Source organism: Cinclus cinclus, chromosome 10, assembly GCF_963662255.1.
Source record: "Cinclus cinclus chromosome 10, bCinCin1.1, whole genome shotgun sequence".
NCBI lineage: Eukaryota > Metazoa > Chordata > Aves > Passeriformes > Cinclidae > Cinclus > Cinclus cinclus.
The window spans coordinates 19,246,717-19,304,264 of record NC_085055.1 but is presented as its reverse complement, the minus strand read 5'-3'; the positions used below and the strand labels follow the sequence as shown (position 1 = coordinate 19,304,264).

General features: G+C 47.0%; 6 protein-coding genes and 7 non-coding genes across 13 annotated transcripts; 7 read left to right on the top strand and 6 right to left on the bottom strand.

Annotated features, from left to right (window-relative positions):
- Nucleotides 1–1,382: 1,382 nt before the first annotated feature.
- On the bottom strand, nt 1,383–31,823 carry LIMS2 (LIM zinc finger domain containing 2). The gene is made up of 10 exons (XM_062499485.1): nt 31,806–31,823; nt 19,965–20,124; nt 19,000–19,066; nt 18,571–18,691; nt 9,411–9,560; nt 8,418–8,568; nt 7,295–7,387; nt 6,368–6,416; nt 6,106–6,181; nt 1,383–5,256 (listed from the first exon to the last, which is right to left on the bottom strand). Exons 1-10 carry the CDS (start codon nt 31,814–31,816, stop codon nt 5,109–5,111), a joined length of 1,026 nt encoding a protein of 341 aa, XP_062355469.1. The 5' UTR covers nt 31,817–31,823; the 3' UTR covers nt 1,383–5,108.
- Nucleotides 15,544–18,120, top strand: GPR17 (G protein-coupled receptor 17). Its single transcript, XM_062499068.1, has one exon. The coding sequence runs from the start codon at nt 15,678–15,680 to the stop codon at nt 16,707–16,709; it is 1,032 nt and encodes a 343-aa protein (XP_062355052.1). The 5' UTR covers nt 15,544–15,677; the 3' UTR covers nt 16,710–18,120.
- A 4,651-nt stretch (nt 31,824–36,474) lies between the features above and the next one.
- TRNAQ-CUG (transfer RNA glutamine (anticodon CUG)) lies at nt 36,475–36,546 on the top strand. The gene has a single exon. It is a non-coding gene; the product is annotated as a tRNA-Gln (tRNA).
- Nucleotides 36,547–40,470: 3,924 nt separating this feature from the next.
- Nucleotides 40,471–42,885, top strand: LOC134047541 (feather keratin Cos1-1/Cos1-3/Cos2-1-like). The gene is made up of 3 exons (XM_062498787.1): nt 40,471–40,479; nt 41,319–41,375; nt 42,547–42,885. Exons 1-3 carry the CDS (start codon nt 40,471–40,473, stop codon nt 42,883–42,885), a joined length of 405 nt encoding a protein of 134 aa, XP_062354771.1.
- Nucleotides 42,886–44,487: 1,602 nt separating this feature from the next.
- TRNAS-AGA (transfer RNA serine (anticodon AGA)) lies at nt 44,488–44,569 on the top strand. The gene has a single exon. It is a non-coding gene; the product is annotated as a tRNA-Ser (tRNA).
- Nucleotides 44,570–45,509: 940 nt separating this feature from the next.
- TRNAM-CAU (transfer RNA methionine (anticodon CAU)) lies at nt 45,510–45,581 on the top strand. Its single transcript has one exon. It is a non-coding gene; the product is annotated as a tRNA-Met (tRNA).
- Nucleotides 45,582–46,222: 641 nt separating this feature from the next.
- On the top strand, nt 46,223–46,294 carry TRNAQ-CUG (transfer RNA glutamine (anticodon CUG)). Its single transcript has one exon. It is a non-coding gene; the product is annotated as a tRNA-Gln (tRNA).
- Nucleotides 46,295–46,936: 642 nt separating this feature from the next.
- LOC134047540 (feather keratin Cos1-1/Cos1-3/Cos2-1-like) lies at nt 46,937–48,988 on the bottom strand. The gene is made up of 2 exons (XM_062498786.1): nt 48,905–48,988; nt 46,937–47,275 (listed from the first exon to the last, which is right to left on the bottom strand). The coding sequence occupies exons 1-2, from the start codon at nt 48,986–48,988 to the stop codon at nt 46,937–46,939; spliced, it is 423 nt and encodes a 140-aa protein (XP_062354770.1).
- Nucleotides 48,989–51,963: 2,975 nt separating this feature from the next.
- LOC134047539 (feather keratin Cos1-1/Cos1-3/Cos2-1-like) lies at nt 51,964–52,281 on the top strand. Its single transcript, XM_062498785.1, has one exon. It carries the CDS (start codon nt 51,964–51,966, stop codon nt 52,279–52,281), a length of 318 nt encoding a protein of 105 aa, XP_062354769.1.
- Nucleotides 52,282–52,923: 642 nt separating this feature from the next.
- Nucleotides 52,924–52,995, bottom strand: TRNAQ-CUG (transfer RNA glutamine (anticodon CUG)). The gene has a single exon. It is a non-coding gene; the product is annotated as a tRNA-Gln (tRNA).
- Nucleotides 52,996–53,642: 647 nt separating this feature from the next.
- TRNAM-CAU (transfer RNA methionine (anticodon CAU)) lies at nt 53,643–53,714 on the bottom strand. Its single transcript has one exon. It is a non-coding gene; the product is annotated as a tRNA-Met (tRNA).
- A 940-nt stretch (nt 53,715–54,654) lies between these two features.
- Nucleotides 54,655–54,736, bottom strand: TRNAS-AGA (transfer RNA serine (anticodon AGA)). Its single transcript has one exon. It is a non-coding gene; the product is annotated as a tRNA-Ser (tRNA).
- Nucleotides 54,737–56,338: 1,602 nt separating this feature from the next.
- On the bottom strand, nt 56,339–56,656 carry LOC134047538 (feather keratin Cos1-1/Cos1-3/Cos2-1-like). Its single transcript, XM_062498784.1, has one exon. The coding sequence runs from the start codon at nt 56,654–56,656 to the stop codon at nt 56,339–56,341; it is 318 nt and encodes a 105-aa protein (XP_062354768.1).
- Between the last annotated feature and the right edge of the window lie 892 nt (nt 56,657–57,548).

Sequence of the window (57,548 nt, the reverse complement as noted above, 5' to 3'; positions counted from 1 at the left end):
AACTTGTGGGCTGTTCCCTGACTTACCACAGCCCTGCCTAAATTAAATAGTTCTTTAAATATTTAAATAACTATTTAAATAGTTAAATAATTATTTCTTCCACATGTTATAATGCTCTTGGAAACTAACAACCCTTTCTTATTGTGCACTTTCTAGTAAGCTCTGAAATGAGTCTGGGATTTGGGTCCAGAACTTTTAGTTGCTCCTATTTCAAGATATAGATGAGCTACTCAGTGCAAACCAGAATTAAAGAACTCAGTCTAACTAAGGTCTGTTGAAAAGAGACTTTTCTGCTTTACAAAAATGTTCTGTTTGGAGTTATGCAGACATTCCTTCATGAGACAAGCATAATAGTTTTAATTTGTCCTGATCTTTTCTGCTTCCTGTTTAGCAGACATTTTGAGTGGTAAAATTTGATTTAGCGCTTGTTCATCTCCAAGAGCTTTGTAGAAACACAGCTTTAGTGCCATGGGAACCAGAGTGTACTCTGAGTGTGTAAAGCAGGTATAGACTGTGGTGGGAGTAAGCTTAGCTGCTTCCCCCTCAGAACAAACACTCCTCCCTCGCTCCCAGTGAAACATGAACATGTCTTAAAGCATTTACACCAAGTTCCTTGAGACACAATCTGGCAGTTCTGGAAAAGTAGCTCTGCCTGATCTCTCAACTTTGCCAATGGATGCACAGTGGTTCTTTTCCTCCCTCTGACATGTGTGTGTAAAATTCAAATGCTGGTGAGAGTTTTGTATATGGGTGGCAGGGAAGAGCCCCACTCTCTTTGTGCATCTAAATGAGTGCCACACCTATCAGAATAGTTGATCTTTTTGCAGTTAGATGCTCCTGCTGTAATGTCCATTGCTGGCAATGGAAATACTGGAGTCCAATTACCCAGAGTGGTTTTGTCACCCATGTCTGATCTAACTAACTAGCTGTAAGTGAGAAATGCTCAACATTTCATCTGTACAAAAAGAAATTTTGCAGCCAAACTGCATTGTTTCTGGTTTTTAAATAAATACTGCTGAAAATTAACCACAATGTCTTTTTTAACCAAGAAAAGTGAATGTTTGCTCCAGATCCATGTAACCTAAATCTACCAAATACCCACCATATCCTGTAAATGATCATAGCATCCCATCTGCTCATTACACACACAACACAATTTGTACAACACAGCCACTAAAAGGATGATACCCCTTTCTGCACATCCTCATCAACCAGCGCATCACCACAAAAGCAGCACAGGTACAAAATGTGAATTCACAACAGTGCCTCAGGTTTCAGCAATCCCAGAGTTCCTCAGAGTGGGTATAGCCTCTGGGTAAACACTGAAAATATGGTATTAACTGTACACTATACAATTTTTTTTCATTTTTTTAGTGTAAATATTTAAAATGTATTACAGTTAACTTTAATACAAGAACATACAAAGGCACAGTATTACAACATTTCAATCTACAATCATATGTTTTGGTTAAACAGCTCAGTGTGTGACAAAGTGACAGCTCTACATGGTACAGAACCCATCAAGGCCTGAACCAATGCAGGGAGCTGCTAATTCCTTTTTCAGTCTAATATCCTCAGCACTTAAAAGTGCCTTACAGGCTAGTATAACCATGTTTATTGCATGCTTGCCTGCAATCTATTCCTTCCCCATCCAATCACTTCTCAAAGAGTGTCAGTGATATCATCTAATGCTAACCATGCCACATCAGGAATTCTCTATAGAAAGGCTGACCAGTGTTTGTCAGCATTGCACAGACTGCTGTAAAAACACCAGGATGCAAATCCTAGAGAGCAGATTAGTGCCATAAAAAAGACTGCAAGTGATTAGCATATTCTTTGAATAAAAACAAGCTTCACATACCATGCTTTCTAAAAGCAAAACCACTTTCAAGTGTACTGAGTTAGTGTTAGTAATTTTAATTAGGTATAAACATGAATGTAAACTATAAATGTAGAGTATGAGACAACATCTTTTAGTAGATTTCTGAGCCAAGTTCAACCTTCATATAAATCTCTACTCTCCAGTGGTGTGATGCTTAGGAAGAATTCAGCCAGCAGTTCTATTTACAGCAATGGATAAAAGCATGCAGCTTATTTCTTACTGACACCTTGACTATATTTATTAAAAAGAAAACAAAACCCAACTTGTCAGCCTACCAAGGCACTAAGGAGAACTTGTAAATTTGCACTGTATTCTGCTTGGTTGTTAAAAAGTAGACTGACAGAAGTAGAAGAAGATGCATTTTTTAAAGCCACTTATAGTGATTTCTCCTACTCCTTCAATTCCACTCTCACACAAAAGGTATATTGGTAATATAAACTACTGTAACTTGGCACATTGCAGGCTATGGGCTGCAGAAGTACAAGAAAAATGATTGTGAAAAATTAATAATTTAAGAGATCATCCCCCTTCATTAGTATAGAGATCAGGGATTAAAATTATTTTTTTCACCAATTAATTTTGTGAAATGTCCTGAAGATAAGAACATATTCCAAATCCTAGAGAACTGAACATCTTATCAAAGAGAATGGTATCAACTCTCCTTTGAACTATGAAGCTTTCTAGGTTTGCCAAATTTCTAACATGAGACAAGGTGAAAGCACACACTAAATCTTTACTGGCAGCACAGAAGTAATTGCCATTCACCTTCACACACATGCACCTTCCATTGCTGAATGTGCGAGTAGCTGCTGAAAGAATATTACCTATTGGCTGCTAGTTACTTAGTCCTTCCATATTTACCAGGAATGTGTGGCTGTGTGTTCCTCCACCACTTCCCAGGAGGCTGGGGATACACAGCTGCTCAGATTCAGCATTAGATATTGCCTGTGACTGAGATTACAGGAATAGACTGGCATATTTTATGCTGAGAAGAATCTACATAGCATACTGAGCTCACATAGGTCAGAACCTCAAGTGTTTTATGCTGTGACAAAATGCCAAACAACAGGTTTGACTGTAAATAGGGGTCTATGTAAGGCCGTGCTACTGCACCAAAAGACATGCTGTTCTTTGTGCCCTTAACTAAAAGACCATTTTAAGGCTGGTGAGAAAGCAGTGAATAGCCACATGTTCTCCTAAAGCACTGACACAAGCAGCTACTATTACTGGAATCTACAGGGCAAATTGGTCAAGAGAAGATGAAAGAGTTTACTGCTAAAATTAGGCCTATCCCCTCATCATTGTTAGAGTGTAACTGTAACTGTAACCCAGTTAAAAGATTATGGTAACCAACAGCAACAAAAAGCAAAGCAGCTTAGGGAACATGAGTTAGCAAAGGCAGTGAAGATCTAAGAAATGGTCTTACATGTGGGATTCTGATCAGTTTTCTAGGATCTCCCACCATTGCTTTGGTATCACTAGTGCAGTTCCATGGGTATTGATCCAGCAAGCATGGTAACACAATTCTAAGGCAGACTATTGCCCCAGTCCAACTGCTGCTCACACATACAAGAAGTGGGGAAGCTTTCACTTCTTGCTACCTAATTCACCTGTGGCTGCAGGGTGCTGTCTAGGCCCAACTGCTGTGTTCATCTGACTGACTACAGCAGCCACTTTTTGTAAGATTTAAATTATACAAAGGACAGTAGTCCTCCAGTGCTTGTTAGCCTTGCAAAGGGCCAGGCACAGTCTCACAACTGTTCATGGAAAGGGATTTTTTCAGGTTGCTCAGCTTAGTTCAGCACAAGGAAGTATGGGAGTCAACTCTGGGGGACTCAGAAGCTCACTGGGATCATACATCATGTGGGTGGGCTCAGGAACAGCACAGCTGATGGCTCACCTCTGAAGAAGTATTGAGAATTTGCAAAACCAGTAAATTTCTCAGCACCTCAGGTTGTGGTAGCGGAGACAGTAGGACCAGTGAAAACTCACTGGTGACAGGCAAAATTACAGAGGACTATATGCTTGAGATGTTAGCATCATGTCTGAGATCCTCTCCTTAAGTACATTCAGGTCTCAAAAAGAGAAAGATGAATGGGACTCTTATTTGGGTAAAAATTTTAAGAAGAATGGGATTTTTTCTGCATAACACCACATCTGCTACAAACTGTAAACATTAGAAACCCCTTCATGTAATTGGGCCTTCTGGACCGTGACCAACAAGCATATACTTGGCTGGCAAATAAAGTGAGAGTGGGAAAACTGAAGTGCTTAAATTGGTACCATATTATTTATTCAATTTCCTCATGCAGAAGAGTAACCAAAGCTCCAGTCACACTGCCTCAATAAGTATCAGCTATGCCAATGGACAGGACTTGCTTTGTGTTGACCAGCAGAAGCTCTACCAACCATAATAGTAGAGAACAGAGAAAATTAGTGTCAGTTCTAATGAAATGTTTAGTTTCCCATAGTCACCTTCTCCTTAAAGAGAGCCCAGCTATTCTGACGAGGCTTATGTGGCCTTGACAGCTGAAATCTCATTAGCACTTAGCACAGGAGCAGCAAAGGAAACTTCTTAGCTGCCTTAACACTGGGCCTAAATGGGCAGTGCAGATGCCATAGCTATAGGTTCCTGGGCTTGTCCAGTAAACCTACAAACCAGAAGGACTATGATATGGGACAGGGCACCCAAATATTCTCTGTAGGAATCTGGAGAAATACGGGAACTTTTTGCGTGTAGTAATGAATGACAACTTTCAGACTATTTGCCTATATATTAAAAAAACTAAAAAGTGCTTCACCCAAAGTAGGAAGAAAAATTCTGATACTCTGATTGAATAAGAGCAAATCTGACATTTCTTCCAGCCCTACATGTAACCACTTTTTCCAAATTCCTTAGACTAGAAGAGTGGAAAGAGTAGTACAGTTCAACTGACGAAGGAAAGACTGTGTATAACTCCACAAAGGCAAAATGCAATGTTAGTAGCAAATTAATAATCAGCCTGCGTGCTGCTCAAGCAGAACTCATACTCCTCTTCCTGCCAGTGTTAATAAACAATTGCTTAAGAAAAGGGACAGTCTAGATGCAAGAGACATCACCAGAAGCAGGGGAAGGCACTACTAATCTTTGGTTCCACTTCCTAGTAATTGCTTCTGTAATCAAAAGCTGCAGTGAGCAGCAGCTTGTGTTAAGAGTGCAGTCAGGAGACTGACAGACCTGTTTGCTTTAAGCAGAGTTTAAATCTAAAGCTTTGGGATGGATCTTCTTGGATGCCAGCTCTGACAACTTCTTCAGACGTTTCTTCAGCTCCAGAGGGAATTTCTCATAGCACTTCTTGCACACAGGCTTCATGTCAAACTCCACAAATTTATTCCTTTAACACAAAGAACAGTTATTTAAATGGTATTTGCAAACCACATGCTTCACTAATTAAAATCTTTATGCATCTACATCAGTGCTGTTGCAAGTGTTCTATTCCATTTATAAAGTAACTGATTTCCTCATCTGGTGATGCAAGTACAGAGATTGGGTTATCAGTGAACTGAGGTCTTTAGTATCACTAGGAAAATAAGGAGCAAGATTTTCCTATATGTATGCATGTGCAAGTCTAGAATAATAATTTTGTTACTGTAGATTGCAAGTGTCACTTCAGAGGTCCCCTCTGGGATGAATTATAGCTCCTTCATATAGCCAGTGGAGCCAACCCAGCAGAGGACGAGGGTTTAAACCTGAGAAAGGAGAAATGTACGACTGGGTTTTTTTTCTGTCCCTCTTCTACATGTTTGAGGCAAATAGCATAGTATTTTATTTCAAAATCTATGCAATAGCAAATATTGTCATTGAGGGGAGCAGCTACAGTTAAGAAGACATGGAGGCTGCACATTGTTCAGGACAGGCAATTCCTCAAAGTTTAGACCCTTCCTTCTGTACTGCTGAAGGAATCCCCCTTTTACCCAAACTCCTTACAGAATAGATGATATTAGATTAATAAAGGAAAATAAAGATTAATAAAGGAAAATATATCAAAGAGGATGCTGAAAGTCAACTCCCTTTCAGTGCTGAAATCAGTGGAATTATAAGCACCTGCACCCACAGAGAAAAGGTATTCAGAAAAAAGGCATTTACTGTCTTCAGAGAGGCAGTGGCTCAAGGCTCCTCCAGGCTGATACCCTGCCTTAGGGGCAAATCTCTCACATGGTCCAAAATATAAACACTGACTTACTTCAGTGTGAGCCTGATGTTGCAGGTGGAGCAGGAGAAACAATTCACACACCAGGCCTTGTTAAGAGCTGATACCACTGCAAAAGTAAAAACACCAAGTAAGAGGAAACTGATGGATTATTTGAATTCAGATTTATAACCAAATTCAAATGAGGCCAGATGTGAAAACAAACACTGTGGTCTTGCAACTGTGGGACTGCAACAGCTGCACTAACAAATGAAAGGAGGAGAGCGACCCAAAACAAGGAGAGAACAAATCTTACCATCTCCCTCTATCACGTGGCTGCAGTTGTAGCAGACATCTCCAAAGAGCTGCACAGAAAAAGAAATAAGAATAGGAATTCATGTTGCTGACTAGTAACAGTCCCCAAATTACACAGCTGGTATGAATATTAAATACTAATAACCAAAGAACTCCCAGATACAGCAGTGGCCCCCAAATATACCAATTTAAATCTTCTGAATAACTTCTCATACACTTGCCAAATAGTCTACGTTCCTTTGGATCTCATACCAGTAAATACTACAAAACCTTTTTTGTTGATGCCTCACACTCTAGTACTGTTATGGGATCTTAAGGTCCTGTATATGTGGATAAGAAAGGATGGGTAGAAGATGATGCTTAGTGTAGACAAACATTTCCTGATGCTCAACTACAAACACCAAAATAGAACTACTGCTAAAATACAGCTACTATCTGAACAGCAACACATACCTCTTATGAGAGAGTCATTTATGTGACAGAGGAAAATACTAAAACAAAAAGTTGCTCAGTTGAATCACATCGAAAAACCAGGGTTTGATTGGTTTTTCTATTTTTTTTAAATCTACTATTCTATGTTTTAGACAACTAAATGGTTGCCTCAAGCCCACAGAAACAAGTAACTATCAAAGAAGCCCACACAAATACATTAGAAGTAAAACCACAGATTTTAATCTCAACCCATGATCAGTGATTTTCTGTCAGTGGCACAAATTAAAATCAATGTCCCTGAGACATTTCTATTCTGTTTTCAACATCACTTTTCTGCCAAGAAAAACAATTATTTTTCTCTTAAATCAGACTAATTTATTAGTATTTCATTGTCTGCAAGTTCAGATTATCCAAAATCTGCATATCTTTGCATATATAAAATATGAAAAGGCATTTTCTAGACACAAGTACCTGCAGCACAGATGGCTGAATTTACCTGATTATAATGAGTCTCACAATAGGCCAGCCCTTTTTTTTCATAGTGTCGGTGGCCCAAGAATGGCTTCTCACATTTGGCACAAACAAAATGCTGTAAAAGACAAAAAACAAAACATTCCATGGCAGGCTCAACAACTTTCCCATCACCAGGGAAAAACATAGCAACAAATTGTAGCTCAATACATGACACTTGATCACAGAGCAGTTTGGGTTGGAAGGGACCTTAAGACTCATCTAATTCCAACCTTGCCTTGGAGACTTTCAGGAATGGGGCAGCCACAGCTTCTCTGGGCAGCCTTTGACAGGGCCTCAGGACCTTACAGGGAAGAATTTCTTCCCAATACCTAATCCAAATCTACCTCTTTCCATTTAAAGCTGTTACCTCTTAATGCTTTAATGAAGCACAGACAGGAAAGATCTTCATGGAAGCAAAAAGAGGAGATATTTAGTCTATTTATAGTAATTAAGAGTTGCAATAAAGATAGGTTGAAGTACTGCAGGAAGGGCAATCATCCTGTGTCTATCCTGATAGGCTTGTGGACTATTATCTTGCTTGTTTCAGGGAAGACAAGCAGGAACATAACCATAGCTGGTATGAATACATCTGAAATCAGCAACAGCATCTCTCTCAGGTCAAGCCCTAGGAGGCATAAATGACTGAAACAAAGATGACTAAAAATCTTCAGAGTAAGATGTGATGACTTAGCTGAAAGTTGCAGAAACAAGGAGCTTAAAAGGCTTAAAAAGCAAGAATTGCTCAGCTTTCAGTTATGTTATGTTCCTGGTAACTCGAACTAGAGAGGATATATCTAAGTGCCTCATACAAAACACATAAATTTATTAGCAAGTATATGCTTTTCAGCGAACCCTATTCTGCAAGGATCTTCACAAATTTTAAAATTAAGGTTATTACAGTTGTGAAAAGAGCTACCTTAGGAATCCTGACGGCCCTGCTGTAACTCGTTAACTCACAAAACGTGAAGACAATCCGAAACATAAGCAACTGGGTTTTGTCTGAATTCATATATTACAGAGCACTTGCATGTCTACAGCTTCCAACCAGCACTAGTCCTCTTCCAGACCAACTCTTGAAAGAAGTTTCATATTCAGAGAGGCCTCACCTCAACATGCCATTGCTTGCCCAGAGCATTGACCACGCGGCCCTCGATGGGCCGGCGGCAGGCTCCGCAGATGGGGATGCCCATCTTGTCGTGGCACGGCAGGCAGTACAGCTCCCCCTTCAGCTCCCGGGCCTCAGCAGTCAGCTCCTTCCTGGGAATACAGACATGGCCCTGAACATGTAACAACACTCAGCGAAACCCTTCAATGCCCGGGAGGAAGTTTTGGAAGACTAAACTTAAAAGTTTACTTAGGCAACGCTCATACTACAAAAGCAGTCATTACGTTTAGCTAGTGAAATACAGTTATTGTCAACTCATCTTTCCAAAACTGCTTTCTCGGTTTGCCAGCCAAGAACATATGTGGAACATCTTGTCTGCAGCCAGATATTCTCACAGACATACGAGGTGCACTTACATGGACACTTACAGTGTCATTCTAAGACTCGAGGTATCTTTGAATGAGACAGCTCAGGTACAAGAACCATCCTAGCAGTGCTCAACACTGAGACACTGACTTGCACTGTTACCTTTCTAGGGCACTACTGTGCCCAGTTAAAATGCCTTCATGGTAAGTAATTCAGGTCAGACAGGTATCAGCGTGGCAATGGACAGTGCCACAAGACCGACACATTCATCAAGCCATCTTTTTTTTTCTATCCAGGAATTCAAAGTGAAACTATTTTGGACAACCTTCCTGCCTTTGGAAAACTCTGCTATGGTAATCTGCACACAGCCTTTCAGGTAAGTTCATGCCAAGGAACTATTTTCACTTTCATTATAAACTAGCATTATCCAATGTTAGAATAAGAGAACATTGAATGGCAACATAAAACTAAAATTCCTGTAGTATTTCCAAATTTATTTCAGTTTCTCCTCACACAATTTCTCAACAATGCAAAAGCAGCAAAGTTTAGATCTTGGGAAGGACTGCACTGCTGGCTCAACTGTTTGTCCCCCTCATTTTTTATCAGAGTTTACAGTATGACAACATACCCACAGTGGGTGCAGTTGAAGTGATCTGGATGGTAGGAATCATTCCTGAACATCAGGGGTTGCTCATCAATTATCAAGTGGCACTTCTGACAGATGTACTTGCCCAGTCCCTTAGCTTTTTCACGGTTGTGGCATGGCCTGCACAGGTGCCTGGTTGAACAAAGTAAGGGAAGGAAAATATTAAAAAACTTTTTCTCCTAAAATAACATATACTACATACTGTAGGAAGCACTTTATGTAACAGAACTGTCTTCTGAGATCAGACTAAACATAATTCAGTTTGATATCCAGTGTTTCACACCAGTTGCACAGAGAAGAATATGAGTATAAAAGCAGTCGCACAGTTGTATTTCCTTAGAAGACTACTCCAACATTCACTGATTTATATGCCATCAGGAATATCACCCTGATGGGGTATCACTCATTCTTCTAGGGATCCCTTCTAACCCTCTAGATCTTTTCTGACAGCTGGGCAAGGAAAGGTGGCAATACCCTCTGTTTTTAACTAGTGGATCCAACCATAACTGAGGCATTACAGCACTGGGAGGGAGTCAAAGAAAGTAAAATGTATCAAAACAAAGTGCATTCCTGGAATGCCTTTTACCATGCCTGGATTCCTTAGTCTTCAATATCCAGGAAAAAAAAGAGACCTCCTCTTGCCTAAAAATTCCTTTTACTCCGAAGTTAAATAAAATTAAGAACTATGCAATTTTATATGGTAAAAGCAGCTGTATTCCTAGCACATGTTCTTGAACATATTACAAGTACGCTTCCAAACAGGTGGATAACCCAAATTTCTGGTGGAAAAATTCAGACAAAAGCATAAAAAATTTGTGAAGGCTGGCAGCAGCCACCAGTTTTATCCCAATATTTAGGAACTCTGAGAAGCTGTTCAGTTTCCTTGCCTATTACCTATCCCTCTAGCTACAACAGTGCGAGCTGGGAAGAATTTAGGATAAAAGAAAAATGACAGAGAATTAATTCTGTGGGCTGCTTTTTACCCAAAATGAACAAGTCTGCTTAATTCCTTTTCCTGTATCACTATGTCAAACACTCATTGAGATTTACAGGTCATTCTCAAAACACATCAGACAAAAGAAAAAGTTAAAATGAAAGGGCAGATTCATGGACTAAGTAGCAGGTTCTCCACATGGCCCCTTCCAAAATTCTGCCGTGATGCATGACTTACCCTTAGATCTGTGGAACGGGGTAAGAATACAACACATGTTGTGAGGCTTCAAACATTTATGACTCTCAGCTAGTAGGTGCCTGTCTAAGTGCTAAGTATCATTATTATTCTCTCCAAATCTGAGCCCTTCTGTCACCAAGTGTCTCTGACCAGGGTTGGAAGCAATGCCTGCCCAGACAGAGTCCAGAAAAAGCAGACAGCACCCCATTATAAGGAAAAATGCAGCTGTGCTCATCTCAGCATAAAGGCATCAATTTTATTCAGCACTGTCAAATGCAGAGTAATTATACAGGGACATGGGGACCCTGAAGCAAGAGTCCTGAAAGAGACCCCTCTCATTCAGCTGAAAGAGACGCCTTCAGCCATTTGCACTGATAAACCATTATCAACTCCCTCCCCACTCACAAACCCTCTGCCCTCCCACAGACCCTCTCTACTGGAAGCAAAGGGAAGTGTTGGACAGGCTAAGCTGTTACCATAGCAGCCTCCCCTCTCCCTCACCCTCTCCCCCCACCCCCCTTTCCCACCATCATGGAATTATCCCATTCTGAAATGTCCTGTTGTGTCTGTTAATACTAGATTTCCCCCAAACAATGCATCTCTCCACCCTCCTAAAATAATCACGGGACTCCAAGGCTTCTGTCTTTAGGGCTGGGGGCTCAGTAACAGCCTTCAGTAAGCACCACAAACACTGGCATATTCATGCAGGATACTCATATCTACACCAGCAGCAGCACCCCAGTGCCAAGAGCTCAGCTGGGATGAAGACTGCTCCTCAGTGCTGGGGTGTCCTCTCCCCTGCTCTGTTGTGTGACTGAGCTGATAATGTGCTATCAGAGCAAGGAGGACACTATATAGAGGGGCTCCCCTCTCTGCTCTCAGCAACTCTGCAACTGTGCACTCCCTTGGAATCATCTTGTTTTCTCCACTTTGTTTCTACCTAGTTTGCTGTCATCCGGAGGAGTTCATTGAGATATTCCCCAAAAGGACCCTACACTCCACCCACAGGATTGCATTGTAAAGAGGTAAGAGACCAACTTTTGATAGTAGGGGCTGGCTTCTAGGAGCTTTTTTTTAAGGAGCTTTCCTAATGGTATTAGTTTTAGGTGGTGCCAGTGAGGAGCATACTGAGGTGGATGAATATAACAGGAATATCTGAATAGGAACAGGAATCATTTTCTGAACTTCAAAGAATGATTTTCTCACCTTTCTTTATGTCACTCCTTCAAAACAAAAAGGGTTTTCAAACTTTTGTACGTAATGTATATCCACTTGTGCCATTTGTATGGTATGTCTAGTGCTCTCTGACACTGCTCTGATGCTCACAAAAACCAAGTATTTCAGCTGAAATACAGGCTCAGCAGAGAGTGATTTTCAGGAGAATAACTTCAGTCAGAAATGGACTATTTCCAATGAAGAGTACTTTGAGTGAAAGACAGGAGACACTCATTTGACAAGACACTAAACCCATAATCACAAAAATGCATAAACCAGTATAATCATACCAGAAACTTCTTGCTCTGCTGAGAGCAAGAACTGGAATTTCTGATACCTACCACAAACCCTAACATATAGGTCAGTTTATCTGCAGTAGGCAAACAAAAGCTCCAAACTAGCCAGGTAATTGTGTATAAAGAGCTAAAGATTTCTCCTGTTAGCTCTTTCATTAAAGACAGACAGAGCATCTGCTGAAAGAGTGATTATGTCCATACTCAGAGCCTTGTGGACTGTTCTCTTGTTTCTGAGCAGAAGAGAAACAGGGCATGAAATATGGTCAGTGTGCATGCATGTATTTCAAATGAGCAGTGACATCCCCATTACAGCTCAGCCCTGGGAGGCCTGGGATAATGGCTTGTTCCAGAACAGTGCTCTGTTTAGCAATACGTAAATCACTAAATATTCACACAACACCAAGAGTGCAGTTCAAGCAGAAATTATTGGATAATGAGCCAAAAACTCTTAAAGGAGTTTTGTGGAATGAAAGCCTCTTGCACCATATAGCTTAACACAGACTACACATTCTAGGTAATTTGTGAATTATTTTAGTTTGCTCTTAGCATTTATACAGACTGTAGGAATTCCAGTGCTTTGTCTGTAAGCATAAAAAACTGAAACATATTTATTTTAAATTTATAGGACAAATCTAAGGACAATAGGAATGGAATTGCAAATATCTGCAAAGGGCTTTCAACACCTTCTAGAGAACATACTGTCAGAGAATTATTACTTTTCTAAAGCTGTAGAATTTTGTTGAAAACATGTAAAATCTAGTAATAAGCCAAACAATTAATTCTAGTCACATGCTGGCTTTTTTCTGAACCTACTTAAGTGCCACACCATTATTTTCACCTGATAACTAGAATTACAAAAAAAAAAACAAACAAACAAAAAAACACCCACAAACATTAAAGCTGCAATTAACATTTCCTTTTAACTTAAAACATAAGCAAAATTAGAAAGAGGACCACTTCCCTTTTCTGTAACTTCCAACCAGACAATGAAAAACATCTCCCTTCACCTTGCTCTAAAAATTATGAAGGCCATCATTTGCAAAGACTGACTATTTCAATTTTACCATTAGTTCTAAGCCTCTCTCTTCCTGACACTGATATGCTGGGCTTCCAGATAGCTCTGATATTCTCCTTTATACTCTAACCCATTTTGCACCAAAAGCACATCTGTACAGAAATCCATAGCAGACTCAATGCTGTCATCAGTGATGATAAAAATCTCAACTTTGAAGTCTTGCCAATTCTAAGTCTGGCACTGACATGCAGCTGAATCTGAATTTCCAAGATCTGTCTTAGGAAATCAATTCAAATAGAATTGGTTTAGTGCATCATGCTGTTAAACCTCTAATAACTAGCTTGTAAACAGGGAAAAATCTGCTTACTCCTTCACTTTGGGAACTGATTTAAAGCATTATAAATAAGAGCCATCCCAGTCTGTTCCATCAGACAACCCTGGTTTCTGCTTTTTCAGCTGCTCCAAGCCACTGTTTACTGCTTGCTCAGGTGTCACAGCCATGGCTAGAGCAATGTTTAGCCATAAGACCACCCTATCCCTGACAGGTGTGTACATGAAGATCACCTGATTTACACTTTTTGCAGATGAAAAGCATAATTAAAGGATGGGCCTGACACACACACACACACACACACAAAAAAAAAAAAAAGGCTTAATAGCTAGAACATGAGGTGATAAGCACCATCATAAATTAACAGTCAGTAAAAAGGCATGGTCTCATGTGTTTCTCTTTCAGTATGCAACTGAAAAATAGGTATTTAAACTAATTCCACTCAGGGAGGTCAAGTATGTGAGTCAATGTTACTATCTCATACAAAACTTTAAACTCTTGGGCTCAAGGATACTTGCAGGTTTTACTTTGTAAGGGACAAATGAATAATATAAACAAAAAATTGTGGCCTCCTCTAAAAACTTGTGACCTTCACATAAAACAAATTGCAGCAGGGCATCTTCCTTTATGTATGTGAAAGCACAACTTCACAAGTACTTTTATAAAAACAAAAAGACTGTACAGTCTTTCTTGCACATGCAATTGTAAGTAATGGCAAGATAGCAACTTGTTAAAAATACTCAAATCCGGAAGGGTATCCAGGCAATGCATGAAGTAAGAAGGGCCCTCTGTGGCCATAAGAAGAACTTCCAATTTCTGAATTTCATCCAATCTCCCTGCTGTTGACTTTGTCTCTTCAACTGTGAACCAAACAGATGTGATCCAGCACATTAATGTCCAGCTATTCCAGTCTTCTGAAAATAACAGCAGCCAAACTGAAGATATTAATTACCTTGGAATTTTCTTTCATTTTCAAATATACTGGTTTGTCCTTAATCCCATTTCAGTTGTTTATGATCCAAATATTTTTAGACATCTGAACAAGGAGTTCTGTTGGGGAGCTGGATGCAGTTTGCATCAGCAAAATGGATTTATTTGAAGATGTATTGATTATTATTGAGAAATTGTCTGTCAGTACAAAATGCAATGGTGAGCAAAACGGGGGTACTCCTGCACATACTGTAACATTTCTGAGGAATCCAAGTAATAGAGACATTGCTGGAATTTCAGACCATCTGCAGTTCCCTACCACCTATACCCACAGATAAGCAATGTATAAAATCCATGGGTAGGTGGTCAGAAAATCCTATCACACCTCTTGTTGATGCTGTTCAGGACATTGCAAACAGAGACTGGCAAAGCTGCTATCTACTGGAGCTTCTACTTGGAGAAGGCCCAGGATAAGCTACAGTGGAGCTCAGGCTTTTGAGGGGGAAAAAAGAGAGCTATGGTGAAAGATAAAAGCTGCAGGGAAGGATTACACTTGGAGAGGTGACTGATAGGATGGGCATTATTTAAAATCTTCCTTGAGTCAATTTGGTGTCAAAAGAGATGTTGCTACCCATCTGAAAAGTTTCCTCCTATATGGGAACTAGGTGCATTTTCCTTTAACACAGGACTTTAAAATAATGCTCAAAGGTTGTCAGGAACTCTGGGGATTTTTTTTAATAACATCAGCATTTGACCTGTCTTTTATCTCTTTTAAGAGCAAGACAGATATCCTAAGCTAGATCACCTTAGAACAGATACATGTGCTCAGAAAAGCTGACTCATCAGGAACTCCTCAGTCCTGAATCAGACTATCAAACTGAAACATGGCAAATACTTTCTAGTTAGATACACAGAACTCACTCCTACTCCTCTTAACCAGACACACAAGCATCTCACTACCTGGCTGTACAACTGACCTCAGCACCAGCTGGAGACAAGCCCATCACCAGCTAGCCAGCTCTTCACTGGGGATCCTTCCACAGGAATTACTGGTCTGGTAAAGCCAGCTGAGCAGAAGGTATTCAGAAATCCAGCATAAGGTTAAAATTCAGACTGACCTGTTATATTAAACACTGATGCTAGCAAACAGGAGACATTGCTGACTTTCACATGTGGGGTTTTTTGGGTCTTTGTTGTTTTTGTTTTCCACAAACCCAGGCTCTTTTGTAATATACTGTCTTAATTCTTTCACATTTAGGGTTTTTTTTTTTCTTCAGAAGTGCAGGAAAAAATGAATGGGCCAGCAGCTTCAAGCCTGCTCTTCAACTGCTCAAATCAATCAAATTTCGCTTTGGAAACATCAGAGCAATGTGGCAAAGAGACACACCTTGAGAACATGATTTTTGCCACTTTCTACTTTCTGGATTTCATCCTGGCTTTTGCAGGCAATGCCCTGGCTCTTTGGCTCTTCATCCGGGATCAAAAGTCAGGCACACCTGCCAACATTTTCCTGATGCATCTCGCTGTGGCTGACCTGTCCTTTGTGCTGGTACTTCCCACCCGGCTGGTGTACCATTTTTCTGGCAACCACTGGCCATTTGGTGAGATCCCATGCAGACTCACCGGCTTCCTTTTTTACCTCAACATGTATGCCAGTATCTACTTCCTGATGTGCATCAGTGTTGACCGTTTCCTGGCCATTGTGCACCCTGTGAAGTCCATCAAGCTCCGCAGGTCCCGGTATGCCCATGTGGCATGCGTCTTTCTGTGGGTCATCGTTGGTGTGGCAATGGCACCTCTGCTGCTCAGTGTGCAGACGGTCCAGATGAAAAACACAACCGTCTGCCTGCAGCTCTACAGAGAAAAGGCCTCACGTCACGCCCTCGTGTCCTTAGCAGTGGCATTCACCTTCCCCTTTGTTACTACTGTGACTTGCTACTTACTCATCATCCAGAGCCTGAAGACTGGGAACAGAGTTGAGAAACACCTGAAGGAAAAAGCTGTCAAAATGATCATCATGGTTGTGATGATCTTTCTAATTTGCTTTGTGCCTTATCATGTCAATCGCTACATTTATATTGTCTATTACAACGGGACCAAAGCTTCCTGTGAAACACAGCGTGTCCTGGCCCTCAGCAACCGCATCACCTCCTGCCTTACCAGCCTCAACGGCGCCTTCGACCCCATCGTGTATTTTTTTGTAGCTGAGAAATTCCGTGAGGCTTTGTGCAATCTGTTTTGTATTAAAAAGACCATAATGCTGCCTCAAACTTATGAGGGCAAGACAAATGAAAGCTCACTAAGTGCCAAATCTGAACTGTGAACATGACTCTTGTCAGTGTCAGTGCTTCATCTTAAGAACACTCTCTTTTACCACAATCAGCTGAGAGCACAAATATTCAGCAAGACAGTCCACCCAGAGTCAAGCTCACCCTGAGAAGGGAAGTTCTGTTGTTTTTATGGGGCTGCCATTAACAAGAACCCCTCTGACCACAGAGAATACATGTGTTTGTACTGCTGAAACTGTAAACAGGAGGACAGTTTTACTGGCTTCCAAGAAATGAAACTGAGGGATGAACACTTAGGAATAGGGAAGGGGACAGTGGTCTCTAATGGACCCATGTATTTATTTTTTTTCAAAGAACATAATTTCCAAAGTGCTCAGTGCTTCCTCTGCACAATGCATACAGCCTTTAAAATTTCACAATGTGCCAGCAGTAGAGATTCACTCCTGAGATAAACCTCCCTGATGAAAAAATCCTGACATTTGCACATCTTGTTCAAGTTTCTGAATTTAAAGTGCTTATATGTAATAGAGAGAAAATTGGTACTAAATGATGACAAGAAAATAAAAATAAACAAAACAACAACAACAACAACAACAAAATCCCAGAATGAAGCAATGAACCCAGCCTGGACAGGAATTAAGACAGAAAAGATTCCTAGCTTTAAGATGGTTTACAGTTGTTTTTGGTGACTTATCTAGCAAGACTATTCCTTCACTATGGATAAAGTAGGGATTATATTTATTCTCACTGATAGAAATTGCATCCAGCAGAATACGCCTGAAGTGACAGGCAGACTAGGGTAGACAAGGTACAATGAAAATGGAAAAAAAGAATGCAAGAGTTTCCAATAATATTTACCAAGAGACTGCTTTTCAATACTATGAAGATACATATTATAGGAAATCATGTGATAGGTGAAATATATTATTACATAAATACACACACCTATCTCTCTGCTATGCTTTTGGGAACGAGTTCCTTATCATTTTAGATTAGGTGCACTACTTCAAAAAATCAAACATAGTTTATCTTGCTTGAACTGCTTTTATCCTGTCTGCTTCCCCAAAACACCCCAAGCGCTATTCCAACAGCCCATTCCAGTAAGATGAAGTGCCAAAAGAAAATCAACTATGCCCAGCTAAAGAAGCTAAGGCACAGAGGTTGCATACAGTATGAAAAGGAAGGAGGAGTTGACAGAACTCCCTGCTGGACAGGTCCAAGTATATGACCTTTTCTTCCTTCTTTCACCATTTAGTTAGTGAAAATATAAACTCTAGGAAACTACTAGAGTTTGCTCATAACATATCAAAGTCTAAAATTAACTCTGAATTGTGCAACACTGTTTGCTAACTGCTGGATTGTTTTATTTTCTTATAATGGTATGCTTTTGTATAAACTCCCTTTTGTGTTTTTGTTTCTTATTTCTGAATTAAATGTATTAATCGACCTCTAGGATTCCTTTTTGTATTTCTGCATTTAAAATGAATGATTTCTAAAGACCAGCGGAATCACAGGCTGAAAAGAGTTTGCTGTAATCATTGTGTTATTCTTTTGGCCTTTTGCTACATTTTGATTTCCTGCTCAGCAGCTTACTTGCTAAACAGCCTGCCTGAAATCACATAATTCATTTTTCTCACTTGTTATGCAACCATCTGTCTGAAATCCCTGGAATCTCTATCTTCTGCCTGAAATCTCTTTCTTTTCACTAGCCACTAAAATTTGAGCTTCTTCATGTTTCATTGGATGAAGAATTTCCCATCTAACAGGTTATTCTGGAAGTTTTTTCTGAACCTTTTCAAGCTGTCCTTCCCAGTGTAAAACTAACTGACCACCCTCAGCATCTCACAGCTGTATCAATAACACATAGCTAAAACTTTCTGACCTGCTCCACCTTACCTGCCAGCATTCTTCACAAAACCCAGGTCAGCAAGGGTTACATTGCAGAGCTCACAGCGGAAACATTCTGGGTGCCAGTTGTTGTTCATTGCCTTGATAACACGCCCAGTAATAAACTCACCTGCAAAAGGAAAGCATGAGATGCATGCAGAAAACAGTCTTATCAAAATCTACCATCCTTCATAGTCCTTTCACTTTAATTCCATAACTACTATTACAATCTAACTTTGAGAAAAAACCCCAATTATTCCCACAACCAGGATAACCCAAAATCACTGTCGGTACCATGCTTTGTTCCCACCCAGAGCTCCTGACTCCTTAAAACAACCCCAACAATCCCAGCCCAAGCCTGGATGTCACAGCAATGCTGCAAGGTTTGCACAACCCTGCAGTTGTTAAGCCCTGGTGTTGATATTTGTCACTTCTTACCACATTCTCCACAGCAAGGAGCAAACAGCATCTGGAAGTCATGTTCACAGTACTTCCTACCTTCAAACTGCAGACAAAACAAAAGAGAAGGAGCCCCCATGAATAACCAAACTACTTTTACATCTTGACAGTTCAGCATGATTTTCCATGGCCATTAGTCCATTTCCATTAGTCCAGGTCAGTCAAGCTTTCCAGTTCTAGCCTCCTACACACCTGTTTTTCAACTCCTAAAGGTTCTCCTTAAAGAAATATCCACATGTGACTTCAGCCTCATGGTGAATTTGCACAGCTAAATTAATAGCAATGCTACTAACAAGACAGTAAAAATCCTGAATACCACAATCCTTTTTCTATAGTGCTGTTTAATTTCATTTTTGCTTTTAGTTCAGAACTACTGTTCCTCCTGCATGAGGCTAAAACTCACATCAAAATAAAATACAGCAAGTTTAAAACAATGCATTATTCAAAATATGTGCCTGTGCATATTCTGTAAAAAAAATTCAACCTAGCTTTTAAATGGGTTCACTTATTTCAGCTGCCCAACTGGAACAGTTTGGTACAGTACATGTAAAAATAAAGACAAAAATTCACTTATGTCTAATGAAACATTAAGGCCAGGTTAGACAGTGCTTTGAACTACCTGGTCCATTGGAAAGTGGCCCTGCCTATGGCAGGGTTTGGAATGTCATGAGTTTTAAGGTCCCTTCCAACCCAAACCATTCTGCAATTCTGTGATGATGAACACTTTTTATTTTCTTTTTTGAAATGCGTCCTGCCCAAAGAGCTGCTTTTGCTGTTACTGAAGGAACACATGAGAAGAAAAAAAGGGAAATTAAGTTGAAAGCTCCTCAAAAAAATGGCAACAAGTGTTCAGGGCTAAGAAATTAAGCAAGCAAGAAAGATGAGATTTCCTTGCATTTTACCACAGCTATTTCTCTTCTCTTCCAACCCGTCTGAGAACTCACCTCATAAAAGAGTCCCTCTGGGAACTGCCGAAAGCACTGAGCACAGACAAAGCAGTTCTCGTGATAGAGCTCCCCATTGCTGTTCACAATCCTCTCGGCAGGATCGAACCGCGTCTGGCAGCGCTCACACACGGCATTCGCCAGAGCATCAGACATATTACTGGAATAAAGACAAGAGCAAGAGCATTTATAAACACAACAGCCCAGCTGCTCGAAACCCCCTCTTACATGGGAAAAAAAATCAATGAGTCACTGACATCAGTTAGGAATAAGGTTCTGACAACTCATATGTGGCAGATAAGGTCAAGCAGCACATGCACCTATTGCATACTTTTGGATACTTCACAGTATTTTAATCCATTACATCATCCTGCTAATAGCTCATAGCATATACAATTTTTCACAAACCAGCAGTTTGGTTTGGTGAGCAGCAAACTCAATGATCCTGATTTCTTGGGCCTTCTGGTCCTAGGATGTACACCTCAGGATGTGGATTTTCTAATGTGTAATAAGCACAAATACCCCACTGCACTCTCCTCTTCATGGTCAGCAGTAACAAAGCACTTTCTCCTCTACAGACCCCCGTCCTCCTGACAAATTAGTTCAAACTGTCAAAAGTTTTTGTCAAAGCTATGGGCAGGGAGAAGTCCCTCTAGCTGGCCTGCCCAATGCCTCAGCTTCATTTCCTCAGAGCACAAGGCTAACCCCCCCCCCCAAGCCACACTTACAAATCACATAAAGAACATTTCCTCTACCCTAAAATAAGGAATCACCCTAACCTCTTTCACAAAATTTTCATGTGTGCCATAATGCTAATCTAAGTTAATACAGTTTTAAAATGTGTATAATATGTGCAAACCAGGAGGGGAAAATTATCAGGTACATCTCAGCTACTTGTCGCAGTGTGATCTTTTTTTAACCACCACACTATCCAACAGAATAAAACCTCAATATTATTACACTTTTAGACACAGAAAAACTGTTCCATATCTTCTGGAATTCTGTGATTGGAAAGACTGCAGTTTTATAGGTGGAAGTATAAAAATTGCCACCATGTTAAAAACATCTCCAAACTATTTCTATAGTACTTTTCCTGAAGTAGGCAATGTATGCACAAAATAAAAGATAGCTTGCTTTACAAGGCTTGTTTCTTTCTTTTTAGATTTAAAGTTACTCTGAACTGATTTTCCATTGTTAAGTGTTACTCAACAACCAAACATGCTACTTTCCCCACCTCTTCATGGAGAACAGTAACTCCATAAGGTTTTCCAGGAGCAGAAAATTCTCTTTCCTCTGGTCAGAGACATTCCCCTCAAAACCAGGCCACTGTCTGTATTCCAGGGCTTGGTGCCTGAGGACAACTGGAATGAGCAGCGAGCAGCCTCACACTCCTGAGGTAACACAACCAGCCCTGCATTCCAGCTGGCTGAGCTGAGCCAAGCGTCTCCCCTCTGCAGACTGCACCAACATCCTAGGCAGTGACCTAGAGAGACCCCTCAGTAAAAACAGACTTTCTTTCTACCATTGCAATTCCAAGGGAGGCAAAACCCAAGGAGACCACAATACTTTCAAGAATGGAGTACCAATTTAGCAAAAGTTTGTTACAACTTGTTTCCTTCTTGCAGTACAAAGGATATGTAAAAAAAAACAGACAAGGACTGGAATATGGACAAGAGGAAATCCTGTAATTTCATAAACTAGAGATCATAGGTTAAAGAAATATTTTTTATCCTGACACAGCACCGAGGGAATAGGTCAGCACAAAAATATCAGTGTTTGCAGCAAAGCCAACACCTAATCAGGTTGGTTTTCAGTCACCAGTTTCAGTAGTTTTCCAGCTACACCACACAAATCTGTACCAGGACTTGAAAATACCATCTTCCATTCAAGTACTTTTTCCCTGTTGAAAAATTAAGTTCCTAAATTCCAAGACTTGAGCTAGCCAACAGCCAAGATTAATGAAGACTGATGTCATCAGAGTGAAAAATCTCCTCTGGGAGAAAAAAAAAAACAGGCAAACCAGCAAGTATGGCGCAGTAGACACTAAAAGCAAAGCACCATCTTCTGTTGTGTTTGTTGTTTTCTTTCTTTATAAATATGAAATCAACATTTTCAAAAATTCCTATTTTCTTCTTTTATTCTTTCTCCAAAGGGACCTACCAGTGCCAATATCAACAGCAGGGTGAACTCTGCTAGACCAGAACAGGCACCATCACAAGGGCATTACACAAGGAAAGCCTGCAACCTGCACATCACATTCCTGCATGAAACACAGTGCAGCTGTGACACTTCACACCAGACACTCCGATGAGATTCCCACACAAGTCCCATGGCAAGAAAGATAATGGCTACACAGGGACTCCCCTTGTGATGCTGCTGCTGCTAAGATTTCCTCAAAGGCATAAGAAAGACGATCATGATACAGTCTGAGCTGTCCATGCAAATTAGCTAATAACTGTGACTCATTATGCAGATGAGAGAAACTATCAGTCCAGGAAAATATAAATTAAAGAACCAGTACAAAAATTAATTCAGTTCTCTGCCTCAGCTAAAACTCAACCAAAACTTTTGGGAAGAGCCAGATTACCAGGAGTCAACTGCATCAGCTCCTGAACAATGTACCTCCTGTAATGCAAACCAGCAGCTGTGGCTCTTTGATGAATTCACAGAAAGAGTTTTGCATCCTTGCTGTTTCTCCATTTATAACTCTGCATCCATTTTCACTTAAGACATTTTACTGTTTTGCACTTAAGCTACAGTTTGCCACTTCAGCATTGCCCTAAAGATACGACTTCACATTTATTAAAACGTTTTACTTTAACATTTGCCAATTTCTTAATTTCCCCCTAGTACACACCCCTCTCTGCCCTCTTAGTTATACAAAACCAAGCATTTTTTCAACTAGCTCAAAGTTAAAATTAACCGAAGATGGAAGGAAGAGGGAGCACCGTGCTAATTCAGAGCAATTTTATGGCTCAGATTACTACACTGCTGCAAAAGCACTTCTGCTGGCAGAAGGGAAGGGTAACACCACAACCATCCTTTAGATAGCAGTACCAGGAGTAACCACAAAAGCTTGACTTGATAGTTTGACTCATCAGATATTTACACCTAACTCTTTCCCACAAAGGACAGTCCCCAGTATAAAGTGCTTCTTCTATTCTGTTTGCTCATTTGATTTTTTGCTATTCAGTAAAATAAAGAATCTTCCTCTGTTTTAACAATAAGCTGGTGACACAAAGACAGGAAAGGCTGTTAAAACACAATGAGATCAGCATCCTGAAGTTATCCTGTCCTGCACAAACCCAAAAAATACCAGCGTACAAACAATGCTTTTCCCAATCTTTCATCATTATGTGCTCTATCTTTAAGAAATTATCTTTGATAAAGTGCCTGATTTACAGAAATTATGTTTTTACCATTATAACTATGTTTCTAATGCTTTGACTTCTCAGAAGTATTTACTATAAAGTACCAGAATAGGTCTCCAATGGGAAAAAGAAAAAAGAGAAACAAAAATTCCTTCTTTAAAAGAAGTGGACATTATCTCGAAAACCCATTCTGTGCCACAGGTACAAACACCATTGGAATATACGAAATGCTTTGATAGAAGCATTTTACCTGCTTCTATCACTGAAGCCAGTATTACCTCTGTTTAATAACATTTGTTTGCAGGGATATACCACTGGTGACAGATTAAGGAAAAAGAAGCAAATTTAATAATTCTACTGCTAAGAGATTAGAATAGGAGCTCCAGCCTTCACCATCACATTTGCAGATTTCATTATTTTAAACGTGGCTGCAAGACAAAATGAGTGAGGAGTGCTTCTGTCAGAAAACCCCAGTCAAAAAAAAAAAAAGAAAGAAAGATAAGTTTTCTTTAATTGGTTTCTAAAGCTTTTTGGTTTTAGTGTCAAATAGAGTTCTCTTTCATCACAATGCTAAATGAAGAACTGTTTTAATGGTGATCCAAAAGAACGGCAATACTCTGAGATACAAGAACTCAGGGCATTATCCAAACCCCAGCAGAGAGTAAAATCTCTAACCCTAAAAATGTATTTTCTGTTTATTCTGGTCTACCAGTAGGATCAAGTGTATACAGAGACTATCACAATATAATCACGTTTCTAGTATGGTATGCACAGACAGATACAACAGTGAAGCATCAAAACTGGAAGAGCTATTACCACTTCTGTGTGTCCCAGATGTCAGCAGTCAAGATAAAAACGAGAGCACTCCAGGAGAGGGGCTGGTTCCCACCCCCACAGCACCGCTGAGAATTAGATGCTTCAAAACCTCAATGTTGACAAAGACACAAACAAAATCTGCTGGGACAATACCAGACTTTATGATTAATTTCACATATAATGACTAATGCAAAGACAAAAGAAAGAGGAAGGGTGTCAATTCACCAACTAGTGGTGAAAAACAGCCCTTAACTACCCTTATCATTCCAAAATCTCTTTACTGCAATTGACTTATCTGGACAACTCTCCCGAACTGAATTAACTGCTTTAGTGTTGTTATTATTAAACTCATCATAAAATGTTGAAAAAAACCTAATTCCCATTTGTTTAATGTATGATTTGTTGTGCATTTGTTAAACTGTGTGCATAGCCTAACATTTTCAGCATTACTCCTGCTGCTTGAATTGAATTTTTAGTTCATGCTAAATATTTTTTCACTGGCTAAATAAGAAATGAATAGTGCTTCTGTCAGTATATCTTCCTTGATCATGCAGCCCCCAAACTCTCAGTGAAATAAACATTCTTATTTCTTATTTAGAACACAGGGATAATCAAAATTAAGACAAAATGTACAAAATGGTCACAATATGGAAAAAACACAATCTCTCCTTGGGCCTACCAGCAACAGCAATTTGCAGTTAGTAGAAACTGGAGGGGTTTAAAAAAAATAAAAAAACAAACTGCACATCTTGCAGCTGAGGCCAGAGTACAATGTCCGTATGGCTGACCTGCAGGAAGCTGTAATCAAGCAGACCTTTGAGAGCAGCAGCAGCAGTTAAAGTCTCTTGGTATTCATGCAGAAAATAATCCTATTCCATGGATACTTAGGAGTCCCTCTCAACACCAAGACATACTTACTGCTGGCAAACCATGATCAATTACTTAAAAAGACACACAGCAGTGTTCACTCAGCCCAGGCAAATATCAACAACATAAAGAAATGTACAGGTTTTAAATAAATTATTCCTCTTACCCAGGAAAACAACCCTTTTGTTATCAAGTGTGTATTGCTTCATCCAGAATGTCTATTTGTTAAATAACTCCTTATGCACATTAAATCTTTCTCCGCTTCCACTGTCTCAAAGGAGCTTAAATGTGATGTTTGTTTACCAGCACTGACAACACAAATCATTCCCTACATGAATTCGTCAATTATCACCAACTAGCAGCAGCACTATTGTTGGATTACTCTCCCTTGCCTGAAGAAAGGACATAAACTATCAGGGCCTATCAGGAAGTAGAAGCATAAATTATCACTAGCTCAAAAACCATGGATAAAATACAGTAATTCAGGAGAGAAACATCTCAAAGGGATTCAAATTTTCAGCGTTGTCACCTGCTCAATAAAACCAAAATATATTGGCTCTATGCCTACTTTGCTTCAAGAACTATGATGTGAAAAATGTACTCAATTTACCTATACATCTGCTTTTTCTGTGCTTTTGCTTCCTCTCACAGGTCTCTTTCATGCTTCTCACTTTTCCTGAACAGCACTGTCTCCACTCAATGGCATCACCATTTCCTCCACCACCTTGTTAGCCCCTCTCCTCATTAAATTCTCACACCCACAGCTTCATGCAGGAAAAATAAAAAAATATCAACTAACTAATACCTATTGGCTAAAAGGAAAAAAGCAGGAAAATGAGGGTTTAATGAGGGTTGCACAGTTTATATTGAGAGACCAAACAAATTCCTCATTTCCAGGTAAGCATAAGAAGCTCTGGTTTTGATTTTCTTCTTTAATATGGCATTATCAATAGCTCTACTTGGCAGAGCCTTGGCCTTGTCCATCTTCAGAGCCATGAGGGACTGGCTTTGCTGCACATGGTGGAAGCTTCTCACAGAAACCATCTCTGTGGTACCCCCACTACCAGAAATCAGGCCACACAAAACCAACACAAGCACTAATGCTGGTTCTGAACAGCCTAGCACAGAGCTCGAAATGGGAAAGGTTTCTCCATTGTTGCTTTCCTGTTATTGTTAAAAACTGAAAGCTTTCTTATCAGGAAAGTCCTTTCCTTCTTAATCTACTTGAAAATGAAAACAAGCAGACCTCATCCCCTCTGGCTCTGTGCTGACAATTCTCACTTTATATAAAACAGCCCCACCACCAGAACCGAAAATCTATCAAATCCTGGAAGAAGCTTTAACAGTGCCATTCATTCCCTTCATCTTGGAGACATACCCAGGAACGCCAGCTGCCGTGTCTGTCCTGCTGCTGAGCAGCGACCCTGTGCCACTGAGCCGATCGTGCCGGCGCTGGTAAAGCTTGGAGGCAGCCAGCCCCCGGAGCCGCAGGCCGGCCATGGCACCCAGGGCCCCTCGGCAGGGGAATGCAGGGACACAACCGGAGGGACACCGGCAGCACCGATACTCGGTGAGTCACCTTCCTTTGGGGAGTTGCGTTTACATTTCACAAGAGGAGAGCAGGATGCATAGACGCTCCATCAAGCACTGCTTCTTACAACCTGTCTGCCATTTTGCCATATTCTTAAAGATCTGACAACCTCTTTCCTGTTTGCCACTAGTAATTATCTACTTAATGCAGCACACTAGGGGCTACATCAGCACCTCATTCTTTCCTAGCCTTGCAGAATGCATCTGTATAAATGTCACAAGTGAGATACAAAAAATAAATCCTGAGTCTTCATGTAATTAAGACACTTAAATCAAGAAAACTTTCTCATCAAAGCACAGAGAAATGCAGAAAGACAAAGCAGATTACTGAAGCTCTTGACAGCAGACACTGTAGTTCACTGCAGATTGGTATCTGACCCTGGCATCAACAAGTGCTTCCCTGCAGGCTGTACCACACCACGTCCTAGGAATTCTGTAAACAACAGAGCGGTTCCTTCCATTTGGACAAAGCACATTCCAAGAAACGAGATTGCAGAGACTTCTGCTCTCCGGACTCATTGCAGCCGGCAGCAGTGGCACACACACAGCAGAGGCAGGAAGCAGGGAGGAAGAACATACTTGGCATTCCAGTCTCCAGAGCTCTCTGGCCTTCCAGCATCACCACGAAAAGTATCTCAAGAGTCATTACCAACAAATAACTTTTTCGTAAATTGTTAAAAAAGGGAAAAAGGGGAAAAGGGGAAGAAAAGGGAAGCCATTTTTGTAGCATGAGCATGAAATACAGCTCAGCAAGCTACAGAGGAAAAAAATGAGAGGACTGATGACTTCATGAGCTCTAAACAAATATTAATGAGCACGAATACCTTCTGACACTTGAAAAACAGAAGGGTTTACTGGGGCCTAGTAGAACAAGCATGAATAAAGAACAACATACTTTTAAAATCATAGATCAGCAACCTTAAAATCTACAATGCACCCATTTTCTCAGGAGTTTCAGCTCCTGTCCCGACAGCAATCTGCCACTACCATTTCTTTCAGACTGAAAGTGTAGTTTATCCATTTCTATTTTAGAATATAAATTGAATAAAGAAAAATATCTTCCATCCTGGGTATCTCCATGGACCTCTGAAATTTTAGAGCAATAAACCATTTTTAAAATGTAAGATTAAATCACCTTTTTACTTCTAGCACAAAGCAAAATATTAAATCATGACAACATTAATCACCCTTATCCTTAAGAAACCTGACAAAACCCATCCTCCTCTCTCAAACACTTGAGCTTTTACCTGACTTATATAACATGATTCTATTGGTTCTCAAATAATCACTCTTCCACAGAAACTATGACTCTCCTTCGAAAGGGAAGACAGGCAGAATAAAGAGAAACAACCCCAAATCTCAACAGCAAACATCCTGTCTTCCCATCCCTCAACACAAGCTCACTCACCCCTCTCTTGCCACCTTACACATAAAGAGTGAAAATGCATGGGTTTGTTGTTTCTTTCCCTTGATCGATTGTTTTTAAGACAGGGTTGATACCAAACTCTTACAGGTGGTTACTTTCTGGGCCAAAGCAGAGAAGAAAGCAGCCAGACTTTTTTCAGACATTTTAGGTTCTTCCTCAGAGAAGCACCTCTATGGCCCCAAAACAGACTAAGGACCTTCTCATCTAGAGAGCAAATTTAAACCAAAAGTTTAAGATTAAAACCACATTTTCAACCCAGAAGAGCAGAAATGGCTGCTTCTAACTCAGAGAGATATCTCTTATTTAAAGCAGGTACTGTCTACTCAACACCAAGAACCTTTTGTAATCTTCTCCTTTATACTCCCTCCTCTTTCAAACCATTTTATATGCAACTGCTTCATGCAGAGCAGCAGCAGCAGCTCTCCACTGAATTAAAAAAGCATTTAACCAGCTAGCCTAATTCAAAATAGTACACTGCTATTTCTTACCTTCACTGGATTAGGAACAATCAATAAGCATATGTATAAATGCAGCTGCTCTTCTTTTGTTGACTACAGGAAGTACATAGGCGTATCCAGATCCCAATTTGAACAAGTATAGTGATAACAAAAATTTCTTATGAAGACAATTATGCTCTGAAACATGCACTTAGGAAATATTTTTTTTCCTTGGGCTTTGCATTAAATTAATTTTTAAAGGCAACACAAAACAGCCCAGGCATTTTTCACTTTGGGTTTTCTAATCAACACCACAGCAGCAAAGTCTTAAAGGAAACTCTCTTCCATGCTTGTTTAGTTTCTACTTTGGGCATCTGACAAAGTTTTGCTAGCTGGTCATTCATGGATCCTCTTTCTTAAGAATAAACCCATCACGAAGACAAAGAAAAATAAAACAACAAAATCCAGCTAACCAAACAAAAATAATCAATCCCACCCCAAACTCCAAAAATACTCAAAAAGGCAAAAGTCAAAAAGAACAGATGGACTAAATACATCAAATACAATTCTAGAAGTGGTCTTCCCTTACTTATTGGTAAGGAAGTACCATAGTTAACTTCTGAATGCTCCAAAAATCACACTAACTGTATTTAAAATCACTCAAAGAATGCTAAAAAACATACTATAAGAGTGTGGCCAGCAGGTCAGGAAGGTTGTTCTCTACTTCCCCAATAGCCCAACCCAGACCTGGCAGTCACAAATGGTATTTCTGAAATCCAATTCTCTAGTTATCAGTTTTCTCTAGCAAAGTACAGTCCTCACACTGTAAAAATGTAACTAGTGATATATTTAAGACTTGCACTGCATTTGCTAGATAGTCATCTAATTTTAGTAATTTTTTTTACTATGAGTACAGAAAAAGAAAGGTGTACACTTCTTTTTCCTGGACTTACATTTTCCCCTAATGCTAAAAATCAATAAATCAAATCACTGCATTTTTTTTAAAATTCAGGAGATGCCCTCTGCAGCCAAATGAGATGGAACTCAATGAAAATTGAGTTATTTTTCATGTATTTTAATACTAATAATGCATCTGTAACCAGAGTATCTAGAAGAGAGCCCTTTCGTATTTCTACTTTATAAGAAAGGTGAAGTGAAAAAGAATACTGTTTCAGCACCTCATGTTTCCCAGTCTTCTTCATTTTATAACACTGTAAAACAACACAATCATTTCCTGTGTCAACAATTTCAAGACCAAAGGGACATTTATGTCCTGTTCCTAGCTCAGGAAGGTTCTCACTGATGGATATTGAGGGGATACTCCAGCAGTGAAGCAGTTCATCTCCCAGAACCCTGAATATCCCATGTCCCAAAAGCTGGAGAACATCTGAGTACATGATGTCAGCAAACCTGAAGAATTACCAGGTAACAAACATGGAACAACATCTGGGTATCGCTCAGCAAAGAGAGCAGCTGTATCTAAGGAAGAACATTCTCAATGCTGAATTCTTTCCAAAGCCATAGGAGTCTGTCCCAGCTTGAAAAACAACACTGAACACAGTGCTTGTCAATGGCATCGGCCAGGCAAGGTGCTGAGCAGTGCAACGTTACACAGACACTGTAAACTCTGCTGGGAAACTACTACCCTAAATGGATGATACTATTAACAAGGAAACAGCCAGCTCAGTTACAGCTGTGACAAACAACGTGGATATAACTGTCCTGTCCTGGGAACGACAGCAAACAGAACTTATGAAATGTTCATAGCTGAAAAACTTCCCAAGACAAACATTTCTGAAAACATTAAATAACACCCATATTCACTTTTCACCAACTAAAGCCAAGGCCTGCTCATTTTAACAGCCCTCTGAAGTAAACCCAAGGAAAAGAGAAGTCCTGCATCACTTTGAACTGCACACTGCAGTGTCTCAGCTACCCTGGAATTGTCCACATCACAGTTTCCCATGAATAATGTTGCACTTTAACAGGCAAGTTTCAGAGGAAGCATGGAAAGAAGACAAGGATTATTGTCCACCGGCACTTCCCACTGCCCAACTGAGTGACTTCACCTGAGGTAAGCCTGTCTTTCTAAACAGTACCATGCCACACTTGTGAAAAAATAAAATCAGTTGGGTTCATACAGCCACAGTTCTTTCCAAGTCTTCTCCATCTTTTCTCTGCTTAAAAGCTGGATGGGTACCCATAACTTGTGAACATTTAAGGCACCTGAGTCTTCCCATACCTGTAGGAAAATTAATGTAAACTTGTAAATACACACCTGTTTCACATGCCAGAAAAATTAAAAAGGGACCATTAAAGATATGACATAAAACCAAGAAGAGTTTTGAGCATGTATAATCATCCAAGAGCATCAATTTGTCATCACAGAGACCAAAAATAATACTTTCCCAAATCATAGATAAGCATACACAATTATTCAGCAGGTTCTCACACCCAACAACTTACTAATCAGGATCCACTTTGGTTAATCAGGAAAAGCTGCATAATACTAACATGAAGGCTTGACACAAAAGGAACATGAATACTTATACACAAAGTGCTCTGAATCTATCTCGGTATTCCTAATCATGAAGAACAATGATTCAGGGCTACAGTAAGACAGCAGGACTCATGATGATGAGTATCCTAAAAAGGGCACCCTGCTAATTGTAGTATTACTTCTTTGTGCTTCCCATTTCCAAGACATTTCACAAAAGCAAGCTTATTTTCACGAACTGCTTATAATGTCTGGGTGTTATTTATGGGATAAAAAAGTGACATTTAAGCATATGTGCAAACCCTCGCAAAATACCAGGAAATGCCTTCCTCGCTCCTCTTCTCATTTACAACTGTCAATTAAGTCGCTTCACAGCGTTCTCCACCGTCAGCATGAGAGGAGAACCAAGCTCCAGATCTAAACAGCTCCTGGACCACGTTACTCCAAGGCCGGGAGGGGCAGAGGGCTGCGCGTAGATGAGCGAGAAGGGCCCTGACGGGGCCGCGGTGCGGGGCACGCCGGGCGCAGGCGGCCGGCCTGGGTCACGCCGAGGGCCACAGAGAGCCCACACCTACAGCTGCTCCCGCCCCGCTCTGCCCAGCTCCGCGCTCCGCCGTGTCCCCGGGCAGGGCTCAGGCACAGCGGAGCAGCTCTGAGCTCGCACGCCCGAGCCTCACAGCAGTAAAGGCTTTTCCCGCGACCCTTCCCACCAGGCCCTCACGGCGTTGCCCAGGGCGAGAAGGAGCTGTTCCCGATACGGCACGGCCGGGCCTTCAGCCAGGGCGGTGAAGGCTGGCACGGCCCCGACCCCCCCGGCTCCCGTGTGCCCGGCCTCACCTGCCCGTCATGGCGGCGAGCCCCGCGCTGTGGCCGAGGGGCTGCGGGGCGGTACCCGCGGCTCGGCCGCACCGCTGCGAGCCCGGCGGGCAGCGCTGACCCCGCCCCGGCCCCTGGGGCGGGAGCGGGCACGCAGCCCTCGGTGACTCAGGGCAGCCCCCCCGGACCTGCGCATACTTTTCCTATAAAGGAAAAGAAATATGGCATAGCGAGGCTGCGGAGCGGAAGGAGGGGGGAGGCGGCAGGCGGCATAGACGCGCACACAGACACACACACACACACACACACACACACACACACACACACACACACACACACACACACACACACACACACACACACACACACACAGACGGACGGACGGACGGACGGACGGACGGATAGATAGATAGATAGATAGACAGACAGACAGACGCACGCACGGCGTTTGCTCCTGTCTTGCGGCCGAAGCTGCTTCGCCTCACCTGGTAGTGAACACATGGCTGTGAGTGTGGGGTGCAGGGGGCAGCGCTGGCCGGGCCGCTGCCGGGTGCAGTCACACACACCGCACTGCCGTGACTTCGTGCCTGAGATCACAGCAGCCGCGCTCCCAGGCTGTGCTGCGGGCTGCTCATCCCTGCACGCACCCCCGCGGCCAGGGGAAGTGGCTCTGGGCGCAGAAGACAGGTCTGGAAGGCTTCTAGAAGGTGGTCTGGACAAGGAGATTGAGTGCACCTTCAATAAATTTGCAGACAAAAATTGGGGGCAGTGTGTATCTGATGGAGGATGGAAACGCTGCAGAAGGATCTGGACAGGCTTGATTGATGGGCTGAGGCCAGTGGTTTGAGGCTCAACAGGGTAAATTGCTGGGTCCGTGTGCTCATGTCACACCAAGTCCCTGGAACACTCTGGTCTGGGGCAGAGTGGCTGGAAAGTGGCAGGAGGGGAAGGACCTGGGGATGCTGGCTGACAACAGACGAACATGAGCCCAGGTGTGTCCAAGTGGGTAAGAAGACCAATGGCACCTGGTCTCTACCAGCCATAGGGTGTCTAGCAGGACCAGGGCAGTGAGTGCCCCTGTGTACTGGGCACTGGTGAGGCCACACCTCCAATCCTGGGGTCAGTTTTTGGCCTCATGACAAGAGAGACACTGAGGGGCTGGAACATGTTCAGGAAAGGCAATAGAGCTGTGGAAGGGTATGGAGCACCAGGAACAATGAAGGGACACTCAGCCTGGAGAAAAGGAGGCTTAGGGGGGACCTTCGTGCTCTCCACAACTCCCTGATGTAGCCAGGTGGGGGTGGAGCTCTTGTCCCAAGCATCAAGCAATAGAAGAAGAGCAACTGGCCTCAAGTTGTTCCAGGGGAGTTTTAGGTTGGATATTAGCAAAAAATTCTTCACTGAAAGAAAAGGTTGTCATGCACTGGCACAGGCTGCACAGGGCAGTCACCATGTCTGGAGAGGTTGAAAAGATGTGTGACACTTGGGGGCATGACTTACTGGTGACCTTGGCAATGCTGGATTAATGGTTGGATTTGAAGATCTTAAAGGTTCTTCGGAACCTAAAGGATTCTATAATTCACTCCTGAAACTTTTATCTCCTCCCTTCACTGTCCAGTGGGGTATTGTGGCCAGTTCATAACAGTTTACCTTTGTTGTTTCTTCCTCCTCCCATTTTCCCCCTGCTCCAGTGTAGGTCCTCTCTGGGGCAGCAGTCCTTCAGGATAAACCTGCTCCAGTGTGGGCTGTCTCCAGGCCACAGTTCTTTTGGGGAATGGTCCACTTACAGGATTCAGGCAGGCAGAAGTGTCCCTGACAGATCAGGGGTTGCAGCTGTGTGCTTGGACGTGCATGTGCTCAGTTCATCCAGCCCATCATGCTGCTGGGCCTGGCAAGCTTTCACCCTCATAAATACAGAAGCTATGTGAGCATAACCCTAAAATTTGTTTTGCCTTGCTCTAGCTCTGCATTTCTGTAAGTACAACTGGTTGTTCTAGTTTTTGGTCTTTTGTCAAAATAGAACAATGAACACCTGCAGTTTCCTTTCATATTGAGATGATTTTGGTTTCTTTTGCAATAGCTGTGAATAGTTGCTCCATCATCCTCCCCTGAATCTCCAGAGCTCCTGGCCTCTGCTTGTGTCTTCAGAGAATTCCTACAGTATATGATGTGTGTATGTGCACGCCTGGGTGTGGGTAGAAGTGTTTTGATTGGCCACACAGATACATTCCCTAAAGCATCTGGCTGGCAGTTTACAGGACAAAAGTGCATAAGGTAATTAAGAATTATTTTTCGTATCTTCTTGCTCTGTCTGAGCATGCACAAATGCAGTTACGAAAGCCAAAGCTGAAATGGAATTGCATCTGGTCAGGGCTGTCAAAGAGAACAAGGAGGATTTCTCTAAGTATCCACATGACAGAGGGCACACACAGCACATTGGTGAATGATCTGGGGAACATGATGATGCAGGACACAGAAAAGGTTGATACACTGAATGACTCCTTTGCATTGGTCTTTACTAGCAAGACCAGGTTACAGGAATCCCAGGTTCTAGAGATCAAAGAGAGATTGAAACTCCCCAGACCAGGCTGAGAGACACTTCCAAGACAAAGTCCAAGAAGCCGTGTTTGTTTTATTCAGCGCGCTGGGTGCGCGGGGATATCTCATCCTAACACGCACACGGCAGGCACACAGCAGATTACAATATATGGTTATTGTATCGCGCCCTGGTGGTGGCACTGAGGAAAGCACTTGTCTCCAGCCCCACATATACTCAATGTAGCAATTTATACAATTTTTACTTATCATTCCTAGATAATGTAAAAGGATTAAATGGAATCACCTGTAGACTAAAAAATAACATGAGCATACCATAACAAGTAGGACCTAGAGTGCATTACCCTCACATGTTGCTCCTTCTCTGTCGATGATGATTGTACAGGTAGTCATGTTACTGACCGTCCATGAAAAATGTGTTAACTCAGCCCAAGAAGTCTGTTGCTATTCTTTGTTCCAGTTGTGCACCCAGCCTTACTGACATCAATGTACTTGCTCATGCCTGATGCATTTTTATTTAATGCTTTTAGAGAGCTCTTTGAGATTGCTCATAAATAGGTATTGTGAGGTTCCCAAAGGAATACACTTTTAACTGCCTTTGTGAAGACGACCAGTGTTTCATTTTGTCTGATGAGTTAAAAAAACTCCATCAAGGACTAATCAGGGCAGAGCAGAAGCAGCATCAGACCTGCATGGGACACAGTCAGGGAGATGGGTGCAGTTAAGCCTTTCACAATAAGAGAACACTAGTGTTTTCTCCAGGGCCTTTTCCAGCTGTGATGCACTGGTACAAGAGTTCTCTTTTGTTCCGCTTGTTGACTTGTCTTTCCACTAGCAGTGGAAAGGTTCACACCCGGCGGTATGAGGTTGCCAAGCCCACGTGTGAGAGCCAGAGGAGCACAGGCACCTGCCAGGAGCTGGAGCTGGGATATGTGCAGGGGGCTGGAAGGAGGAGGCAGCCAATATGAGACGTGCAGGAGCCAAGCCAGGGTGTGAGGTGGCAGCGTGGGAGGCAGTGCCCATGTGCAGTGGAGGAGCAGGAGGCAGGCAGGCTGCAAGCAGCAGGGGTGGGGAGCAGCAGTGCTGCGGGAGCCTTGTGGGGTAGTGCTTGGCAGAGCTGCCTTCCAAGCAGGTGAGCAGGGCTCAGGCATTCCTGGCCAAGGCAGACTGGCTTTTGTTCAGCCAGGCTCAACACTGCCTGGCCCCTCCTGGTCCCAAACACTGCAGCTTCTTCCCTCCACAAGTTCTTATCCCACAGATCAGTTGAGCTGCAGCTCCTGCTCCCCTCAGCTGGGCCTCCTGCCCAGCACTCCTGGCACCTCCCAGCCCAGACTGGCTTTGAGCCAGGTGGGCCTTGGTAAAAGTAGACTGTGGGGTGTTCTAGATCCTGCAAAGACTCCCAGAGACTGGTGATCCACTGGAACCAGATGGGCAGAGAACTTTGTGATTCTCCACAGCTGGGCATCATGCTGAGGCTGCAATCACTGAGTCACCTGCTCCTTGCTTTGTCTCCAGCCCCACTTTGAGCAGACATTTGGACTTGTGTCCTCCTGGGATGCCTTGCAGTTAAGTTCCCTCTGAGAAAGACAAGTTCCCAGAGAGGGCTATGCCGTCCTTGCACTGCACCATGGGCAATGAGTGAAGCTCTTCCCCACAGGAACTGGACATCAGACACTGCTCAGCCATTGGTGTGTCAATTGTACATTCTCCTTGACACTCCAGCCCCTTCCTGAATTTGCCGGAGGGTCTTTCTTCACTTTGTGTGGAGATGGGGCAGTGTTTCCCTCTCATTAGTCCTTATGGAGATGGAGTAGCTTGGGCCGGAGAGAACATCTGCTGCGGCTCCTGCTGCTGCTGTGTGAAAGTAACATGCCAAGGTCTGCCCTGAGTGAGAAAGAGCTTGTTGCATTTTGGGAAAGAGAAAGTAGTGTGAGGTTCTGAGCCTGGCACTTGTGAGAGAGGCCACAGCAGGCTTGCAGAAGGAGCTGTGAAGCCGCCCTGAAGGATGGTGGGATTAGAGAGCGCTTGGAGGCCGTGCAGGAAGGCTGCACTTGGTGATCGACGTCCAAGGTGATGGAGGGAGAGGTAGGCTGAGCGGGGCCGAGCACAGGGGCCAGAGGGGACCTGTGCAGAAGGTCCCATGGTGTAATGGTGAGCACTCTGGACTCTGAATCCAGTGATCTGAGTTCAAATCTCAGTGGGACCTCAGTCCTTTTGCTCCCTCAGGCTTCCTCTCCCTCAGCACGCTTACACACCCACAGCTCTACTCTGCTGCTGCTTCACTTGGGGACTGTTCTCCGAGGAATGACACAGCAGCTGAGGTGCAGACCACCCTCTCCAAATGGGTCACGCACAGGAGGCTCCTATGGCAGGTGCATCCAAAACCAAAAGGGATACTGAGCTACAGCCTCGGGACAGCTGTTCCCAGGCAGGAGCATTCCCACAGTAACAGCAGGTTACTCGGTGTGCCATTGCTCGTATGCCCACCCCGGTCCAGTGCTCCTTTCTTGCTCCTTTCCTGTGCGGCTCCTTTTCCTCTCCTCCCTGCCAAAGTCTTCCCATTGCTCTGCAATCACGTCCAGGAGCTCCGCCAACATTAGCAACTGCCCCATCTTTAGGGTTACATTTGTTGTCGTGGGAGAGGGAAGGACCTTCCTTGCAGAGCAGGTGGTGTGTGAGGGAGGAGGAGAACAAAGGACCAGGACTCTGGAGAGGTGCTGCTCAAAGGCTTTAATGAGAAGGAGCAAAAGCAATGGCACACAACAGAGACCAAGGAACACATTGCGGGGAGCAGGGAGGCAAGGAGATGGGCCCATTAGCCACGGACAAAGGGGAGGATCCGCAGGCTTCAGCAGATCTGCCCGCAGCGGGACAAAGGCAGACACAGGCCTGACCCCCCCAGGCCAAGGGAGCCCCCAGAAGAGATGGGAACCCCCGCGGTGCTGAGGGAGCTGCCCACAGCAGCGGACAGAGAGGATCCCACGGCTGTGCTCTGAGGGAAAGAGGTGAGGATGGGGCCCGGCATGGTCACCACCACGGGCGAAGGCTCGATGTACACCGTGGAGTCAGCGCAGCGGGCGAGGCAGGGCTCACTGCAGCTGCTGGCAAGGGGCGTTGGGCCACAGGGGCCGCAGGGCCGTGGGGGACAGGGTCTGCAGCAGGACATCTCTCGGTGCAGGAGGCAAAGCTGCAACACAGAGCAGGGAGCACCAAGCAGCCCCAGCATCAGTCTGTCTCTCTGCGCCTCAGCTCTCTCCAGGGACACATCTGCTCTTCCAAACACACTCTGTGCCTACGATTCCCAACACCCTCCTCGTGCCCTCCCGGTGGCACGGCACGGGAACGCCCCCCCACTTCAGGAAGAAGGACCCAGCACAGTGCCTTGAAGGCCCCTGTGCAAAGACTGCTCACAGCCCAACCCCACAGCACACATGGCTGTGTTGGACATGGCCGGGGATGCGCTGCGACGTTTTGTTACGCCACGGCAGGTGCAGACTCTGCTGGGCACATCCCCCAGGGACTGAGCCCCATCCACCCCCTTCTGCTGCAAACAAGCCCCCTCTTCCCAGCTGTCCCCAGGCACCAGCATGGAAAGGCTGGCGGCCCTTCAACACTTCTGTGTCAGGGCCCAGCTGGGGCAGCCCAAGGATCAACCCGGGCGGCCTCCATGCCAGCAGTTCAGCCCACAGGCAGGGATGGAGCGCACTCAGGCTTACCTCGTTCCTCGAGGAAAGGGACGCCAGAGACCAGGATGCAGAGCCTGGAGCAGAGCAGCCTTTTATGCCGTGTCCCAGAGCCCTGTGGGGCCACAAACATTCCTGGTTCCTGAAACATCCAAACTCCTGGGAGTGGCCACTTGTGAACCCTCCTGCCCATGAGGTCCCTGCCTCTTTCATCTCAAATGTTGTTCTCCCACTTTGAAGAACCCAGTATTTTGCAAAGACTCTTAGAATCACTTGAGGATGGAATGGACCTTAAAATCATCCAGCTTCATCCCCCTAAACAGCTTCTGCATCTTCTCAGGACAACCTGTTGCAGTATCTCACCCCACTCAGAGGAAAAGATTCTTTCCCAATATCTAATCTGAATATACCGTCTTTCAGTTCTGAACCTGTTGCCCTTGACCCATCTCTACACACTCCAAGCAAGTATCCTTCCCTTTCTTGACTAGACATCTTCTGGGAGCCTTCCCTTCTCTTTGTTACACAACAGCAGCCCTCTCAGTCTGTCCACACCGGGCAACGGCTCCACTTGCCTGATGCTCTTTGTGGCTCCTCTGGACCCCCTGCAGCAGGTCCATGTGTTCCTTAGGCTGTGGGTCCTTGAGCTGGTCGAAGTAGTCCCCCTGTGGGATCATGAGAGCCAAGTACAGTGAGACAATCCCCTCACTTGGCCTGCTGGCCACACAGCTCTGGATGCAGCTCCAAATACAATTGGATTTTTGCACTGGCCTTCTAGCAGGCGGTGCAGGTTCATGGTCAATATTTCAACAACCTGCAGCTCCTTCTTTGCAGGGCTGCTCTCAATCCACTCATGACCCAGCTTGTGTTCCAGTTTGGGGCTGCCCTGAACTTGGCACTTGATGTTGTTGAGCTTCATGAGGTTTGCACGGACCCACCTCTACAGCCTGTCCTCATCTCTCTGGATGGCATCCCTTCCTCTAGACTATCAACCCCATCACTCAGCTCAATGTCATCCACAAAACTGCTGAGGATGCACTCAATCCCTACCCCTGTAACTCCCAAGAAAGTGTTAAATATTTCTCAAAATATTTCCATTACCAAACCCTGAGAATCCATACTCATCATTGGTTGGACACCACTGGAGTTGGACATCGAGCTCTTGACCACAACTCCTTGAGTGCCACTATCCATCCAATTCCATGTGCACTGAGTGGCCATCCCCCATAAAATCCAACGTCACTCCAACTTAGAGAGACGGACGCAAAGAGCAGGTTCAGCCTTGCCTGTGTCAGGGAATCTCCACAGCCAAGTGTCCCTTGAAAACTAAACAAGGCCCTCATGCATTTTACAACCAGAGCTGCGGCCTCAGCTTGGGAACTTGGGATCCTCTAGGAAGCAAGGAAACCCACACATAGGAAGGTGATCAAAGCCATGAATCCACCTCTCCCTGAAAGACAAATTGAGCCACGTTCTCCCACACAAATTGACCCACTTTGCTCAGTGTGTCCAGCCCTGAGGCCAGGATCTGGATGGCAGCTTTGGGGAGGGGGCTGAGGGCAGGGAGTCCAAAGCTCATGGCTCCTTTTCCTGGGACAGGCATCACTTTGCCCATTCAATTAATTTCACAGTTCAAAGGGATATTGGATCAGTCCCCCAGAGCATGTGGGAATGACTGTGATGTGGAAGAGTTGGGAAAATCCAACTTGAGCTTCAGGCAAACCTGAATCATGCTGATGTGGGAAGGAGTGCACACGATGCCCTGGACTCAGGCATTCCAGGGATACCAGAGCACACAGCCTCTTTCCTCCATAATTTCTGCCTTTGTCAGGGGCATTTCCAGACCTTTTAGGACTGATCCCAAACCACTTTGTACATCCGTGTAATCCTGTGCAGCTGCTGCAGCTTTCCAAAAGACGCTGCCTTTTGGTGGCTGCTCAAGGGCCCATGGGATGCAGGGTAGCCCAGGATAAAGGAGGTTGGGAGAGACCACTGGAAGTCCTCTGCTCCTGCTCTGAGAAGAACAAACCTCCCAGTTGCCTGCAGAAGCGGTGGGCCTTGTCCTCTGAACACTACCACTGTCAGGCAGGGGCCTGCCAGCGACAAGGAACAGCTCTACTGCAAAGCAGGGAGAAAGTCTGTCCCAACAGAGCTTCCACTCTATGTCCTCTGGGGAGCTCTAACCCTGAACCCAGGGAGTTCCTCACTGTCCATGTCCAGATCTCATCCCACGAGCCTGGGATCTGATCACCCCATGGATGGTGCCCTTTCCTCGCACTGCAGAGGCCACATCAGGGTTGCTGTCCCCATTTGGTGTCCCCGGGACAAGAGAGGTCTTGGTGATCTCTTAACAGAGAGAGGCACTGCCAGAGGACCAGGCAGAACAGAAGGGCTGCAGCCCCTGACACAGGGGCCGGTTGAGGGCACTGCACTTGTGCAACCTGGTGGAGATGAGCAAGGTGTGGATGGGACATGGAACTGATGTTGCCAGCACTTCCTGGCCATCCTGGAGAGAAGGAAGCCAAACTCTCCTGAGAGGTGCACTGTCAAAGGGCAAGAGGCAGCAATAACAAGTATTAAAAATTGCAACACAGGAAATCCCTGTGCTGCCAGGAGGAAGACAAGAACAAGCCTGGGAGATCTGCACAATGGAGAGTGACCTCTTAGTTAAGCTGGCTCGGTGCTCAGAAGGCAGCAGGAGAAGGCCCAGAGCCTGCTGAAGAGTTTGACCTGGAAGTTGGATGTGCCCAGAGCAGTTGAGAGGAGCACAAGACCTCCCGAGCTCCAGCCAGGCATTCTGGGGTTGATCTGGAGTACTCTGAGTCACTACAGCCCATGAGCAGCCACCAAAAGGCCATGCCTTGGGAGAAGACAGCAAATGCAGGAGATTGCAGAGAAGCACCAGGTGATCCATGAATGGGGATCAAAGGTGGGGAAATACCCTTCATGGCAGCAGAACATTGAGGAAACGAGCTCTGTTATCCCTTGAGCACCTGAGTGTGTGGCACCCAGTCTGCTGAAGTCCACACTGAGTGACTCAGGTTTGCCTGGAGCTCAGGGATTTTCCCAGCTCTTCCCCATCATGAGGACACCCACTCTGTGCTCTGGGAGACTGATCCAGTGTCCCTTTGAAATGTAAAATGCATGGAATGGGAAACTCCAGCCCAGTCCCAGAAAGAAAGAGCCATGGGCTTTGGGCTCCCTGCCCTCAGCCTTTTCCCCAGAGCTGCCAGCCAGGACTCTGGCCTCTGGCATGAGCTGAGTAAAACAGGTCCGTGTGGCTGTGGGTCTCTTTCAGGGAGGGACGCGGCATCTCTTTGATCACAAAACCAGGCCGTGGTACAGCCTGTGGACTGTAAGCAAGTTCCCCATGGCTGTCACTCAGGCCTGCAGGGACATCCTTCCAGCTGAACATGGCCTTTCCTTGCCACTGGGCTTTGCCACCTCCCTGCAGAGCTGGGTCTCTTCCCTACTATGGCCTCGTGCAGTGTCCTCACTCGTGCTGCCTCAACTGACCCACAGTCCTCTGAACATCTCAGAGCAATGACTCTCAGGAGTAGCCTGAGCGCCTGCACTGAGAGCTCCTGAGAGCTGACCTGAGGTGTTTCTTCATGGCTGAATTGCACTGTAACTGGAGCCAAATTAACCATCAAGAAGAACAAGTGACAGAAGCAATGGACACTACACAAACACATTTCAACTCACATTGTACACTGGCCTGGCACTTCCAAGTCCAAGTCCAGTGGTGTTAGGAAGTTGCAACACACATGAATCCTTTCCATGTGGGGTGGTGTGAAACTGGAGAAAAATGCCTGAGATGAAAGAGGCAGGGACCTCATGGGCAGGAGGGCTCACAAGTGGCCACTCCCAGGAGTTTGGATGTTTCAGGAACCAGGAATGTTTGTGGCCCCACAGGGCTCTGGGACACGGCATAAAAGGCTGCTCTGCTCCAGGCTCTGCATCCTGGTCTCTGGCGTCCCTTTCCTCGAGGAACGAGGTAAGCCTGAGTGCGCTCCATCCCTGCCTGTGGGCTGAACTGCTGGCATGGAGGCCGCCCGGGTTGATCCTTGGGCTGCCCCAGCTGGGCCCTGACACAGAAGTGTTGAAGGGCCGCCAGCCTTTCCATGCTGGTGCCTGGGGACAGCTGGGAAGAGGGGGCTTGTTTGCAGCAGAAGGGGATGGATGGGGCTCAGTCCCTGGGGGATGTGCCCAGCAGAGTCTACACCTGCCGTGGCGTAACAAAACGTCGCAGCGCATCCCCGGCCATGTCCAACACAGCCATGTGTGCTGTGGGGATGGGCTGTGAGCAGTCTTTGCACAGCGGCCTTCAAGGCACTGTGCTGGGTCCTTCTTCCTGAAGTGGGGGGGCGTTCCCGTGCCGTGCCACCGGGAGGGCACGAGGAGGGTGTTGGGAATCGTAGGCACAGAGTGTGTTTGGAAGAGCAGATGTGTCCCTGGAGAGAGCTGAGGCGCAGAGAGACAGACTGATGCTGGGGCTGCTTGGTGCTCCCTGCTCTGTGTTGCAGCTTTGCCTCCTGCACCGAGAGATGTCCTGCTGCAGACCCTGTCCCCCACGGCCCTGCGGCCCCTGTGGCCCAACGCCCCTTGCCAGCAGCTGCAGTGAGCCCTGCCTCGCCCGCTGCGCTGACTCCACGGTGTACATCGAGCCTTCGCCCGTGGTGGTGACCATGCCGGGCCCCATCCTCACCTCTTTCCCTCAGAGCACAGCCGTGGGATCCTCTCTGTCCGCTGCTGTGGGCAGCTCCCTCAGCACCGCGGGGGTTCCCATCTCTTCTGGGGGCTCCCTTGGCCTGGGGGGGTCAGGCCTGTGTCTGCCTTTGTCCCGCTGCGGGCAGATCTGCTGAAGCCTGCGGATCCTCCCCTTTGTCCGTGGCTAATGGGCCCATCTCCTTGCCTCCCTGCTCCCCGCAATGTGTTCCTTGGTCTCTGTTGTGTGCCATTGCTTTTGCTCCTTCTCATTAAAGCCTTTGAGCAGCATCTCTCCAGAGTCCTGGTCCTTTGTTCTCCTCCTCCCTCACACACCACCTGTTCTGCCAGGCTGAGCGCTGGCTGCTGTCCTGAGCATCCCAGCATCGGGACAAAATCTCCCCGAAATTACACCAGAGCACCAAAGCCTCAGTCCCTATGCTGGAATTTGTAGCCTTCAGATCTCAGCCGTGCAGGACCCACTGCCAATTTGTTCCTTGTCAGAGTTTATATAGGTATTTTCAGTAAATTTTCCATCCTCTCAAAGCTTCCTCATAATATCATGGCAAATTCAATCTTCTCTCTCCTATTGCTGATGTTGGGATGTGTCAGTGGGATGAGTAGAGGACTGTGGGCTGGAAAGGAGAAAAACACTTCTTCCCACGGCTGGACATAGGCAGCGATGCTGCAACAGCGTTTGATGGCAAACTTCACCCTGTCACTCACTAAATGGACAAAGCACAAAGAGAATGTTGAATTGAAATCAATGCTAAATGATTTACAGGGAGACTGCATTCAGAACTGTATGGAACTGCAGAGGATATGGATACAGAATTAAAAGGGTCCAGAAGGGTTTAGCATTGCCCGATCCACAGTCAGAGCAAGGACTAAATTAAAAATTCACAGTGACAGCATTCATACCATTGTCATTTCTCTCTCCTGTACTTAGAGGACTGTGGGGCCTCATCATCAGTGATGGCCTTTCGAGTAGCCCAGCTTTATGGTTCTCAAGCTGTAGGAGATGTTCCACCCGAGGGACGTGCTGGCACCTCCTGCTGTGCTCCAGGAGCCTGCAGGATCTTCACTCAGTGCAGAGCTGTTTATGGGCTCACAAGTTGATTTGCCTTAGTCATCAGAGATGGAACCTTACATTCCTTCTCTGGCATAATCCATGGCGCTAACTACTTGAAAGAACTCCCAAGATATGTGGAAATTGTTTCCAAAAGTGCAGCTACAATGGTGGTCTTCCACTTGGGCGACAGTTCATCGGGAACTTTGAAGTTATAAGTTAGGTAGAATGCTACTAGGAGTTTTCCGTCTGTCAAATTTTAAGGTTAAGATATTAATTAGTTTCAAGGTATAAGTTGAGGTAAAGTGCTGTCAAGCTTTTAGTCCATGTTCCTTTATATCCTTGTCCTCACTGTGTTTTGTCAAACGCACACAAGCACTCCCCTTCTCCTAGACAGTTCCCTTCTGTTCATTTCTGTTTGGCTTGCTTAGATTTTGTTTGGCTTTGTTGTTGCTTGTTTTTCTTTGTTGTGCCTCAACTGTCCTGTAATTAGGAGAGAGTAAGTCTTGGGAAGAAACTTTGTTGTGCTTTCCTTTAATATTAAATGTGTCTTTTGCTGATAGGCTTGGCAGTGATTGTTGAAGCAATCTCACACAGTCAAACACAGTGAGCGGAGCTGTGGGCTCCAGTGCCTGGGTGTCGGTGTCGTGGCACAGGGTATGTGATGAGCAGCCAGGGAGAGCTGGAGCAGGTAGTTGTGGCCGAGTGGTGAAGGCGATGGACTAGAAATCCATTGGGGTTTCCCCGCGCAGGTTCGAATCCTGCCAACTATGGGGCACGCGCCCCTTTTGGGCTGCGGGCAGCTGACCACGCTGCACAGCTCCCAGCCCACGGCTGCACCTGCAGCCCCCGCTGTTCCCGCACAGCAGCAGCCGCAAGGGACGAGCTGCTGGCAGCCCTGCCTGCCTCCTGAAGGCCTTTCCTCAGGGCAAGGGAAAAGCCTGAGTGAGGGCCAGCTTGTGAGTGAGGGCAGGGGACAATAGTCTGTGCCTGCAGACAAGCAAACCCACCCTGCAAGGGAAAAGAAGCTCAGAAGTCCTGTCAGCATCCAGGAAGAGGGAGAGGGAGAGGAGAAAAGCAGACAGCACCTGGAGCTGAGCATTTATTTCATCACCTGGCACTGGCACCAAGTGGAAAAGGCAGGAACCTGCACCTTGACAACCAGTTTAGCACCAAGCGCCTAGTACTGCAATCTTTTCCTTCAGAGTAACCGTGAGCAGCACGGAGCTGAGGCACCACCACAGTTTGCACAGCTAGAAGGGGAGAACTCTTTCCAAGCAAAGGCAACCCGTGTGCCTCCCTGGGCAGCAAAGAACGGAACTGTGGGGCAGGTGCAGTCGTGCAGCCTGCTGGCAGCAGAGCTGGATCTCTGGGCAGGGCCGCAGCGGTCAGGCTGTGGCTGGATTTTGGGTGCCCTCATCCCCAGCAAGGCCCAGGGCTGCAGCCTGCCTCGGGGGTGCCTTGAGCACGTGCAGCACCAGGGCGGGTGGCCAAAGGGCAAGTGTCAGTGCAGGGCTGTGGGCTGAGGTGTGGGAGAAGGGCAAGGCCAGGCCCTGGATCTGCGGAGCGCGCGCCCGAGGGAGATGAACGTGTCAGGGAGTCTGCTTTGTGGGGTGGGGGAGGCAGAGCAGAGAGGAAGGCAGGGAGGGAGGGCCAGCAGTGGCCGGCAGCATCAGGCTGCACTGAGGGCAACGGCAGCCAAGGCTGAGGAGGAGCAGAGTGGCGCAGCGGGAGCGTGCTGGGCCCATAACCCAGAGGTCGATGGATCGAAACCATCCTCTGCTAAGGCTCTTTTTTCACCAACACGGTCTCCCTATCACCTACCCATCAGCTTTTACCCTGCCTGGCTCTAGCTCTTTGGGCAACCCTGCCCATAGCCCTCCTCCTCCTCCTCCTCCTCCTCCTCCCTGTGCCCTGCTCCCTGCTCCGGATGGAAATGATAGAGCTTCTCTAATTTATTTAAACTAACTTTAGCCAGGGGTTTGTTCACCCATGCCCGGGGCAAGGGGAACCAAAGCTGTTCTTCAAAAGATTGTGGTTACCCAAGGTTTGGGTTTCCCTGGGTGGGGCCTGGTGTTTTGCTCTCACTAGTCCTTATGGAGATGGAGTAGCTTGGGCCGGAGAAGAGGAGGCAAGGGGGCTTCTGCTGCGTGAAGGTAACTTGCCAAGGCGTGCCCTGAGTGAGAAAGAGCTTGTTGCATTTTGGGAAAGAGAAGGTTGTGTGAGGTTCTGAGCCTGGCACTTGTGAGAGAGGCCACAGCAGGCTTGCAGAAGGAGCTGTGGAGCCGCCCTGAAGGATGGTGGGATTAGAGAGCGCTTGGAGGCCGTGCAGGAAGGCTGCACTTGGTGATCGACGTCCAAGGTGATGGAGGGAGAGGTAGGCTGAGCGGGGCCGAGCACAGGGGCCAGAGGGGACCTGTGCAGAAGGTCCCATGGTGTAATGGTGAGCACTCTGGACTCTGAATCCAGTGATCTGAGTTCAAATCTCAGTGGGACCTCAGTCCTTTTGCTCCCTCAGGCTTCCTCTCCCTCAGCACGCTTACACACCCACAGCTCTACTCTGCTGCTGCTTCACTTGGGGACTGTTCTCCGAGGAATGACACAGCAGCTGAGGTGCAGACCACCCTCTCCAAATGGGTCACGCACAGGAGGCTCCTATGGCAGGTGCATCCAAAACCAAAAGGGATACTGAGCTACAGCCTCGGGACAGCTGTTCCCAGGCAGGAGCATTCCCACAGTAACAGCAGGTTACTCGGTGTGCCATTGCTCGTATGCCCACCCCGGTCCAGTGCTCCTTTCTTGCTCCTTTCCTGTGCGGCTCCTTTTCCTCTCCTCCCTGCCAAAGTCTTCCCATTGCTCTGCAATCACGTCCAGGAGCTCCGCCAACATTAGCAACTGCCCCATCTTTAGGGTTACATTTGTTGTCGTGGGAGAGGGAAGGACCTTCCTTGCAGAGCAGGTGGTGTGTGAGGGAGGAGGAGAACAAAGGACCAGGACTCTGGAGAGGTGCTGCTCAAAGGCTTTAATGAGAAGGAGCAAAAGCAATGGCACACAACAGAGACCAAGGAACACATTGCGGGGAGCAGGGAGGCAAGGAGATGGGCCCATTAGCCACGGACAAAGGGGAGGATCCGCAGGCTTCAGCAGATCTGCCCGCAGCGGGACAAAGGCAGACACAGGCCTGACCCCCCCAGGCCAAGGGAGCCCCCAGAAGAGATGGGAACCCCCGCGGTGCTGAGGGAGCTGCCCACAGCAGCGGACAGAGAGGATCCCACGGCTGTGCTCTGAGGGAAAGAGGTGAGGATGGGGCCCGGCATGGTCACCACCACGGGCGAAGGCTCGATGTACACCGTGGAGTCAGCGCAGCGGGCGAGGCAGGGCTCACTGCAGCTGCTGGCAAGGGGCGTTGGGCCACAGGGGCCGCAGGGCCGTGGGGGACAGGGTCTGCAGCAGGACATCTCTCGGTGCAGGAGGCAAAGCTGCAACACAGAGCAGGGAGCACCAAGCAGCCCCAGCATCAGTCTGTCTCTCTGCGCCTCAGCTCTCTCCAGGGACACATCTGCTCTTCCAAACACACTCTGTGCCTACGGCTCCCAACACCCTCCTCGTGCCCTCCCAGTGGCACGGCACGGGAACGCCCCCCCACTTCAGGAAGAAGGACCCAGCACAGTGCCTTGAAGGCCCCTGTGCAAAGACTGCTCACAGCCCAACCCCACAGCACACATGGCTGTGTTGGACATGGCCGGGGATGCGCTGCGACGTTTTGTTACGCCACAGCAGGTGCAGACTCTGCTGGGCACATCCCCCAGGGACTGAGCCCCATCCATCCCCTTCTGCTGCAAACAAGCCCCCTCTTCCCAGCTGTCCCCAGGCACCAGCATGGAAAGGCTGGCGGCCCTACAACACTTCTGTGTCAGGGCCCAGCTGGGGAAGCCCAAGGATCAACCCGGGCGGCCTCCATGCCAGCAGTTCAGCCCACAGGCAGGGATGGAGCGCACTCAGGCTTACCTCGTTCCTCGAGGAAAGGGACGCCAGAGACCAGGATGCAGAGCCTGGAGCAGAGCAGCCTTTTATGCCGTGTCCCAGAGCCCTGTGGGGCCACAAACATTCCTGGTTCCTGAAACATCCAAACTCCTGGGAGTGGCCACTTGTGAGCCCTCCTGCCCATGAGGTCCCTGCCTCTTTCATCTCAAATGTTGTTCTCCCACTTTGAAGAACCCAGTATTTTGCAAAGACTCTTAGAATCACTTGGGGATGGAATGGACCTTAAAATCATCCAGCTTCATCCCCCTAAACAGCTTCTGCATCTTCTCAGGAAAACCTGTTGCAGTATCTCACCCCTCTCAGAGGAAAAGATTCTTTCCCAATATCTAATCTGAATGTACCGTCTTTCAGTTCTGAACCTGTTGCCCTTGACCCATCTCCACACACTCCAAGCAAGTATCCTTCCCTTTCTTGACTAGACATCTTCTGGGAGCCTTCCCATCTCTTTGTTACACTACTGAAGCCCTCTCAGGTTGTCCACACCGGGCAATGGCTCCACTTGCCTGATGCTCTTTGTGGCTCCTCTGGACCCCCTGCAGCAGGTCCGTGTGTTCCTAACGTTGTGGGTCCAAGAGGTGGAGGCAGCACCACAGCTGTGGGATCATGACTGCTGAGTAGAGCGGGACAATCCCCTCCCTTGACCTGCAGGCCACACAGCTCTGGGTGCAGCCCCAGATACAACTGGACTTTTGCACTGGGCACAGGCACCACTGGAGTTGGACATGGAGCTCTTGTCCACAACTCCTTGAGTGCCACCATCCGTCCAATTCCATGTGCACTGAGTGGCCATCCCCCATAAAATCCAACGTCACTCCAACTTAGAGAGACGGACGCAAAGAGCAGGTTCAGCCTTGCCTGTGTCAGGGAATCTCCACAGCCAAGTGTCCCTTGAAAACTAAACAAGGCCCTCATGCATTTTACAACCAGAGCTGCGGCCTCAGCTTGGGAACTTGGGATCCTCTAGGAAGCAAGGAAACCCACACATAGGAAGGTGATCAAAGCCATGAATCCACCTCTCCCTGAAAGACAAATTGAGCCACGTTCTCACACACAAATTGACCCACTTTGCTCAGTGTGTCCAGCCCTGAGGCCAGGATCTGGATGGCAGCTTTGGGGAGGGGGCTGAGGGCAGGGAGTCCAAAGTTCATGTCTCCTTTTCCTGGGACAGGCATCACTTTGCCCATTCAATTAATTTCACAGTTCAAAGGGATATTGGATCAGTCCCCCAGAGCATGTGGGAATGACTGTGATGTGGAAGAGTTGGGAAAATCCAACTTGAGCTTCAGGCAAACCTGAATCATGCTGATGTGGGAAGGAGTGCACACGATGCCCTGGACTCAGGCATTCCAGGGATACCAGAGCACACGGCCTCTTTCCTCCATAATTTCTGCCTTTGTCAGGGGCATTTCCAGACCTTTTAGGACTGATCCCAAACCACTTTGTACATCCGTGTAATCCTGTGCAGCTGCTGCAGCTTTCCAAAAGACACTGCCTTTTGGTGGCTGCTCAAGGGCCCATGGGATGCAGGGTAGCCCAGGATAAAGGAGGTTGGGAGAGACCACTGGAAGTCCTCTGCTCCTGCTCTGAGAAGAACAAACTTCCCAGTTGCCTGCAGAAGCTGTGGGCCTTGTCCCAATGTCCTCTGGTCACTGCCACTGTCACACAGGTGCCTGCCAGCGACAAGGAACAGCTCTAGGTGAGAAGGGCTGCAAAGCAGGGAGAAAGTCTGTCCCAACAGAGCTTCCACTCTATGTCCTCTGGGGAGCTCTAACCCTGAACCCAGAGAGTTCCTCACTGTCCATGTCCAGATCTCATCCCACGAGCCTGGGATCTGATCACCCCATGGATGGTGCCCTTTCCTCGCACTGCAGAGGCCACATCAGGGTTGCTGTCCCCATTTGGTGTCCCCGGGACAAGAGAGGTCTTGGTGATCTCTTAACAGAGAGAGGCACTGCCAGAGGACCAGGCAGAACAGAAGGGCTGCAGCCCCTGACACAGGGGCCGGTTGAGGGCACTGCACTTGTGCAACCTGGTGAAGATGAGCAAGGTGTGGATGGGACATGGAACTGATGTCGCCAGCGCTTCCTGGCCATCCTGGAGAGAAGGAAGCCAAACTCTCCTGAGAGGTGCACTGTCAAAGGGCAAGAGGCAGCAATAACAAGTATTAAAAATTGCAACACAGGAAATCCCTGTGCTGCCAGGAGGAAGACAAGAACAAGCCTGGGAGATCTGCACAATGGAGAGTGACCTCTTAGTTAAGCTGGCTCGGTGCTCAGAAGGCAGCAGGAGAAGGCCCAGAGCCTGCTGAAGAGTTTGACCTGGAAGTTGGATGTGCCCAGAGCAGTTGAGAGGAGCACAAGACCTCCCGAGCTCCAGCCAGGCATTCTGGGGTTGATCTGGAGTACTCTGAGTCACTACAGCCCATGAGCAGCCACCAAAAGGCCATGCCTTGGGAGAAGACAGCAAATGCAGGAGATTGCAGAGAAGCACCAGGTGATCCATGAATGGGGATCAAAGGTGGGGAAATACCCTTCATGGCAGCAGAACATTGAGGAAACGAGCTCTGTTATCCCTTGAGCACCTGAGTGTGTGGCACCCAGTCCGCTGAAGTCCACACTGAGTGACTCAGGTTTGCCTGGAGCTCAGGGATTTTCCCAGCTCTTCCCCATCATGAGGACACCCACTCTGTGCTCTGGGAGACTGATCCAGTGTCCCTTTGAAATGTAAAATGCATGGAATGGGAAACTCCAGCCCAGTCCCAGAAAGAAAGAGCCATGGGCTTTGGGCTCCCTGCCCTCAGCCTTTTCCCCAGAGCTGCCAGCCAGGACTCTGGCCTCTGGCATGAGCTGAGTAAAACAGGTCCGTGTGGCTGTGGGTCTCTTTCAGGGAGGGACGCGGCATCTCTTTGATCACAAAACCCGGCCGTGGACAGTAAGCAAGTTCCCCATGGCTGTCACTCAGGCCTGCAGGGACATCCTTCCAGCTGAACATGGCCTTTCCTTGCCACTGGGCTTTGCCACCTCCCTGCAGAGCTGGGTCTCTTCCCTACTGTGGCCTCGTGCAGTGTCCTCACTCGTGCTGCCTCAACTGACCCACAGTCCTCTGAACATCTCAGAGCAATGACTCTCAGGAGTAGCCTGAGCGCCTGCACTGAGAGCTCCTGAGAGCTGACCTGAGGTGTTTCTTCATGGCTGAATTGCACTGTAACTGGAGCCAAATTAACCATCAAGAAGAACAAGTGACAGAAGCAATGGACACTACACAAACACATTTCAACTCACATTGTACACTGGCCTGGCACTTCCAAGTCCAAGTCCAGTGGTGTTAGGAAGTTGCAACACACATGAATCCTTTCCATGTGGGGTGGTGTGAAACTGGAGAAAAATGCCTGAGATGAAAGAGGCAGGGACCTCATGGGCAGGAGGGCTCACAAGTGGCCACTCCCAGGAGTTTGGATGTTTCAGGAACCAGGAATGTTTGTGGCCCCACAGGGCTCTGGGACACGGCATAAAAGGCTGCTCTGCTCCAGGCTCTGCATCCTGGTCTCTGGCGTCCCTTTCCTCGAGGAACGAGGTAAGCCTGAGTGCGCTCCATCCCTGCCTGTGGGCTGAACTGCTGGCATGGAGGCCGCCCGGGTTGATCCTTGGGCTGCCCCAGCTGGGCCCTGACACAGAAGTGTTGAAGGGCCGCCAGCCTTTCCATGCTGGTGCCTGGGGACAGCTGGGAAGAGGGGGCTTGTTTGCAGCAGAAGGGGATGGATGGGGCTCAGTCCCTGGGGGATGTGCCCAGCAGAGTCTGCACCTGCTGTGGCGTAACAAAACGTCGCAGCGCATCCCCGGCCATGTCCAACACAGCCATGTGTGCTGTGGGGTTGGGCTGTGAGCAGTCTTTGCACAGGGGCCTTCAAGGCACTGTGCTGGGTCCTTCTTCCTGAAGTGGGGGGGCGTTCCCGTGCCGTGCCACTGGGAGGGCACGAGGAGGGTGTTGGGAGCCGTAGGCACAGAGTGTGTTTGGAAGAGCAGATGTGTCCCTGGAGAGAGCTGAGGCGCAGAGAGACAGACTGATGCTGGGGCTGCTTGGTGCTCCCTGCTCTGTGTTGCAGCTTTGCCTCCTGCACCGAGAGATGTCCTGCTGCAGACCCTGTCCCCCACGGCCCTGCGGCCCCTGTGGCCCAACGCCCCTTGCCAGCAGCTGCAGTGAGCCCTGCCTCGCCCGCTGCGCTGACTCCACGGTGTACATCGAGCCTTCGCCCGTGGTGGTGACCATGCCGGGCCCCATCCTCACCTCTTTCCCTCAGAGCACAGCCGTGGGATCCTCTCTGTCCGCTGCTGTGGGCAGCTCCCTCAGCACCGCGGGGGTTCCCATCTCTTCTGGGGGCTCCCTTGGCCTGGGGGGGTCAGGCCTGTGTCTGCCTTTGTCCCGCTGCGGGCAGATCTGCTGAAGCCTGCGGATCCTCCCCTTTGTCCGTGGCTAATGGGCCCATCTCCTTGCCTCCCTGCTCCCCGCAATGTGTTCCTTGGTCTCTGTTGTGTGCCATTGCTTTTGCTCCTTCTCATTAAAGCCTTTGAGCAGCACCTCTCCAGAGTCCTGGTCCTTTGTTCTCCTCCTCCCTCACACACCACCTGCTCTGCAAGGAAGGTCCTTCCCTCTCCCACGACTACAAATGTAACCCTAAAGATGGGGCAGTTGCTAATGTTGGCGGAGCTCCTGGACGTGATTGCAGAGCAATGGGAAGACTTTGGCAGGGAGGAGAGGAAAAGGAGCCGCACAGGAAAGGAGCAAGAAAGGAGCACTGGACCGGGGTGGGCATACGAGCAATGGCACACCGAGTAACCTGCTGTTACTGTGGGAATGCTCCTGCCTGGGAACAGCTGTCCCGAGGCTGTAGCTCAGTATCCCTTTTGGTTTTGGATGCACCTGCCATAGGGGCCTCCTGTGCGTGACCCATTTGGAGAGGGTGGTCTGCACCTCAGCTGCTGTGTCATTCCTCGGAGAACAGTCCCCAAGTGAAGCAGCAGCAGAGTAGAGCTGTGGGTGTGTAAGCGTGCTGAGGGAGAGGAAGCCTGAGGGAGCAAAAGGACTGAGGTCCCACTGAGATTTGAACTCAGATCACTGGATTCAGAGTCCAGAGTGCTCACCATTACACCATGGGACCTTCTGCACAGGTCCCCTCTGGCCCCTGTGCTCGGCCCCGCTCAGCCTACCTCTCCCTCCATCACCTTGGACGTCGATCACCAAGTGCAGCCTTCCTGCACGGCCTCCAAGCGCTCTCTAATCCCACCATCCTTCAGGGCGGCTCCACAGCTCCTTCTGCAAGCCTGCTGTGGCCTCTCTCACAAGTGCCAGGCTCAGAACCTCACACAACCTTCTCTTTCCCAAAATGCAACAAGCTCTTTCTCACTCAGGGCACGCCTTGGCAAGTTACCTTCACGCAGCAGAAGCCCCCTTGCCTCCTCTTCTCCGGCCCGAGCTACTCCATCTCCATAAGGACTAGTGAGAGCAAAACACCAGGCCCCACCCAGGGAAACCCAAACCTTGGGTAACCACAATCTTTTGAAGAACAGCTTTGGTTCCCCTTGCCCCGGGCATGGGTGAACAAACCCCTGGCTAAAGTTAGTTTAAATAAATTAGAGAAGCTCTATCATTTCCATCCGGAGCAGGGAGCAGGGCACAGGGAGGAGGAGGAGGAGGAGGAGGAGGAGGAGGAGGGCTATGGGCAGGGTTGCCCAAAGAGCTAGAGCCAGGCAGGGTAAAAGCTGATGGGTAGGTGATAGGGAGACCGTGTTGGTGAAAAAAGAGCCTTAGCAGAGGATGGTTTCGATCCATCGACCTCTGGGTTATGGGCCCAGCACGCTCCCGCTGCGCCACTCTGCTCCTCCTCAGCCTTGGCTGCCGTTGCCCTCAGCGCAGCCTGATGCTGCCGGCCACTGCTGGCCCTCCCTCCCTGCCTTCCTCTCTGCTCTGCCTCCCCCACCCCACAAAGCAGACTCCCTGACACGTTCATCTCCCTCGGGCGCGCGCTCCGCAGATCCAGGGCCTGGCCTTGCCCTTCTCCCACACCTCAGCCCACAGCCCTGCACTGACACTTGCCCTTTGGCCACCCGCCCTGGCGCTGCACGTGCTCAAGGCACCCCCGAGGCAGGCTGCAGCCCTGGGCCTTGCTGGGGATGAGGGCACCCAAAATCCAGCCACAGCCTGAACGCTGCGGCCCTGCCCAGAGATCCAGCTCTGCTGCCAGCAGGCTGCACGACTGCACCTGCCCCACAGTTCCGTTCTTTGCTGCCCAGGGAGGCACACGGGTTGCCTTTGCTTGGAAAGAGTTCTCCCCTTCTAGCTGTGCAAACTGTGGTGGTGCCTCAGCTCCGTGCTGCTCACGGTTACTCTGAAGGAAAAGATTGCAGTACTAGGCGCTTGGTGCTAAACTGGTTGTCAAGGTGCAGGTTCCTGCCTTTTCCACTTGGTGCCAGTGCCAGGTGATGAAATAAATGCTCAGCTCCAGGTGCTGTCTGCTTTTCTCCTCTCCCTCTCCCTCTTCCTGGATGCTGACAGGACTTCTGAGCTTCTTTTCCCTTGCAGGGTGGGTTTGCTTGTCTGCAGGCACAGACTATTGTCCCCTGCCCTCACTCACAAGCTGGCCCTCACTCAGGCTTTTCCCTTGCCCTGAGGAAAGGCCTTCAGGAGGCAGGCAGGGCTGCCAGCAGCTCATCCCTTGCGGCTGCTGCTGTGCGGGAACAGCGGGGGCTGCAGGTGCAGCCGTGGGCTGGGAGCTGTGCAGCGTGGTCAGCTGCCCGCAGCCCAAAAGGGGCGCGTGCCCCGTAGTTGGCAGGATTCGAACCTGCGCGGGGAAACCCCAATGGATTTCTAGTCCATCGCCTTCACCACTCGGCCACAACTACCTGCTCCAGCCCTCCCTGGCTGCTCATCACATACCCTGTGCCACGACACCGACACCCAGGCACTGGAGCCCACAGCTCCGCTCACTGTGTTTGACTGTGTGAGATTGCTTCAACAATCACTGCCAAGCCTATCAGCAAAAGACACATTTAATATTAAAGGAAAGCACAACAAAGTTTCTTCCCAAGACTTACTCTCTCCTAATTACAGGACAGTTGAGGCACAACAAAGAAAAACAAGCAACAACAAAGCCAAACAAAATCTAAGCAAGCCAAACAGAAATGAACAGAAGGGAACTGTCTAGGAGAAGGGGAGTGCTTGTGTGCGTTTGACAAAACACAGTGAGGACAAGGATATAAAGGAACATGGACTAAAAGCTTGACAGCACTTTACCTCAACTTATACCTTGAAACTAATTAATATCTTAACCTTAAAATTTGACAGACGGAAAACTCCTAGTAGCATTCTACCTAACTTATAACTTCAAAGTTCCCGATGAACTGTCGCCCAAGTGGAAGACCACCATTGTAGCTGCACTTTTGGAAACAATTTCCACATATCTTGGGAGTTCTTTCAAGTAGTTAGCGCCATGGATTATGCCAGAGAAGGAATGTAAGGTTCCATCTCTGATGACTAAGGCAAATCAACTTGTGAGCCCATAAACAGCTCTGCACTGAGTGAAGATCCTGCAGGCTCCTGGAGCACAGCAGGAGGTGCCAGCACGTCCCTCGGGTGGAACATCTCCTACAGCTTGAGAACCATAAAGCTGGGCTACTCGAAAGGCCATCACTGATGATGAGGCCCCACAGTCCTCTAAGTACAGGAGAGAGAAATGACAATGGTATGAATGCTGTCACTGTGAATTTTTAATTTAGTCCTTGCTCTGACTGTGGATCGGGCAATGCTAAACCCTTCTGGACCCTTTTAATTCTGTATCCATATCCTCTGCAGTTCCATACAGTTCTGAATGCAGTCTCCCTGTAAATCATTTAGCATTGATTTCAATTCAACATTCTCTTTGTGCTTTGTCCATTTAGTGAGTGACAGGGTGAAGTTTGCCATCAAACGCTGTTGCAGCATCGCTGCCTATGTCCAGCCGTGGGAAGAAGTGTTTTTCTCCTTTCCAGCCCACAGTCCTCTACTCATCCCACTGACACATCCCAACATCAGCAATAGGAGAGAGAAGATTGAATTTGCCATGATATTGTGAGGAAGCTTTGAGAGGATGGAAAATTTACTGAAAATACCTATATAAACTCTGACAAGGAACAAATTGGCAGTGGGACCTGCACGGCTGAGATCTGAAGGCTACAAATTCCAGCATAGGGACTGAGGCTTTGGTGCTCTGGTGTAATTTCGGGGAGATTTTGTCCCGATGCTGGGATGCTCAGGACAGCAGCCAGCGCTCAGCCTGGCAGAACAGGTGGTGTGTGAGGGAGGAGGAGAACAAAGGACCAGGACTCTGGAGAGATGCTGCTCAAAGGCTTTAATGAGAAGGAGCAAAAGCAATGGCACACAACAGAGACCAAGGAACACATTGCGGGGAGCAGGGAGGCAAGGAGATGGGCCCATTAGCCACGGACAAAGGGGAGGATCCGCAGGCTTCAGCAGATCTGCCCGCAGCGGGACAAAGGCAGACACAGGCCTGACCCCCCCAGGCCAAGGGAGCCCCCAGAAGAGATGGGAACCCCCGCGGTGCTGAGGGAGCTGCCCACAGCAGCGGACAGAGAGGATCCCACGGCTGTGCTCTGAGGGAAAGAGGTGAGGATGGGGCCCGGCATGGTCACCACCACGGGCGAAGGCTCGATGTACACCGTGGAGTCAGCGCAGCGGGCGAGGCAGGGCTCACTGCAGCTGCTGGCAAGGGGCGTTGGGCCACAGGGGCCGCAGGGCCGGGGGGGACAGGGTCTGCAGCAGGACATCTCTCGGTGCAGGAGGCAAAGCTGCAACACAGAGCAGGGAGCACCAAGCAGCCCCAGCATCAGTCTGTCTCTCTGCGCCTCAGCTCTCTCCAGGGACACATCTGCTCTTCCAAACACACTCTGTGCCTACGGCTCCCAACACCCTCCTCGTGCCCTCCCAGTGGCACGGCACGGGAACGCCCCCCCACTTCAGGAAGAAGGACCCAGCACAGTGCCTTGAAGGCCCCTGTGCAAAGACTGCTCACAGCCCATCCCCACAGCACACATGGCTGTGTTGGACATGGCCGGGGATGCGCTGCGACGTTTTGTTACGCCACGGCAGGTGCAGACTCTGCTGGGCACATCCCCCAGGGACTGAGCCCCATCCACCCCCTTCTGCTGCAAACAAGCCCCCTCTTCCCAGCTGTCCCCAGGCACCAGCATGGAAAGGCTGGCGGCCCTTCAACACTTCTGTGTCAGGGCCCAGCTGGGGAAGCCCAAGGATCAACCCGGGCGGCCTCCATGCCAGCAGTTCAGCCCACAGGCAGGGATGGAGCGCACTCAGGCTTACCTCGTTCCTCGAGGAAAGGGACGCCAGAGACCAGGATGCAGAGCCTGGAGCAGAGCAGCCTTTTATGCCGTGTCCCAGAGCCCTGTGGGGCCACAAACATTCCTGGTTCCTGAAACATCCAAACTCCTGGGAGTGGCCACTTGTGAGCCCTCCTGCCCATGAGGTCCCTGCCTCTTTCATCTCAGGCATTTTTCTCCAGTTTCACACCACCCCACATGGAAAGGATTCATGTGTGTTGCAACTTCCTAACACCACTGGACTTGGACTTGGAAGTGCCAGGCCAGTGTACAATGTGAGTTGAAATGTGTTTGTGTAGTGTCCATTGCTTCTGTCACTTGTTCT

Excerpts from the sequence above, each read along its gene's own strand:
- LOC134047541 (XM_062498787.1), top strand. Across the intron at positions 41,376-42,546 it reads CGTGGTACAGCCTGTGGACT|CTTTGCCTCCTGCACCGAGA; the intron begins GTAAGCAAGTTC and ends TCTGTGTTGCAG.
- LOC134047540 (XM_062498786.1), bottom strand. The coding sequence starts at position 48,988 with ATGAACTTTGGACTCCCTGCCCTCAGCCCCCTCCCCAAAGCTGCCATC. Across the intron at positions 47,276-48,904 it reads GGCTGGACACACTGAGCAAA|CTTTGCCTCCTGCACCGAGA; the intron begins GTGGGTCAATTT and ends TCTGTGTTGCAG.
- LIMS2 (XM_062499485.1), bottom strand. Across the intron at positions 18,692-18,999 it reads TCCTTGCTGTGGAGAATGTG|GTGAGTTTATTACTGGGCGT; the intron begins GTAAGAAGTGAC and ends TTCCTTTTGCAG. Across the intron at positions 6,417-7,294 it reads GTGAGACTCATTATAATCAG|CTCTTTGGAGATGTCTGCTA; the intron begins GTAAATTCAGCC and ends TTTTCTGTGCAG.
- LOC134047538 (XM_062498784.1), bottom strand. The coding sequence starts at position 56,656 with ATGTCCTGCTGCAGACCCTGTCCCCCCCGGCCCTGCGGCCCCTGTGGC.
- LOC134047539 (XM_062498785.1), top strand. The coding sequence starts at position 51,964 with ATGTCCTGCTGCAGACCCTGTCCCCCACGGCCCTGCGGCCCCTGTGGC.
- GPR17 (XM_062499068.1), top strand. The coding sequence starts at position 15,678 with ATGAATGGGCCAGCAGCTTCAAGCCTGCTCTTCAACTGCTCAAATCAA.